The sequence below is a fragment of the Saccoglossus kowalevskii genome, chromosome 12, assembly GCF_978046115.1.
Source record: "Saccoglossus kowalevskii chromosome 12, keSacKowa6.1, whole genome shotgun sequence".
NCBI lineage: Eukaryota > Metazoa > Hemichordata > Enteropneusta > Harrimaniidae > Saccoglossus > Saccoglossus kowalevskii.
In genome coordinates, this window is record NC_140652.1 from 22,886,410 (window position 1) to 22,950,772 (window position 64,363).

At 33.9% G+C, this 64,363-nt stretch overlaps 1 protein-coding gene across 1 annotated transcript; it reads right to left on the bottom strand.

The window, feature by feature from the left end:
* Positions 1–4,134: 4,134 nt before the first annotated feature.
* On the bottom strand, positions 4,135–60,407 carry LOC100313647 (liver X-like nuclear receptor). The gene is given in 8 exon segments (NM_001168107.1): positions 4,135–5,860; positions 7,146–7,371; positions 7,726–7,893; positions 8,258–8,496; positions 11,186–11,326; positions 11,973–12,311; positions 45,536–45,827; positions 60,379–60,407. Coding segments are annotated over 7 exon segments (1,425 nt in total). The 5' UTR covers positions 45,609–45,827; positions 60,379–60,407; the 3' UTR covers positions 4,135–5,621.
* Between the last annotated feature and the right edge of the window lie 3,956 nt (positions 60,408–64,363).

Below are 64,363 nucleotides of genomic sequence, written 5' to 3' on the forward strand. Positions count from 1 at the left end.
GTCACATCTTGCATACATGAACTGCATATTCATTAGGGTATCCATATATGGCATTCGTCACATCTTGCATACATGATCTGCATAATTCATTAGGATATCCATATATGGCATTCGTCACATCTTGCATACATGAACTGCATATTTCATTAAAATGTCCATTTATGGAATTTGTCACATGTTGCATACATGATCTGCATAATTCATTAAGATATCCATATATGCCACTCGTCACATGTTGCATACATGAACTGCATAATTCATTAGGATATACATATATGGCATTTGTCACATCTTGCATACATGATCTGCATAATTCATTAGGATATCCATATATGGCATTCGTCACATCTTGCATACATGAACTGCATATTTCATTAAAATGTCCATTTATGGAATTTGTCACATGTTGCATACATGATCTGCATAATTCATTAGGATATCCATATATGCCACTCGTCACATCTTGCATACATGAACTACACAAGTCATTAAGATATCCATATATGGCCTGTTTTACTTGTGATTAGGCAATTACAATAATATACAGAGGAGTAACTAAAAACAATGATTTCAGCCTTGAAGGCACGATTGCTGCCCTGTCTGAAAATGAAACACTCCATTACATTTCTATTTCCATAGTGTTTTTAACTTGTCAAATTGTAGTGCCACTTGTTTCCTTAAAAACATCAAACCTTTGAAGAAAATCTATAATTATTGAGGTAAATATCAAGAAATTTCAGAAAATTGAGGGCATTCAAAGATTTAAATGCATGTCTAAAATGCATTAAGACTCCCTAGCCTGATTAAAAATCACTAACCAAGCCTTATTGAAAGTCAATGACTCCCTAGCTTGACTGAAAGTCACTGACTACCTAGCATGATTAAAAGTGACTTCCGAGCCCAGATTAAAGGACATTGACCCCCTAGCCTGGTTGCATACTGTTTCATTGGTTACCTCCCTCACCATTAGTATGAACACAATCCTACAGCAACACTCATTGGCAGATAAATGTAGCACACATGCTGTTAAACAATGGAAGAGTTATACATTTTGCCAATGCACTATATAAACCCCATTCTTCATGATTAGTAAAGAAATTACATGAGCAAAATAATAGCAGTAAGCCAAGACTTTAGTGGAAAGGGGGAATCAGTGAAACAGTCATCTGGCGTTGGGACTATTGGCTTCTTGTCTAAAAAACTACTACATAATTTCATGATTATAACCAACTGCGAAAATTGACCTTATTCACAATTAGCAAGCAAGATCTACTTGAGTAAGTGAGTCATGTCATTTATTTTTGCTCGCCAAATATTTTGTTCGTTGCCACCATCTTGTCCACTTCCAAATACCATGGTTATGTAGGTCAGGGGACCAGTGAACGCTTGGCATAGTCACTAACTTGCAACAAGATCTAAGCGACAAACTTGTTGCTATTTCCGTTCTTACTTAATTAGTTTATGAACGAGATCTAAGCAGCAACTTGTAAGTAAGGTCTATTGAAATAGAAGTGTATAAGAACAAAATTATGTGACTATATACTAGAAGTGGCAATACATTATGTTTTTTTCACTACAAAACCAGTACAACTAATAATGGAATGTCATTTTACAACAACAGATGGAGGTAAAGCAATGGCCAGTGTTTCAGTCAGATGAGTTTCAGGCACATTTGACATACAAATTAGTAATACCCCATAAGTCATTGGTTATGATGCTCCACGTTTTGCTTAATAAGGCACAGATAAAATAATATTTGAGTTTCTGGAAATCATCTGCGGATGTTAGAAATGTGCAAATCATAGCCTTTTTTAATTATTTTTGACAGAATTTTCGAAAAGAAATAAAAGAAAAAAGAAAAATTCAATTTTCATGACAAATAAAAATTTCAAAATGAATACAAGAAAAAATGAGTAGGCACATCAATTTGAAAACAGACCAGAAACATCTTTTACTTGGCCCATTTGCAACATTTCAAAGTAAAATATTACAAAGTTGGTATAATATAATGGACAAATATAATCATTAAATATTGGCTCTTATTATTATGAGTTCTTAATTAGTATTAGTACACTGGAGTCAACAACCATGGAGTACATTTGAATCAACAACGATGGTGTACACAGGAGTCAACAACATTGATTATACTTATACCATTTTAATTTGAAATCAGTCTCACTCAGATTCATGTGTTGATTAATTCGCCAAATTTTGGATGTTGCATACAATGCGAAACTGCTGTTTGATTCTCTAATAGTTTGTGTATTTCCACAAACAGGAAAGTAAATCATAGGTCAGAGTGTGCCCAGGTCTAATCAAGCTGGCTGAAACACTGATGAACAGTTCTAAAAGTTAACTAAAAAATAAGACACTATAAAAGCCTTGGGCAGTTAGTACATAAACTTTAGAGATTTAAACACAGATAAAAACAATTCTTTTTAAGTATTGGAACACAGATTAATAACAAGTTTATAATATATACATAGTATAAATGTTTTCTGAATGCTATACTAAATGTTTTATATTTTCATACTTTTTATAATATTTTCTGAAGCGTATGAATAAACTAAACTATGAGTAATCATAAAAATCATTCCAGCAGAGAAAAAAATAAAATCTGAGAATATTTTAACTACTGTATAATTTTAATGTTATTTTAGAAAAACTAGTCTTGTATCTGGCCGAGATGAGTGTGCATAAAGGGGATAACATACAATGTGCAAGAGGTAGCAGTGGTACAAGCCAATTTAAAAATTGTTGACAATCAAACACCACCTAACATTAATACCGAGTAAAGGCAAGACAAGTTAGGCATAATCACTGATGCTAACATGCAAAGTTAGGCATTATAACTGTTGCTAATAGGCAAAGTTAGGTAGAATAACTGTCATTTATTGATCAGATTTAGCAGATTCACTTCTATAATGGATACTGCCTATAGGTATGAACAAATTTAAGCAGGACAACTGCTTCAACTTGAAAATTTAGATAAGATCACAAATTTTTTAAAGGAAATGATACTGTAGACAATTTATATAAAACTATGAATTGATATGCTGCATCAAACGTGTACACAAAAACATTTTGTAACCATCTTGGATCGATATAATGTAGTCATTGTAGATTTGAACATCAAAGCAACCCATCTTGGATAGAGACCATTTTAAATGGAAACTTACTCAGCTCATCTTGGATGGAAACCCCCATGACAGCCATCTTGGATAGTAAACCCAAAGGCAGCCATCTTGGATGGAAGACCTAGGGCAGCCACCTTGGATGGAAGACCTAGGGCAGCCATCTTGGATGGAAGTCCTAACAACATATCTCTAAATTGATAACGAAGAATGATATTCCTTAAAAAAATGTTGGATTATGGGAATAATATCAATATGCATTTTACAGGATAAAAAAACTTCAATGTTTAGTTTGTTAATACATTGCAGGCCACCAATAAAGTTAATGCTGACTTAACACTATCAAGAATATACTAATATACGAAATTCTAAATTTACTTTTAGTAAAATGAATACTTTTAAAAACAAAAATATTTTACATGGATTTGGTTCTCATTAGTGACTGATCTCAGTTATTAATTAACAACTCCAAAATGTAACATTTTGTTTAAAGTGCCACTAATAGATAAACAGTAGTGCATTTTTACGTTGCAAATTGTCCGTCACGACATTCAGAAGCTGATTTTCAAACCAGCAAAAACATACACCCCTAATCATGTATATTTTTAACAGAGTAATCTGAAATTATTAAAGGCTAATACCTTTAAAAGCTCAACGCTAATACAAGTGCACATGCACTAAAATTATCATTTCATGTTAACTTCATTTTGACCATATATTCAATTTCTTTTTTGTTCATGTGCTACCAATATAAAATACCACATTACACTTACACAATGAGTAAAGTGGAATTAATGAAAACAAAAAGAAAAGAAGACATGTAAACATCAAAACAAACCAAAACTATAACCATGGAACAAAATTGGGTCAGGTTAATTTGTTTTTGTTTTTGAGGTTTTCATGACTACTTTCCAAGGTTTTCATTTTCAACTCTATGTATATGGTGGTTTAACATTTTCTCTGCCATAAATTTGTTCTGTATTTTTTTTCTTTAATTTTGTGGACATAATTTTTTGCTGCATACAGACAGGTATCGATCTAAATTCTGGTGAAAAAATGTTGAGTTTAGCACAAAAATAATAGCTGATATTATACAAGCAACATTTTGCATTCAATGAATATTATAGCTGACAAAAAACAAGGATATCTACTTAGTATTTTAGTACACATATTACCGGTACATGAAAATTATGATAATTGAGACTATGTACGTAACATGGTTCAAACTAATTACTGAGATTCTACTAAAATAAGCTTGTAAAATTTACATGCTTTAGGACATATATGAAAATAAGAGGTATTTAGGAATAATATCACTCATCATGATGTCAAAAGCATCGATTCCTAGCCAAATTATAACCCTGCCTCAATATCATAGTTGCATTATATACCTGAAACAGATAGCTGATCTATAGTAAGACCTAGCTCTAACAGACTCAATGTTTACAAGTCAGTGTCTGTGCAATAGTTAAAATGAACAGAAAGCATAAATCGCTACTAAGATTGAAAGAAAATAGTTCGTTTTTTTTACCATTCTTCTCGGATAAAGCTTCACCCCTATATGCTGATTCCATTTTGGTGGTGTGGGAGATGGGCAATATATTCTTTCCCCAGGGGAGTTGTACGGTATATCGCACACACTTATTGAAATTATTCCCTCGCTGTCCTCGTTCTCTTGAAATATGTGTATTATTTAGGGTGGTTGGGATGGTTGCATCGTTTGAATAATTGTACTACACAACTCTTGATAACATCTAGAGGGCACTGTAAGTTGGCGACACCACCACCTTATTGCGAAGATATCACCACCGAAGGACACTTTTTTTTACAACATCATGTATTAGGGATAAATATATATATTGAAATATCCCAACTAGAGGGCATATATATTGAAATACCACCACTAGAGGGCAATATCTTTTAAAGTATCACCTGTAGAGGACACTATATTTTGAAGTTTCACCACTAGAGGGCATATATATTGAAATACCACCACTAGAGGGCATAAATAATGAAATACCACCACTGGAGGGCATATATATTGAAATACCACCACTGGAGGGCATATATATTGAAATACCACCACTGGAGGGCATATATATTGAAATACCACCACTAGAGGGCATATATATTGAAATACCACCACTGGAGGGCATATATATTGAAATACCACCACTGGAGGGCATATATATTGAAATACCACCACTAGAGGGCATATATATTGAAATACCACCACTAGAGGGCAATATCTTTCAAAGTATCACCTCTAGAGGACACTATATTTGAATAATCACCATTTGAATGCATTATATTTTAAAGTATCACAACTAGAGGGCACTATATTTTGAAAAATTGCCACTAGAGGGCACTGTATTTTGTATTTCTGTATATCACCTCACACCACATAATTCAATGAATTATTAAGTCAATATAGACTACACAAAATGGATCACTTCATTCAGTTTATAAGGGTGAAACTTCGTCCCTTCATTGGACGTCCCAAATCTCTGCCAGTAGAGGGGGTATTTTCTGGTCCTGTAGCTTGAGCGCAAACAGCATTTCTGAATGACTGTTGTTGAGACTCCTTAATTCTGTAAGCTTCATGAGTACTTTGGGAAGGACCAGTGCATCATTGGGTCGTCTCATCTTCAATCTAGTGCGTAACATCTCAAGATACTTTTCTTGAATCTTTTCTACACTTTCACGATCAGTAAGCTGAGCTCGATCTGGAAGTGAGTTAAGACACTATCAACAACCTATTAAGGTCTTAAGGTTTAACAGTCTACTCATAATTTTTGAGAAAATTGGTCATAAATAGGGGATTTTCCGTACAATTGCGAGATCTCGCGAGATGTATGAAAAACGCGCGTCGAACGTCTGCTGTAAAAATCGAACGATTTGATTTTCAACTAGAATTTCTTTATTTCGCAGCTTACATTGACCGGCCGATCTTCGACAGAGGAATATTGCTTCCGAATACCCTTACTTAATCGAAATTGCCTATCATCAAATGTAGACAGCACATTATTAAGCATGGAAATGTCCCCCCAAATACTTTCGCGTTTGTCGAATCCCACGTGATGTTTGACGCCACTACGACGCTGTGACCTTTGTTTGTCCTGTTTTTACGTTCGATTTCACGCATAACGCGTGATTCTCGCAGTGAACGGAAAATGGTCTATTGCACGACAATGTTCATTGGTTTATTACCAGGTATGCACAGTCATGAAGCTAATGTCCCATGGCACCATGAAATAGCATTCTTTCGGGTGTTACAGTGACATATTTCGAAAAACTTGTTCTAACATTTTTATTTTTAGAATAATTCCATTGAGCATTGTTTGCCACTTTTTAAAACCTAGATTTATGAACTAATCGAGAACAACAATATATATACATGTACATTGTATATATAATTTTTTTCACCCTACAGTATGTCACCATCCTACAATTTGAGATATGGCATATCTCTGCCATCGGAACCTATGGTAACAGTATTATAATACAAATGTACTGCCAAAATGGCCATTAATCACTAAAATACAACCTTTTTTTAAACTAACATCCTTATATTGTGCTGGAAGTATAATTTATTGGATAATGAATAAATTATAGATATTTGATATTATGAGTAGGCTTCTGCCTTAAAGGCTTTTTATCATACAATTCATTAAAGATGAATGAATTTGTGCAGCCAGTCTTTTCACTTGTGTGATGGTAGAATTCACAGATCAAATTTAAACAACAACAGTGACTTCTTTTTTGTTTTTTTGTGAGAGGCAGAAACAGATTTTAAACCAATACATGCTAGGATTTATGGTTGACTTAAACTAGAAATATTTCTATCAATCTTAAAATAAAGTAACTAATTATATTCACAGATTATACAAAATCTAAACACTAGTATCTACGTAGGTTCCATGCAATGAATAAAAGGCATACACAATACATTGTTAGTTCACACTATCCTAATAGATGCTGCCAGACGACATTGTTTTTTTAATTACTTACCAGCAGAAAAAATGACAATGGCCATGAGTACAGTGAAATCACCGTAATCTAAATCCAGATCAACCATACCCCTTGAAAACTCATACATTGGATCCACAATATCGCCAATACCACCATCGCACAATGTGTCTCTAGAGTAAGGTAAGCCATTGCCGAACACTATGGCATCGTCTTCTTTGATGTACCTCATGGCTGCACGCAACAATAAAACTTCTATTGCTGAACCCTACACACACAAAAAAACAAACAGGCATAGTTATTAGGTATACTTTCTTTACTGCTTAATCCTCAATATATTCAAAACTTTTCTGCACTTTTTTTCGTCTAGTTTTCAATATTTCAAGAAATGAACCCTAATTCTGGAGCCAACAGACAAAATTGATGTCAACTTTCAGATTTTACTCACAAAATTTGGGTATTTTTGTCCTAATCTTCTGAGTGCAGACTATAAACAGGACTATTTTGTGAATTTGTGATAAATATAGAAAACTGGTGGTGAAAAGGTTAAGACACACAAATGGTGGAAAGGTTAAAGAACACACAAACGGTGAGGTACATGACCATAATGTGTACTACTTACTTTCAGCAATACAATTTGATCTTCTCGATTAAGATCAATAAATCCTGGCAACCGTTTACTGAATTCCACAACAAGCTGCACAGTAAGAATGGTGAGTTCTGTAATATGCGCAAATCTCATATGGAGTTTCTCCCCTTCTGTCAGTTGTGACTGCTCTTCAGGCCATGGCTGTCAACAAAATGGTGTACATCATTAAAACTGATAAATTTATTGCATCAGTCAAAATGGTCTATGAGGATGGATTTGATTTTGTATTTGATCTCTATTGATAGTTCATTAGCAAAAATAAGATCGCCTTTGTTCTAGGTGCATTATATAGTCAGAATGGAGGTTTAGGTCATTGAATAATCTCCACAGTGAATGCATTCAAATGACTAAAATTTGGAACATTTCTAGCAACTGAACTTGCATACATGTACCTAGTATTGCCTGACCTCACAAGGCTATGGGAATTGCGCCTTCACAACAGGGCAATAATTTCCTGAAGTGTGACCTCACAACAGGGCAATAATTTCCTGAATTAATAACTTACAGTGACTTTACGCATGTCATCAGGTCCAGGAATTTCCAACTCTCTTTGAGCTTGGGTAATTTTAACAATGATTTCTTTTTGCTCATCAGTAAGATCTATCGCTGGTTCTGACTGGGACGATGGATTATTTTCAAAACTGTTACTTCCTTCATTACTTGGCTGTGGCTGTGGTTTGGTGAGCTGTTGTTTCACCATTTTTCTTTGCCTTTTAGATTTACACTGCTCTTCTGTTAGAAGACCTGTTGGTATAACAATTAGTTTGCAAATGTTAGAGCACTTGAAATGTGGGTCTTTTGGTGGAGCATTCAGTGTTGTTACTTAATACATGCCTCTCACTCAGAACAGGGGAAAAAAAGATTTTTCTATACCCCTCCCCACCGTAGTTGGCAGCCTATTTTAAATTTTGTTATTGAGTCTGGGTACAATGCATCACAGAATGTTCTATGTTGAAAAGATGGACCATGCTACATGTATATGGAAGCTGTTGTGGAACGCCGGTCGAAGAGCCAGTGAAAACAGCACAAACTCAAATATGAGATGATCCTGAACAACAGAATTTAATATACTGTTGCACATATAGGGGTAATCTTATTACACTTTCCAGGAGAGTCACAGTAACTATCCCAAAGTACAGATAGGGGTAATCTTGTTACACTCTCCAGGAGAGTCACAGCAACTATCCCAAAGTACAGTTTTTTGAGTATTCTGTTGTTGCACATATAGGGGTAATCTTATTACACTCTCCAGGAGAGTCACAGTAACTATCCCAAAGTACAGATAGGGGTAATCTTGTTACACTCTCCAGGAGAGTCACAGCAACTATCCCAAAGTACAGTTTTTTTGAGTATTCTGTTGTTGCACATATAGGGGTAATCTTATTACACTCTCCAGGAGAGTCACAGTAACTATCCCAAAGTACAGATAGGGGTAATCTTGTTACACTCTCCAGGAGAGTCACAGCAACTATCCCAAAGTACAGTTTTTTGAGTATTCTGTTGTTGCACATATAGGGGTAATCTTATTACACTCTCCAGGAGAGTCACAGCAACTATCCCAAAGTACAGTTTTTTGAGTATTCTGCTGTTGCACATATAGGGGTAATCTTATTACACTCTCCAGGAGAGTCACAGTAACTATCCCAAAGTACAGATAGGGGTAATCTTGTTACACTCTCCAGGAGAGTCACAGCAACTATCCCAAAGTACAGTTTTTTGAGTATTCTGTTGTTGCACATATAGGGGTAATCTTATTACACTCTCCAGGAGAGTCACAGCAACTATCCCAAAGTACAGTTTTTTGAGTATTCTGCTGTTGCACATATAGGGGTAATCTTATTACACTCTCCAGGAGAGTCACAGCAACTATCCCAAAGTACAGTTTTTTGAGTATTCTGCTGTTGCACATATAGGGGTAATCTTATTACACTCTCCAGGAGAGTCACAGTAACTATCCCAAAGTACAGATAGGGTAATCTTGTTACACTCTCCAGGAGAGTCACAGCAACTATCCCAAAGTACAGTTTTTTGAGTATTCTGCTGTTGCACATATAGGGGTAATCTTATTACACTCTCCAGGAGAGTCACAGTAACTATCCCAAAGTACAGTTTTTTGAGTATTCTGTTGTTGCACATATAGGGGTAATCTTATTACACTCTCAGGGAGAGTCACAGCAACTATCCCAAAGTACAGTTTTTTGAGTATTCTGTTGTTGCACATATAGGGGTAATCTTATTACACTCTCCAGGAGAGTCACAGCAACTATCCCAAAGTACAGTTTTTTGAGTATTCTGCTGTTGCACATATAGGGGTAATCTTATTACACTCTCCAGGAGAGTCACAGCAACTATCCCAAAGTACAGTTTTTTGAGTATTCTGCTGTTGCACATATAGGGGTAATCTTATTACACTCTCCAGGAGAGTCACAGTAACTATCCCAAAGTACAGATAGGGTAATCTTGTTACACTCTCCAGGAGAGTCACAGCAACTATCCCAAAGTACAGTTTTTTGAGTATTCTGCTGTTGCACATATAGGGGTAATCTTATTACACTCTCCAGGAGAGTCACAGTAACTATCCCAAAGTACAGTTTTTTGAGTATTCTGTTGTTGCACATATAGGGGTAATCTTATTACACTCTCAGGGAGAGTCACAGCAACTATCCCAAAGTACAGATAGGGGTAATCTTGTTACACTCTCCAGGAGAGTCACAGCAACTATCCCAAAGTACAGTTTTTTGAGTATTCTGTTGTTGCACATATAGGGGTAATCTTATTACACTCTCAGGGAGAGTCACAGCAACTATCCCAAAGTACAGTTTTTTGAGTATTCTGTTGTTGCACATATAGGGGTAATCTTATTACACTCTCCAGGAGAGTCACAGCAACTATCCCAAAGTACAGTTTTTTGAGTATTCTGTTGTTGCACATATAGGGGTAATCTTATTACACTCTCCAGGAGAGTCACAGCAACTATCCCAAAGTACAGTTTTTTGAGTATTCTGTTGTTGCACATATAGGGGTAATCTTATTACACTCTCCAGGAGAGTCACAGCAACTATCCCAAAGTACAGTTTTTTGAGTATTCTGCTGTTGTTAACACCAGTTGTGGTTGCAGGTGGCAGATTGCTTCCAAAAATAACGAGATCATCAAAATACAACTTATCACACTGCCTGATGTCATCTTTTTTTTTCACACTGATTATAAACAGCATCCATCTAAGGTTAACCACAAGACGAGTTTTGAATTCCCTGTGTTTCGGATTTCATTCCAGGAGGGAACGATCATAAAACCAGCTGTTTGCTAGAGGTGTATCAACACAGATCAACTCACTCGTCATGTGACCTCAGCATTGTCAAATATACACAAGGTAGCAAAGCAAAACAAAGCAGCTGAAATTACACTATGTAGATTATAACCTGTGATACTTACATTCTGGTAACATACCAACTTCTCGACATTTCCGCAATCGACACTCTTGGCACTTTCTTCTCATATACATATCCATCTCGCACCTTCCACCACGTGTGCATTTGTAAACTGCATTTTTTGTTACGCTACGGCGGAAAAAACCTGTAAAAATAAACCAGAGTTTTATTTCAACCATCTTTGAGAAACATTACAAGAACAAATATAGATCAGTAACACAACCTTGTGCTATATACATGTATATTTCTTATGATATCAATTGGGGGTTCTCGAATTTATAGCGTTCGCACGTTCATCGTTTGTGAGCTTGCACATATTGAGTGACCTGGGTCAAAAAACCGGAAGGTAGGACAGATTTTGAATGATTCAAATGCGCAGAGTGGCAGTGCACCGAACATCAATGTTTCCAACTCACAACATAAAAATTGCCCTCAAATAAAACTGCCATTATCTTTCAACTAACTCGTACCAGTCGCTGAACATTTTTTTGTACACTATTCTGTCTAAGCAAGAATAACGAGCATATTTTAATAATTTTGGGAGTTGAAAAACAATGTCACAGTTATATTTACTCTGTGAAACACACACGTACATACATGTACATGCACCGTCTCTATTTCAGACCATTTTCTCTGAAAAATCATCTTTTTCAAGTGCACAATATCTACATGCAATTTAAACGTTCCCAGTTGTTCAGAGTGATTTGCCACATCAATGACAAAGAATAACGCTGATTATCTCTTGCATGACATGTGAGATGAAGAAAAAACAGATTTATTCTTTATCTCACCTTTACATCCTTCACAACTAAGGGCATTGTAATGGAATCCTGATGCCCTATCACCACAAACAAGACACAATTCCAAATCTGTTCTCGGTAAGGGCCCTTTGCGTCTCTTAGCACTGGTGCTATCACTATCATCAGACTGCGGTGAAGCCATATTATAATTTGGGGGTGGAGACTTCATCGGTAACGGTACTGTGTTGGCCAATACTACGGAGGCTGCAATGACTACTGGTGACGACGATGATGAAGAGTGGCTAGGTGAGGTGATATCATATTGTGAGTCTGACGGGTCATATGCACAGTCTGATGGCTCACTTTTTACCATTACATCAGATGGAAGATCTGAAAATTAATCAATGTCATGTATTATTATACACACGTCCATCTAGCTTTGATAACAACACAAGTGAGTTCTGTAAAAAGCCACATTTACACATGTTCTGTTTTTTTTCTATCTGAGATAAACTACATACAATCCTGATAATTTACTTAATAATATTCAAGCTCTTTTCCAAATAATGTTTACATTGGGCGACATAACCCTAGAATGCGATAGAAATATAATCCTCTATTAACAGAATGCAAACATTGCAAACATTTTGCAAACTATTTTTTTACATGCATTTTAGGGCTGTTATCAAAATTATGTCTACAAGTTGGAAAATAACAAGATTATCTTGTCAGGTTATATGGGGTCACAGACCAGGCACATGATTGCCATACTGCCTTCATGTATGATTAGAAAACAGAGTTCACTTGTACTCTGAGATCACACTTTTATGTTATGGCTTTTTTGAGACTATATTATGATATGATATTTTATTTGGAACGTACACAAACAAAAGTAAGGTAATATCCAAAAGAGCAAAAGGCATTTACCGGTATTATGTAAATGTAATATATTTAATGAAGAATTAAGCAAAATTTTTTTCATTTAATCTATGTGCATCAGAAGCCAACAGGAAAGTGCTATCAGATAAAATTAAAACAAGAAAATCTAATTTAGATGTTCAGAACAAAAAAAGTCTTTACTATTATATTATTTACTTTGTTAATCATCCAGTGCCTGTTGTAGAGTAAATTATGGCAGCGTGTTGCTCTAACAGAACTGATTAAATCTAAAGTAAAATAAAAGGAAGGAAGTTAGATCAGCTTGTTGGCTGGCAAAAAGAGGGGTCCTCACGAAAATAGTATGTGGCTGTACATGTAGATGACCTCTTAAGACACAAACAAACATTTAGTTTATAAATCCCCCCCCCCCCCCTAGAATGCAAATTGGTCAACTATTATGAGATATTTTTCAATGTTTAAATTTTTGTTATTGATTTAATGTTACTTCAGTGAATAATGAATAGTTGCAAAACCTAGGTGTATCAATGGAACTTTATAGTGGTTATAAAGGTCACACAAATGATAATTATACTGATTTGAAACTAAACACTAAAGCTATAATGAAACTATTTCAATCAAAACTATTTATTCCTTTTATAAAAAATAATCTGAAAAACATTTTTATGTGATAAAAACATTTTAAAAACAGCAAATTAATAATATTTTTAAATAATCAACAAACAAACACCTTACTATACAAGGTTTAATGAAATATGAAGTAAAATAACATTCAAAGTACTGATTCAATAAAACTGTTCAAAACATCCTGAGCAACAATACATATCCATTCACATCCATTTGTTATTTGACAAGCAGTGACCTTACTGGTAATTTACTAGACTACAGAACTCAGACTATATTTAGCATATAAAACTGCTTGGCTAGTGTCAGTCATAATAAAATAAAACAGTCCATACAAATTATTACCCACAGATACTGACTGTTTCATTTTTCCTACATGTGTGCATAAAAATACTGTAAAAATGCACTGGGCTTCTAAGAATAAAATTATATATCAGTCGGCGCTGAATATAATACATACCACTGCTCACAGATACTAACCGTTTCATTTTTCCTACATGTGTGCATAAAAATACTGTAAAAATGCACTGGGCTTCTAAGAATAAAATTATATATCAGTCGGCGCTGAATATAATACATACCACTGCTCACAGATACTAACTGTTTAATTTTTCCTACATGTGTGCATAAAAATACTGTAAAAATGCACTGGGCTTCTAAGAATAAAATTATATATCAGTCGGCGCTGAATATAATACATACCACTGCTCACAGATACTAACTGTTTCATTTTTCCTGCATGTGTGCATAAAAATACTGTAAAAATGCACTGGGCTTCTAAGAATAAAATTATATATCAGTCGGCGCTGAATATAATACATACCACTGCTCACAGATACTAACTGTTTCATTTTTCCTGCATGTGTGCATAAAAATACTGTAAAAATGCACTGGGCTTCTAAGAATAAAATTATATATCAGTCGGCGCTGAATATAATACATACCACTGCTCACAGATACTAACTGTTTCATTTTTCCTACATGTGTGCATAAAAATATTGTAAAAATGCACTGGGCTTCTAAGAATAAAATTATATATCAGTCGGCGCTGAATATAATACATACCACTGCTCACAGATACTAACTGTTTAATTTTTCCTACATGTGTGCATAAAAATATTGTAAAAATGCACTGGGCTTCTAAGAATAAAATTATATATCAGTCGGCGCTGAATATAATACATACCACTGCTCACAGATACTAACTGTTTAATTTTTCCTACATGTGTGCATAAAAATATTGTAAAAATGCACTGGGCTTCTAAGAATAAAATTATATATCAGTCGGCGCTGAATATAATACATACCACTACCCACAGATACTAACTGTTTCATTTTTCCTACATGTGTGCATAAAAATACTGTAAAAATGCACTGGGCTTCTAAGAATAAAATTATATATCAGTCGGCGCTGAATATAATACATACCACTGCTCACAGATACTAACTGTTTAATTTTTCCTACATGTGTGCATAAAAATACTGTAAAAATGCACTGGGCTTCTAAGAATAAAATTATATATCAGTCGGCGCTGAATATAATACATACCACTGCTCACAGATACTAACTGTTTAATTTTTCCTACATGTGTGCATAAAAATACTGTAAAAATGCACTGGGCTTCTAAGAATAAAATTATATATCAGTCGGCGCTGAATATAATACATACCACTGCTCACAGATACTAACTGTTTAATTTTTCCTACATGTGTGCATAAAAATATTGTAAAAATGCACTGGGCTTCTAAGAATAAAATTATATATCAGTCGGCGCTGAATATAATACATACCACTGCTCACAGATACTAACTGTTTCATTTTTCCTACATGTGTGCATAAAAATACTGTAAAAATGCACTGGGCTTCTAAGAATAAAATTATATATCAGTCGGCGCTGAATATAATACATACCACTGCTCACAGATACTAACTGTTTCATTTTTCCTACATGTGTGCATAAAAATACTGTAAAAATGCACTGGGCTTCTAAGAATAAAATTATATATCAGTCGGCGCTGAATATAATACATACCACTGCTCACAGATACTAACTGTTTCATTTTTCCTACATGTGTGCATAAAAATACTGTAAAAATGCACTGGGCTTCTAAGAATAAAATTATATATCAGTCGGCGCTGAATATAATACATACCACTGCTCACAGATACTAACTGTTTAATTTTTCCTACATGTGTGCATAAAAATATTGTAAAAATGCACTGGGCTTCTGCTAATAATAAAATTATATATCAGTTGGCACTGAATATAATACATACCACTATCCACAGATACTAACTATTTCATTTGTCCCCCACATGTGTGCATAAAAATACAGTATTCTTTTGCCATATTTGTTAATTATTACATTGTTTTTCTTAGCCATTTATTAAATACAGCACAGTAATTCAAGTCCTGAGCTTGCTCTCACCTGGTTTTAACTTTTCGTAAAAATTGGAATTGGAAGTCTTATCATAGCCATCAATAATTTTAACTAACGTGTATTCTTTCTCGGGTTTTTTTCACGAAAAAAAAACTGCAAGAGGGAGCACTGCAATTCAGTGGAGCCAGCAAGTGTGTGTGTGTGTGTGTGTGTGTGTGTGTGTGTGGGGGGGGGGGTTCTCCCTACCAGGGTGTGGAGTTTTGGATAATTCTAAGTTAAAATGGAGCATTCTATGGCTTCCTCGGGCAAAAATTACTATCAGACAGGTTACAATTGAAGACTGTGGCCACATGTGATCCCTGATCAATCAGAATTTTATGGTTGCCAGAGAATCTGCTCCCCAGGGTAAGGGGGCGCATGGCCATGGCATGAGGGCGCTGCACACCTGTTCCCTTGTTTAAACAAATCCCTGGTAGTTACCTATGTGACTAATACATATATGAAACACATTTCAGGCTGGTTACTCTGCATAGTTTAATAACATGGACATATTGTAATAATTTCGCTATTTAATGATTTTATGGTATTCAAGAATACAACATTTTGTGGAAGGATCCCAAAGAAGATTTAACTGTTACAAAATTTCACAATCTTCACTCGTCTCATGAAATAAAAATGGTTTACAAAACATGCATGGCAGTTTTGAAAGCAAGTTAAGCTAGGATTGAGCCAGCCTAAGGCTAGCACAGTATGCTCAGACTGTACTACAGTAAACACACTTTGCAATTCGGGTATTTGAAACAGAAATTGTCATTCCAACTCAGGAGCCAATCAGTAACGGCCTTACATTTAGATGACAATTTCGGTTTCAAATACCCCAGGAAAGTGTTCTATGTTCTTTGTGTAATTAGGTGTTCATAAGCAAGGGATTTTTCCACACGACGAATTTGGATGAAATTTGTTAGCAGTTGGCTTAATATTATCCCATCAGGTCGTTTGACTGTGAAATTTTGCGTATTTTTTCCTTATTCGTAACAATCTTCCTCTTTTTTTTTTAGTTTCATGCTATATTCAAGATGGCGGCTCCCATATAGTAAATATTGATAAATTAATCAAATTTATTTTATCAATTGTACGCCAGCTGACTGTGATTTAGATCAAAAGTTTGTTTTAAACTTGCATATTTTTCTTTCACTATCTGTGAATGAATATTTTTTTTGAAATGATTACAATTTTATCAGCATGATTCAAGGTTGTTATCTCTGAATAATGTTTTCACTAATGGCCTATGGCCTATGCCTATCAAAAAATGTTGGTAGCGGAAATAAATATTTACTGGCTAAGTCACAAAGTTAATCCAACACAAACAATTTAGGTCACAATTAAATTCTAAATGCTCAAGAATAAAAACATAAATGCAGAATGAGTCATTTTATCTGCTTTATACTGTTTGTGGTGGAAGACCAGTCAGATAAGTAAAACAAGACAACTACTGTAGCGGGGGAAATGTTCATTGGGTTGAATTTCAGCGGATTTGAGGTTGCAGTGATGTTCACTTGGCAAACAATACATTCTATTGTTAAATTTAAATATTCAATGGGTTTTATTTTAGCCAATTTGAGGTTGCAGTGATATTCACTTTCTTTAAATACTCAATGGATTTTATTTCACATTTTGTGTCAGCAAAATAAGGGAAAATTGAACACAGTGATTAATTGAGCATTATGCAAACAATCTCAATAAACAGTAAATTCACAAAAAATTGTAACAAAGTACAATTTGAATTTATACTCAAATCAAAACACCACAATATTATTGTTGCATTATTTTACTACCTATACATTTTGTAACAGAATTTAAACAAAATACATTTTTAATTACCTTATCAGTTATCTCATTTTATATTTTGCTGTTATTAAAATCTTATTGTTTTTTCATTTAAATTTGAATGCAACCAAATTAGAAATGTCAATGAACGGTTGGAATAAAGCATTTTTTATCTTATCTCTCATCTATGCAGTACCACAATTTTATTGATCGTAATGTTCATTTGAACTCATAAACAATATTCAATGAACAGACCATAGATGCAAATAGATGCCGAGATTTCATTGCCAAATAGTGTCCCATTCTCTATCATCATCATGTTTATCATTCCAAATACTGTAAAAGCATTTATTTTCACTGACATTTAATCTCACTGTTGTAATAATTTCAACATATTCACTGGATTTGAAGTTCACGAAATTGCCGGTGAAACAATGAGTTGTATTGTTATTTTGCATGTTCATTTGCATTTAAGTGTTTTTTACTTATCAGCGAAAATAGCGAACCTAAAACTCAGTTAAGATTTAATGCATTTACAGTAACATGGGTTACCATGGAGAGTAAATAAAACACTATTTGAGCGGAATAAGTCTCATGACTCGCTCACTCTTAACGATATCCCAGCGGCCATTTTCTTCTAAGGTATATTGCGGGAAACTACATTTATGTTATTAATTAGATCTGTGGGTTTTTACAACCTCTGGCATTAGATTTACATAAATTTAGTGGTATGCATGATGTCAGGGTTTCAATTCCACAGAATGTGAAACAATACATTTTAAATAGATCCTACTAATTAGTAAAATTGAATTTTAAAAACTAACTTTAATAAAGAAACTTAATAATTAAGTGCGACATTAAAGAAGCATACATCCTCAGGGTTCAGCACTGACACATAAATTACAAAATAATTTAATAATGCAAGTGAATTATGAACAACTACAGAGAAGGAAGACGTGACAAAAAGGATCGAGAATGATTAAATATTTCAATCAAATTTCAATAAAGTTTCCCAGTATGTTCATGCAGTTGAAAATAGTTGTGATGAAATATTTTTTGATTACTCACAGAACGTGACAGCAGCGTGTGACATAACTAAATAATGTGGGTAATTTAATTCCAAGGATAAACAGTGAGCAATTCAATGAAGTGATTTGAGCATGGCTATCTTAACGCAATATTTTTTATTTCTTGGTTGTCTTGGTTTCCAGTAACCTTTCGCGAATTGTTTTTAGATTTGATAGAAATAACTTACTGTAAAATACTTTATTTTTAGCTGGAATTAATTTTCGGTAAAAAATACTTTTTTGATGGAATTTGTTTTGTATGGAATTTATTTTCACTGATTTTTGATGAGTTGAATGTAAAATATATGAAAAAGGTATATTCGTAGGATTTTATTTTCACTGAATCATTCCTTCAGCGAAAATTAATTCCAAGCGAAAATAAAGGATTTAACAGTATTTTCTTCATATTCACTGAACAAGTTGATAACTGGCATCAACAGCTACAGTATTAATCATCACCAAGGCTAAAACTATTTTATTCTTCACAGAAGCCAGGTTGTCTTCATCGCAGTGGGCTACTGATGGAATGCATATTTATTGACACATTAACAATCAAACTTTATTATCTGTACTCAGGAAATCATATTCAGGTCTGTTGAGCAGTTGTAAGAGCAAGCAGCCTATTGGCTGAGATAGCTCCGCTGTTAGCAATGCACATTTCAATTAAAGAACTGAAGACATCATTAGAAAATGAACAATATGAATAGTATCAAAGCAATCGGACTTACAGTTTTTAACAAGAAGTCGAAAATATCACTTTTTACCAAAAATGACAAAAATATTCACCAAAATTAGAGAATTGAAGATATCATCACGAAATATACAAATCTGAGAGAGGTCCACATGTAGTACCTATATATGTAATATCAAAGCAATCGGACTTGCGTTTTTTTCACAAGAAGTCGAAAATATCACTTTTTACCAAAAATGACAAAAATATTCACCAAAAATAGAGAATTGAAGATATCATCACGAAATGAACAAATCTGAGAGAGGTCCACATGTAGTACCTATATATGTAGTATCAAAGCAATTGGACTTGCGGTTTTTAACAAGAAGTCGAAAATATCACTTTTGACCAAAAATGACAAAAATATTCACCAAAATTAGAGAATTAAAGATATTATTACAAAATGAACAAATCTGAGAGAGGTCCACATGTAGTACCTATATATGTAATATCAAAGCATTTGCACTTGCGGTTTTTAACAAGAAGTCGAAAATATCACTTTTTACCAAAAATGACAAAAATATTCACCAAAATTAGAGAATTGAAGATATCAACATGAAATGAACAAACCTAAGAGAGGTCTACCCAAGGTACATATACACCAAGTATCAAAGCATTCAGGCTTGTAGTTTTCAAGAAGAAGTCGAAAAAGTAAAACATTGACACGGACGACGACGACGACGGACAATCACTCATATGATAAGCTCCGCTCGACAAAGTCGACAGCGGAGCTAAAAAAGTTGAGCCTCGTCGTCGTGAATTTTAAGTTAAGAGGGCATCCATTTTTAAGGCCACAATTGATATAATAGGAATAACAGAGTAAAGGAATTAATTTTATTGAGAATATCTGTATTTTTCAAAAGGCATCCTGACAAAATCGTTCTACATCAAATTACTTTAATTTGATGTCTACATGTATGTTAAAATTCAATACTTGCATTGAAATGTAATTTAAAGTTTTGTCAGTTTTTACCAACCAATGGAAAGGTGGAGAAAATTTCCAAACACAAGCTCACCAAAGGCTTTTCTGTTTTGTGTAGCTTACTCAGAATAGAATTTTTGACATGGAATATGGTTCTTTTTTCTCAAGTTTTTCTGAAAAAGCATCAGGCACGATTAATAGTCTTACTAAACTAACAAATGATGGATGATGATAGAATTGGCGAAGCCATAGATGTTTAGTATCTAAACAAGCAGCCTGTCGGCTGAGATAGCTCCGCTGTTAGCAATGCACATGGCAATTAAAGAACAGAAGATATCATTAGAAAATGAACAAGCAGCCTGTCGGCTGAGATAGCTCCGCTGTTAGCAATGCACATGGCAATTAAAGAACAGAAGATATCATTAGAAAATGAACAAATCTGAGAGAGGTCCACATGTAGTACCTATATGTATAATATATCAAAGCAATTGGACTTGCGGTTTTCAACAAGAAGTCGAAAATATCACTTTTTACCAAAAATTACAAAAATATTCATCAAAATTAGAGAATTAAAGATATCATCATGAAATGAACAAATCTGAGAGAGGTCCACATGTAGTACCTATATATGTAATATCAAAGCAATTGGACTTGCGGTTTTCAACAAGAAGGCGGAAATATCACTTTTTACCAAAAATTACAAAAATATTCACCGAAATTAGAGAATTAAAGATATCATTACAAAATGAACAAATCTGAGAGAGGTCCACATGTAGTACCTATATATGTAATATCAAAGCAATTGGACTTGCGGTTTTCAACAAGAGGTCGAAAATATCACTTTTTACCAAAAATTACAAAAATATTCATCAAAATTAGAGAATTAAAGATATCATCATGAAATGAACAAATCTGAGAGAGGTCTACCCAAGGTACATATACACCAAGTATCAAAGCATTCAGGCTTGTAGTTTTCAAGAAGAAGTCGAAAAAGTAAAACATTGACACTGACGACGACGGACAATCACTCATATGATAAGCTCCGCTCGACAAAGTCGACAGCGGAGCTAACAAATCTGAGAGAGGTCCACATGTAGTACCTATATGTATAATATATCAAAGCAATTGGACTTGCGGTTTTCAACAAGAAGTCGAAAATATCACTTTTTACCAAAAATTACAAAAATATTCATCAAAATTAGAGAATTAAAGATATCATTATGAAATGAACAAATCTGAGAGAGGTCCACATGTAGTACCTATATATGTAATATCAAAGCAATTGGACTTGCGGTTTTCAACAAGAAGTCGAAAATATCACTTTTTACCAAAAATTACAAAAATATTCACCAAAATTAGAGAATTAAAGATATCATTACAAAATGAACAAATCTGAGAGAGGTCCACATGTAGTACTTATATATGTAATATCAAAGCAATTGGACTTGCGGTTTTCAACAAGAGGTCGAAAATATCACTTTTTACCAAAAATTACAAAAATATTCACCAAAATTAGAGAATTAAAGATATCATTACAAAATGAACAAATCTGAGAGAGGTCCACATGTAGTACCTATATATGTAATATCAAAGCAATTGCACTTGCGGTTTTCAACAAGAAGTCGAAAATATCACTTTTTACTAAAAATGACAAAAATATTCACCAAAATTAGAGAATTGAAGATATCATCATGAAATGAACAAATCTGAGAGAGGTCTACCCAAGGTACATATACACCAAGTATCAAAGCATTCAGGCTTGTAGTTTTCAAGAAGAAGTCGAAAAAGTAAAACATTGACACGGACGACGACGGCGACGGACAATCACTCATATGATAAGCTCCGCTTGACAAAGTCGACAGCGGAGCTAAAAAGATGAAATGTGAACAATGTACACAGATGATACATATGTAACAGCGACTGCTTTAATTTTCACAGTAATTTGTTGTGAATCACAATAAATTGTATTACCAGAACATGGAGGATTAAATTGTTAAATTATTATAACACCACAACTGTATAAACACATGTGTGTCTATCACTATTCTATTTTTTGTTTATTTATTTGTTTGTCTGAATCCAGCATGAATAATTAAGGTAGATGCCTACTCATAATTTCTGACAAAATTGGTCAAAAATCTCATGTCAATGTTCATTAGTTTATTATGAAGCTAATGTCCAATGGTACAATGAAATAGCATTATTTTGTGTGTTACAGTTATGCTTTTTGAGAAAAGTGTTCTAAAATTTCTTGAAAATCACTATTTTTAGAACAATTCCATAGAACACAATGTTAAAGAACAATTGCATTTTTTGACAATTTTTAAAACCCAGAATTTTGAAATAATTCAGAACAACAAAAAGTACTCTATCATTAACAATATATGATTTTTTTCAGCCTATGTCACCAGGCTAGATTTTGGGATATTGCATAATATCTCCCGCCATAGGAACCTATGGTAAAAGCATTTTAATACTGTAAAGGGGTTAATTATTTACTGGGTTTTAATTTAGCTTATTTCGCTGACTGGAAAATGCGCTAAATTAAAACCCAGTGAATATGAAAAATTTTGCATTATCTAAATGATAAAACCGTGAATTTAAACCCAACTGAATATGCCTGAAATGGTAAATCAGTGAAATTTAAACCCAGTAAAAATTAGTCATTTTACAGTAGTGCCAAAATGGCCACTTTCCACTAAAATACATCCATCAATTTCTCGAAAATAAGGCTGGTGACCCCCAACTTTTTTTAGGTACAGTTTATTGCAAAATGAATAAATTCTGGGTATTTTAATTTATGAGTAGGCTTCTACCTTAAACAAATAACATAATGACTAGTGACAACATTATTAACGACATCATACTGCTACATACATGGTAGTTGAATAATTAAGAACCACAGTTACTTAATAAATTTGGAAAAATAAGTTATTATAATGAGTTAGTAAAGTGTAGTGGATGTTCCAACTATGTACATTCAAACTATGTTTATAATTAAACTATACATTTGGGACATTTATGTTTTTACAGGCATAAATGTGTATTTACCACATATGGTTGAAATGATCACTGCCTTTTGAATAAAACAAGTCTGTTTCATCATTTTAAATTCAAATTTGTCAACATTTTATGATTCACCAAACTATAATAGTTCCATAGAAACAAGTTTGATGATCCATACTTTCTGCCCTTTCAAAACCACTCAACATACATGATCATTTTTTATGGTCTACTTGTTTCCTAAAATCAATTATTTTTATTTGGAAATTGTTATTAAATTTGTGATTTCCCATGAAAACTAATCAAAAAAAGAACATGAATATTTTTTGATAGGGGGGGTGGGGGTGGTTAAGTAACAAAATTATTAATTGAGAAAAATTATTGGCAAGAGATATCATAAACTGACGATTTTATGAAGAGGTGTAAATTATTTCAAAACATTTAGAGGTACATGTAGTACTAGTAATTCTACAGAAATACATGTTGTACTTTTATCAGATAAACACAAAGTACATTTATGGATCAAACATCGTTGATTACAAGGCCTAAAGGGGTGACTTTGATTATGCAGAAGTTTATTTTATCTGGATTAATCATAATAACTCCACTAGAGCAGATTTGCATTTCATGAGGCTTTCAATTTAAAAATACATTAGGGCGAAATAATAAAAGATTCATAATAACCAGGAAAAAGTAATACATATAAATTTGTAATCTCTTTAATGGTTTATATATACATGTAGTAACCATGGACATACCTTGTATTTTAAATAGGTCTGTAGGGCAGTATATGTGATTAGTTTTTGCTGTGTTATTGTAAGCTCTTAACGACAGACTTATTAAACTGTCAAAGATTGTTATCAGTAATCTTTGAAAAACAGAGTGAAACTAAAGAAATCTTGTTCAATTTTAACTGCCAGTGTGTGTAAAGCGAAGGTGATGTTTATTTAGTCCTGGTTAATGTAGCAGTACGAGAAATATTTACTGAGTTTCAATATTTGATGTTGCAAGAGTCATTAATCAGAGATTTTATTAAACAAGGGAACAGGGGCACAGCGCCCTCATGCCATGGCCATACCCCTGGAAGCAGATTCTCTGGCAATTATCAAATTTTGATTGACCAGGGATCACATGTGGCCACACTCTTCAACTGTAACCTGTCTGATAGTAATTTTGGCCCCAAAGAAGCCATGATGGAATACTCCATTTTAACTTAGAATTATCAAAAACTCTGGTAGGGAGAACCCTACATGTATCTCCCCCACTTGGTGGCAATGCTGAATTGCAGTGCTTCCTCTTGCAATTTTTTTCTAGAAAAAACCCTGATTAAATAATCATGTTTTAAATTTACTGGTTTCTGAACATTGTGTAACTCAATTTTAATTGTGGCCGCATTGCGTAGCGGAGAGATTTTTTATAGAAAAATAAAGCGAAACATTTTATGATTCTGATTATTAAAGCTATTTCAAAGAGCAGTCATAGTGCACTGCATGTTTGAATTTTTGTGTAAGCAAACAATTATATTTTACATGTGTTTCAAAAAGGAAAGTACATGTATATTAAACCCCGGGTGCTTAATGACCACTAACCTTATATCGTGAGTTTCCTGCAAGATGCAAATTAACTAACCTACATGTACATGTAGAACTCTAGACCCTTAGTAAGAATATTGGGATTCTTTACTGAGAATGATCAGATACATGTACCTCGGGGTTCGACGGATTGGGAAGGATTCTCATTGAAATTTATCAGAGACAGTTGAGCTTGGCTTGATTTATCTAGGGTTTCTTATAAAGACTGATGGAAGGAAGTATCAAGGACTTTTAATTCAAGCTGCCATAATGAAAATGATCAGCAACATGAGAGGTTTCTTAGAAAGACTGATGAGGAGGGAAACTGATCAGGAACAGTTAATGTAAGATGCCATAATAATAATGATCAGAGACCTAAGGGGTTTCTTATAAAGACTGGTGGTGGTGGTGGTGGTTTCATTGAAACTGGTCAGACAGTTAATCTAAGCTGCCATAATAAAAATGATCAGAGACCTAAAAGGTTTCTTATAAAGACTGGTGGTGGTGGTGGTTTCATTGAAACTGGTCAGACAGTTAATCTAAGCTGCCATAATAAAAATAATCAGAGACCTAAGGGGTTTCTTATAAAGACTGGTGAGGGGTGGTATTTCCATTGAAAGTGGTCAGACAGTTAATCTAAGCTGCCATAATAAAAATGATCAGAGACCTAAGGGGTTTCTTATAAAGACTGGTGGTGGTGGTGGTGGTTTCATTGAAACTGGTCAGACAGTTAATCTAAGCTGCCATAATAAAAATGATCAGAGACCTAAGGGGTTTCTTATAAAGACTGGTGAGGGGTGGTATTTCCATTGAAACTGGTCAGACAGTTAATCTAAGCTGCCATAATAAAAATGATCAGAGACCTAAGGGGTTTCTTATAAAGACTGGTGAGGGGTGGTATTTCCATTGAAACTGGTCAGACAGTTAATCTAAGCTGCCATAATAAAAATGAACTGAGACCTAAACGGTTCTTATAAAGACTGGGGGGGGGGGGTTCCATTGAAACTTGTCAGGCAGTTAATCTAAGCTGCCATAATGATAATGATCAGAGACCTAAGGGGTTTCTTGACAAAATCTAATCAGAGCCCCTTGAGTATATTTTAAGATGGGCATGAAAATAATTCAATGGAAGAAAGAGGTAGGGATTTTCATGCAACAATAAAATCAATTTTACGAGCCATAAAAAACCTGGATAAGAGCAGAAAGACTGTATAGAAAATAAACTATAAAGTAGTGGACATAAAAGTTAACCAGAAAGCATAACATGCAATGGCCAATATGACGCACCATTGACGCACAAGGATTTTCTGTGATGTAACTAGTTGTGTTTAATAAACTGGTACACCAATGACGCATCAGAAAATTGTACACTTATACATGAATAGTTATCTTGAAAATACATCTTACTATAGTCATGGAATTTGCGTTTTTTTCTAAAACTACATTCATATTTTTTTTTATAAACCAAAAAACAAAGTAAATATGAAGGAAATAAGGAGCCACAATATTTTTATTCATGCTTCAAGTCACGCTAGTTACATTCAATTTAATTTTTTTCTTGAAGACAGATTTTTTCAGCATTCAACAAGCTGACTCAGTTTGATGTGGGGGATTCCATTTTGACTCAGGATTTCAACAAAATGTGTCCTGTTAGAGGGCACACTGGTTACATGAATAAATTTATGTCTGTGAGTCACAGAATATATTTAATACATTCTGAAAGTATTAATAAACACAGTTGTGTTGAGCCCAGAAAAAAAAAATGAAAAATTTAAATAAAAGCACACATTTTTACAAAAAAAAAAAAAAAAAAAAGCATTAATCAATCTTGGATAACATCTGGGCCTTACGTCAGAATAATTGTCAATATTGCATTAAATGTTTATGGCGAATTCAATAATTTCAATTTATCTGTAAAAACATCAAAGTATCTAAGACAAGTCTTTAGGCATGAAAACCATACAAATATATTATATATTAAGTACAGACATCAATAAAACAGTCTGACTCATTAAAATGAGAAAGAAAGCATCATAGACCTTGACCTTATGACTACAATGGCTATGTAACAAAAAGATGTTGTTTCCAATTTGAGATCAATAAGTTTTTAAATTAAAAAGAACTTTGGAATAATAAAAGTGTGATTAAAAATAGCACTGTACAAATATTAAAGCTGCATATCAATTTAAATAATTCCCATGTAGATTAAGATTAATAATTTTGTTTTATTTGTATTTGGATTTAGGAATGGGTTTGGTGTTAGTGGAGCTCCAACTATTGTATACTCCCACCAAGATTAAACTAACTGTCCCACAGCTAGTCAGAAAACTAAACCACTTCAAAGATGTGACCTTGAAAAATTAACAATCAAGTATGAAAAAACATTACCATACCTGAAAAATTGTACTGTGGTGGTGGTAACAAAGGTGGGGGATAAGATGGCCGGTACACAGGGTAATATTCAAACTCCAACATCCTCATACGTGAAAAATCAGGAATATTCACAGTTTTCAAAGTCCAAAAATCGTAACAGAGAGAAATCCTTTCTTAGCTCTGCACTCTTTGATAGCTAGACAATAACTGGGCGAATTACTACGTAAGCTAATAAAAGTGCCCCCAGTTTCCTGTTAATATTATATGAAAGGCCCATGAAAGAATTTGAGGGCATTGACCAGCGGGGCAGTGAACCCAAGACTTATGAAAACAGGAAGTCCATGTCAGTGGTAGCCTGAGAGAATGTAAACAGTAAGGTATTTTTTCTGGCATGAAAACACAAACAAATTACATTTTTCCCTGCAATTTGATCTCTGTACATCCATTGATACATGTATTTGCATAATTTAAAGTGTGAGAAACTTTCGCTTTGTATTATTTTTAAAAACTGAAGATTCATAAGGTTTACATTGTACATGCACATGTAGGAGTGCGTGGGAACTCAGAGCCAGACATTGGATTCATACTGTTTTTTCTGTAATTTTATCTCTGCACATCCTAGAATAATTCACAGCATCCATCATTTTTAAAACTGGAGATTCTCTCATTTATAGATAGATGTGGGCACTCTGAGATAAACATTGGATTCACACTATTTTTTTTTTTGTAATTTTATCTTCACACATCCTTACTAGCATAATTCTTTGGGTGGGAAAATCTCTATTATTTCAAATACGAGAGATTCCCTCATTGAAGACAGGTTCATTAACCGCTCAAACACTTAAATATTTTGTTCATTTTTCAGACAATCTTGGATTGACACTGTCAAAATTACAGTCTTTTCATAGTTTTATTGCAACACGCTAAATAAATATATAAATATATATTTCATTTTTTTAAATGGGCAATGTTACTGATCTTAAGTTAGTTAAAGAGTGGTCATCGCACCATGTATGTGCAAGATACTGGTTTCATGATAAACAAAGATGGCGATCTTGACTGTTGTGCAGACCAAGGAGTACAAACTGAGAGGTTACCAAGCTTTAAATTAGATATTTTTTAGGTGATTGGAAGGTATCAAAGTCACCAGCGGTAAGTAGTGCAAGTTGTGCCCAGCTCAAACCTCATACTGATTCCCATTAGAAGAGCACATTGGATTGTGGGTAAACCAATGTTTATCGGCATAAATGTTACACATGCGTGACAACCATCGCCCTTTAAGTTTGATGAGTTTCATTAAACATACATGTAGGTGGTGTGTTTATCAACAAAAAAAGGCACCACAATAGCATTTAGAGATGGTAATTAATCACCATGACATATTAAAAGTGACACAGGATGTCACACCCAAATGTCTGTCAACACATAAATGTTTATAATGATACACTAATTGCCTTAAGTGACATACAGGACTGTCATCAGAACTGGGCATGTGCATATCATTCTGTTGGTGTTGTCATGAAGGCGCAACAATGTCATATAAATCATTATCGTCTGATAAAATCTAATGAAATGTTGGCAGAGATGACTAACTTAGACATTTTTAGACATTATTAGACGATATTATCAATATTATTGCCCCAATAGTTACCCAAAGAGAGATGTCTAACTTAGACATTATTAGACGATAATATCGATAATACATGTATCCGAGAAAAACAACTGTCCGAATAGTTGCCCAGATAGACCTGTCTAATTTAGTCATTTTTAGACGATAATATCGGATAACGTTAAAAAGTGCAATGTCGCGCCTTCCTCTGTGTTTTGTATCCTTAATAAGTACAGACAAACCTAGGTATACAGACCACTCAAAGGACATCATTTAAATGGTTTTTATTGACAGGTCGTTTTTTTTTTTATAGAGGTTATTTTTTTTTTTTTTTTATGAATTACCAATTCATACATTTGACATGATGTGGCAACAAAAACACATTTATTTGAACAAAATCAAAATTAAATAAGTTTGATTTTAATTAAAAATTAACATAATGCTAATTATTATTTTAATCTATAAATGAAGGTGAATCTGCAAAAATATTGCTGAAAGGGTGTTTATGCAAGATAGATGGTTTTTATACAGAAGTTAATCATATGTTACAATGTATGCTTTGGAACTGCCTAAAAGTGGTCACTAAATGTATAAGCATAGAGGTGTTCAATAAAACAGGTTTGCATCTGGCACATGAATTATGTAGTTCATTCAAATGTAAATAAGGTAGTAACAATAAACATAACTCATGGTCGTAACTAACGCTTCATCCTCACAACAAGCCTCAGACATATAAATGATGACATCATGCAGTCCTACTTGAGCAAAGTAGAAACATCATGACGTTTTTAATTAGCCAGATCATATATGAAGCCAGACACACAATGAACAGCAGGAAGGGTTTCATTAAGACCAGTTAAATACACTTTCATGAAGTCTTTAAAATAGATTTGTTATTGCTATTCAAGGTCTTGTAAAATCAAAAATAAAGGTCACAAATAAAAAAATTTCCAGATAAACATGATTATTTTATGTGGATTGTGGAGTTATTACACATGGAACTCTATAAGGGAAAAAGTAAAACATGTGACATACATGTAAAACTATATTGAAAATAAATAAACAAACTGCCTGTCAGCTCTGCTGTATAGTTGAAAATACCAAAAATATTCACTAAAATACCAAAAACATTCACTGAAATTAAAAATTAATTAAACTTATTGCCAACCACGGTGTCAACATGTACTTATAAAATATTAAAAGCAATTGGGCTAGCCATTTCAAGAAGAAGTGAAAAAATAGTACTTCTTACAAAAATGGAAGAAAATATTCACCAAATTAGAGATTTTAAAGATACTAGTACATTTGTATCATCATGAACTGAACAAATCTAAGTGAGGTCCACCCAAGGTACATATATGGCAAGTATCAAAACAAGTAGACATGATGTTTTTAAGAAGAGGTTGTAAATGTAAAGTTGGTGGATGACAATTAGTAATATGAACAGCTCTGCTCTTCGTTGACATCCACTTCAAACCCATCCATGTTTGTAAAAGAGTATTGATCAACGTTAAAGCAAAAAATAGCAAAAACTTGAGATGTGCTGTTGAGGCAAAGCCTATAATATATACAACATGGAAACAAACAAGCTGCTCTTTGATTGGTCTGATTGTTAGCAGTGGGGGTTAGATAGCCAATCAGACACAACCTTATATGTAGTTTTGCATAGAGCTACGATATGTACACTTATATTAGCACACCTTTCCCATCCATTCATCCATGCAGAGTTTGTATTCATGGTTGCGATCCGTAGGGCCTAATTAAGCTATTGCACTGATCACTCAAACTCTAAAACCCAGTGAAAATTCAAACTTGTACTTCAAGACAATACCGGTAATTTATCAAGACTAGAAGTACCCGGTAGTACCAGGGTTAGAACTTCACAGAGGCATCAGAGCCATTTGTCTTAATGCCCAAGAAGTGTTTGCCTTGGTACCTTTCAATTTTTCTCTCTATTACTTATACATTGTACATGTACAAGTATATATATACATGTATCCTACATATATGTATATGCTAAAGCCATTTTATAAATTTGCCTTAATGGGTGGGTGCACTTTCAACTCTGAAGCCATGACGTCAACAAGTTTGACTTGGTATCCTTCAATATTCTCTATATTATTCCGATATGTACATGTATATGCAAAGGCAATTTTATAAAATTTGCCCTTCGAAATTGGAACCTTCTAAACTGTGAAGTTCAAGTCTGTAAGTACATTATTAAATTGAAATTTGTGATTCTCATAGCCACACATAGCAAGCCTAGTGATTCATGGGTACAAGTTGCATGCAAACAAAGAAGGGCCATTAATTATACCTAAACCGGATACAGTGTGATGAACTATGACACTTACCGTACTCAATAAAGTAGGGTACATGTGTTATGCTTCTCACACATGACTCCCATACCATCAATATCTTTAAATTAACGGATGCTGAATGGTGATTCAGTAACACAGTTTGGGGTTCTATGGCTGCTTAGCTATATGTACAGTGCCTGGATGATTTTTGGATTTTTTTTGAGTGAACCAAATTAGTACCGGAAAATGTGATAATTGAGAACAGAAAATATAGAATGGCAAACATCCCACTTACATTTATAATGTATTTTTTACTAATTCATCTTAAGATATTTAGCAAATTTTGAAAAAAATCTCCATTTACTGTAAAATATTTTAGATGGAATTAATTTTCGCTGAAAAGACATTTTTGGTGCTTTGTATATAATTTATTTTCACTGATTTTTGACAAGTTAAATGTGAAATATAGGAAAAAGGGTAATTCACTGGATTTTATTTTCACAGAATCATTCCTTCAGCAAAAATAAATTCCAAGCTAAAATAAAGTATTTTACAGTACTACATTTACTAATGACAGTGAGAGCATCGAGTGCATTGGGTGGGGTGGGAGGCTGTGGTGATTGACATTGATACAATCGTACTCTTTCAGTCAGCAGGAATCAGTTTTAGTCAGATATTCTATCATTCACAATTCTGTACCACATGTTGATTCATCCAAGTGTTTTCAAAGATTACATAATGTTTGTAAATTACGGATGGTGTATTCAACTTCAAATACAAAGAGTTCCACGAATGACTGGTTACAAAATGTCATTTGCAACAAACCTCATCGTTCTAATTAATAGGCATTCTGTAAGTACTGGTGTACATGATTTTAACAATCTGACTGAAACCAACCAATTACAGCATGCTTTACTAAAAATGATCAAAATCACTTTAGAAAATGGCTTGTAACACGCATTCTTATTGGCTGTTGATCCTGTGAGACATGAACATAATTTGCATATGTACAGTACATGTAGTGAGACACCCATATTAAAAGCAACCACAGACAGTACCAACAGGTTTTAATCAGATTGTGCAAGCCACAGTAAAATATTAACTGTCTCAATATTTGGCAATATCTATGACAAGAAATGACAATAATACTATTATATGTTAAGGAAATACTGACAGTAGGTGGAATGGAATGTGTAACAGCACTGTCATTTGATGAGACTAGTCCAGATGGTGTCTCATAATTCAGGGTAAACAGGAAATCAAGTCTCCCTATGTGTTTATCAATTCACAATATGGCTGCCTGTAAATATTGTACCGGTACAGTGGTTCTTCACCTCAAAATGTTGAACATAGCAGATCAAAAGTTGAAATAGCATATCCAACTGTATTCATACATGAATCATATATGGGAAATTTATAAGTCCCAAAAATCAACAGATACAATTGAGAAAACAATCCACAAGAAACAAAACAAGCTGCCTTTTGGCTGAGATAGCTCTGCTGTTAGTAATGCACGTTCTAATTAAAGAACTGAAGAAATGATTAGAAAATGAACAAATCTGAGAGATGCTTAACTGTAGTACATGTACCTATATGTATAATATCAAAGCAACCGGACTTGCGGTTTTCAACAAGAATTCGAAAATATCCCTTTTTTACTAAAAATGACAAAAATATTCATCAAAATTAGAAAATTGAAGATATCATCATGAAATAAACGAATCTGAGAGAGGTCTGCCCAAAGCAATATCAAAATATCAATATCAAAGCAATAAGGCTTGTAGTAGCCGACAGACGCTGGACAATCACTCATATGATAAGCTCTGCTCGACTAAGTCAACAGCAGAGCTAATTATAACAAAATTACATTATTTACTTTATTAATCATCCAATGCCTGATATACTGTAAAAGATAGAGGAATATAATAGACAGGCAGATTATTATTAGCTGTATTTGGCAGTTACTTCAATTCCAAGCACTGGTATTACATTCATTTCTTTTCCTAATCCCCAGTTATTTCATAGGTGGGCCAAGCAGAAATTTTACTCAACACTTATGGCAAAAATTCTTTATCAGAATTAGTGAGCAAAATTGTGCTGACTGAATTTTGCTCACCATTACAGGGGTGGGGGTGTAAGTAAATAGTGAGGAAAATTATGCTTGTCAGCAGATAAAAAACCCTTGCTATGAAAGCTCATCAAAATTTGCTTTTGAAACAGAAAAGGATAACACTTCAAACTAAATGGAGATGGGCAGAAGAGTTAGCTAGTATTTAATATCAGAGAGTTCTATAAAACATAGTATTGAAATACATATAATGCTACATGTATAAAGAAAGTGTAAACAAAAAGTCTCAGGTATAAGCAACAATGAAAGATTGCCCTCCACTTTTAAATTGTCATCCCTAAATTTTTTCAAAGGAAACAGTTTATGACAAGGCTTCAGATTTGGTAAGCAACATTTTTCTCACCAATTTTCACAATTATCTACCGTTGAAATAGTATTAGCTAGAATCTAGCTAATACTATATAATAACCCTGATCCTGAAAACCTGTGACATGCAAAATCAAGTCAATCTCCAGATCTTATAACTCAACAACACCATGCACCTCGAGCTGCCAAATCCATACCCAGAACCTGCTAAATTGCTGAAAACCATTGCCTCAAACATTCGATAAAAAAAAAAAAAATTTCTCATCTTCAGGAAAATTGAAAAAATGATGTGCGGTTTGAATCTTTTATATTAAAATTATTCAATACCACAACAGAATCAATGCATTAAATGGCAGACATTGTGTAAATATTGATGTTACATATTACAACAGAGAAGACAGTACAGCACACATACAAAATTTATATGATTTCTACAGAATATTTGTCGCACTAGCATTATTATTGCTTCATCAAGGATGAAACTAACATTTGGAAGACCAGTAGCTTATTGTACATATAATATTGTCTGCCAAAACAGATACATATATTGAGTCACTAGCAGAAACAGCTTATTGATTATTACACTATAGCATTATCAATTTCAGTGGATTTTAAGACGTCATTGCAGCAGATTATTCGTGATAATAAATCCCATTATTGAGCATCAAGGCCCTGTGCCATGGATATGAATATAATTTTGTTTTCGAAAACAAATAAAGGAGAAACTATTGAAAAAGAAGAGAAGTTGATGGATAACAACCATTTAACACTAAAATCGGCAAAAAGGTCTGTTACGCATAACAGCGGATTTCAATATCGAAATCAGACAATTTTGTGAGGCTATCGTCGTCTGCTCAGTGTGCTAAAACAAGTTCGGTAGAAGCGTTCCATCCAGTACGCGTGCTCAAGCACACTTTGTGCTCCATATATGTACTCGGTTCACGCCTCGTACATATATGTCGCACTAAGTGAGCTTTCGTCCATTATGAGTTGGCGGGTCAGTCATTATTGATTAAGTAACTGAATATTGCACCACCCAATGATAAGAGCATACAATGATTAACCAGACATTACCTATTCACACCTAATTAATAGGCCTTGCCTTTTGAAAATGGCTAGAGCGTTTTGCATGTGTAAAATCAAGAAAAAAATCAAAGAAAGCTTAGAAAGAACTCCTGTGTGCTGAGAGTATTGGAGACACATTAAAAATTAATTCAAAATTACTTGAATTTGATATATTGAATGGAAATGCAGAAAACTAATTATGCAAATAAGGTAACTAATATGAACAGATTTAAGTGTAAAACTAATAAGGTCTGCACAATGTACCAAGTTTCATTGAAACGTGATTAGAACCAAAAAATTATTAATTATTATGCTAATTAGAGAATTAATATAAACAGATTTTAACCCAAAATTAATCAGGCTGTCTATTGTCCTAGAGCATTTATGTACCAAGTTTTATTCAAATGTGATGATCAATACTTGAGATATCAGTATTAATTAATTATGTTAATTAGGTGATTAAGAAGCATAAATATTTACCAAAAACTATCATGGTATATACATGTAGTCCTAGGTTCATTGAAATGTGATGGGTACCCTTTAAAAGTTTCATTAAAATCCAATGAGTGGTTTTTTAGACAGTGCAACAGCCATAAAACAGCGAAAAAATTAACTAATTATGCAAATTAGGTAATTAATATGCACAATTATTTATCCCAAAATTAATCAGGTCTCTGCATAGTCCTAGAAGATCTATGTCGCAAGTCTCATTGAAATGTGATGATTAGTACCTGAGATACATTTGTATCAGGTGAAAATTAACTAATTATGCTAATAAGGTGATTAATATGCACAAATATTTACCCAAAAACTGATTAGGGGTCTGCACAGTCATCAAGTAACTATGTACCAAGTTTCATTGAAACGTGATCATTACTACTCGAAATATCAAAAGATGAAAATTAATTAATTATGCAAATTAGGTAATTAATGTGTACTGACATTACCCTAAAAACTATCAGGTCAGTGCAGTGTCATATGACATCTATGTAAGTTTAATTGAAATGTGATGATTAGTACTTGAGATATCAGTGGAATTCAAAGCCGGAAATTGATTAATCATTATGCAAATTAGGTAATTAATATAAACAGGTTTTTACTCAAAACTAATCAAATCTGCACATTAGTTCAGAGTATCCATGTGCCAAGTTTCATCGAAATCCAATGAGTGGTTCTTCAAATATCAGTGGAACAGTCATGGAACAGCTTAAAATCAGTTACTTATTATGCAAATTAGGTAATTAATATTCATAGATTTTTACCCAAAACTAATCAAATCTGCGCACTAGTTCAGAGCATCCATGTGCCAAGTTTCATCGAAATCCAATGAGTGGTTCTTCAAATATCAGTGGAACAGTCATGAGACAGCTAAAAATCAGCTAATTATCATGCAAATTAGGTAATTAATATTTATGAATTTTTACCAAAACCTAATCAACTCTGCGCATTATCCCAGAGCATCTATGTACCAAGTTTCACCAAAATTTGATTAGTGGTTTTTGAGATAACGGTGGAACAAAAAAAGTGACATACATACATACATACATACATACAGACATACAGACATACAGACAGGGTAACTGTAAAGAATCCCTTTTGTGCTTCGCACACGGGAGTCAAAAAACCCAAAACTATGGCATTTGTGTTTTTTAGGTTACCTGGCCGAAATTTTGCATAGAAATTAGGTATTTTCATCTTTCTGACATAACAAATGATCAGAAATATTGTGTATGCATGGTGGCAGTGATATGCACATATTCATGTTTAAACAAAAATTGAAAAAAATACATGACCAAAACATGAAACATTGAAAATACGAAAACAAATATGTATACATAATTACAGTATGTTTGATCTATGCTTGCCCCATCATGTCAATGAAAGTCAGTTTGTAAACATTACATGCAACATATTTATAGTGGGATTTCATTTTGATGCATACTGGTAAGTGTCAGCCATAATCCATCCTGAATAAAATTATGTTTTTTCAAGATATCTTAAAGAATAATATTTTATAATAATATTAACCTTCAAGCATACATAATTTTAATTATTTTGTACGAATATTTTTATTGACATATTAAATATAATAACTGGAAATTTTGAAAACAAATATTTATTTATTTAGTATAAGATTTAGTACGGTTTTTGTTAAAAAATTGGTTGTTGAATATTCAGGGTCCAGTAATAGCCACAGGTTAGATATCTTGACAGGATAAACAAATCAAGAAAAAAGTATGTGGCAATGGCCTGGTATTAAATTATTTACTTTATTAATCAACAAGTCCCTGTGTTTACTGTGAATGATGGGTCTATGTAATATATAGGCTGTATATTAGCAAGACAGCATGTACAAAGAAAGTCTGACATCATAGACAGGAATCCTTGACATAATATTGAATAACAATTCAAGGCATGGCTTAGTCATTCAGACTGACATATATACATGTACATGTACCCCATAAACAGAGGCACGATAAGGGAACATACAAGATATATGATGAATTGCATGGGAAATCAATGAAATGATTTTATAACTAAATTATTTAGTATATTTTGCATGTTGATCTATTTTTAAAGTAAAATTGTAGTTTTAATTCAGAAAAAATAGGAATTATTATTAGTAATTATCTTCAAGACCCAGAATAGAAATAGTCTGGCCAATTTGTCTTCTAAAAAAACAGTTAAGGCATATTTTTTTTATTTGCTTTAAAAATGTCATATAAATTGTATTTTGATTTTTTACAAAAATTGAATTTATCTTTGTTTTTTTTCTCTAAAATTCTGACAAAAACCAGAACAAAATGGCGATATGAATATTTTTTTCTTGGCCTAAGTGACTTATTTTTTATAAACAGCCAGTTATTTTCAATGACATCATCTACTTCATTGTGTTTGGTTGAATAGATGCTTGATTGCATGGGAAGAATGATGTACTACTCAACGACCATATTTTATTTCAACATCATGATGTTCACATGCTCACTTCAACTTAAAAATGGAAACATTATGATTGACATATTACACTGTACTACAAATAAAACATGGAGTCATTACGGTCATAATGGTTTGATATATAAATGGTGAAAGTTAAAATATACAATAAAACCTGAGTTAGTGACCACCTTTTTATTAATAGATAGACTAAATGCCTATAGTAAACACTTTAGTCAGTCCCAAGGCAACCTGTGCATACAGACCACACTTTCAGCAATATTTTTGCAGATTAGACTTCATATAGAGACCAAATAACTGATGATAAAACAATGATTCCCCGAGTCACACTTCTTTTATTTTGATCAACCCAGATAAAGGTTGTTTTTTTCCCCCCCCGCACACATTTTGCCAAACGTATGAGATCGCAATACACAACAAAATATTCAAATTTTTATATAAAGACCTACTGTCTACAGAGACCATTGGTTTGTCTCTATACACAGGACTGACTGTACATACAATGATGATTTGTCTTGTCTTAAAAGGTGGTTGTCATCACACAGTGCATGTTTGGATTTCAAACAATGAAGCACATTTGAAAAATAAAACAAAATGGTCGCCAGTCACTCGTTCTGATTAAATCATGAAATTTGTATCAGTACCCCCATCAAGTGTGATATACAAAATGAACACACTTGAATGAAATCCACCCAGAAAAATTGTTGATGGCATGTTGAAATTAATGTTTTGTGGACGAAAATTGCCACCAGTTGATCAAATTAAATTAAATCAACATTTGAACATCCCATGTTATGAATGACAGAATAATTATATGTTAATATTTTTTTCATTCAGCTGGAAAATACATGCAACGTAGATGTCATATTATCACATGCACAAGCCAAGTTGTTGGTTTCTTCAGTAAATTCAGATTTTTTTAATGTTTTTTTCTGACTTTCTGAAAGGTTATACATATACATGTATATGCTCTGCATTCAAGATTGAGGCCACCTCTGACGTGGCATTCAGCGCCACAGTAGTACATCGTAGGACCTAAAATATTAATTGTATACTTAACAATTGTGATCACAGTAAAACCTTCTGTTAGTACAATGTAACAGTTCTTGTGAAAGTGACCAATCAAAAGGTCATGTGTACTATCTACTTATTCTAGAGATGTGTACTATTTAGGCCAGGGAAAACAATTTCTTGTTTCCAATAGGCGGGTAGGGTTTTTATTTATTTTAGTTTATTTTTCCCTGAATGCACCACCTTTTAACAAATTATTTCTATCACAATCATGTATTTAATTAATAAAGAGCTGCAATTACGAGCAAATGACCACAAAATGCAAGTTACCGGAGGTAATTATAGTGGAGTCATTGCTCAATTGCATAAAAACAGACAAATTGCAAATGTGGGTGGGTGGGGTTATCGGAAACAATTATTTTTTTTCTTTGGCCTTATTTTCACATGACTTTACCGATATCATGTAGTTGTCACATTTATTAATGTACAATGTACACCAAAACCAAGAGAACAAGCAGCCTCTCGACTGAGATAGCTCCGCTGTTAGAAATGCACAAGAACAGAAGATATCAATAGAAAATGAATAAATCTTAGAGAGGTTCACCTGTAGGACCTTTATGTGAAATACTAAAGCAATCAGACTTGCGGTTTTAACAAGAAGCCGAACATATCACTTTTTACCAAAAATGCCAAAACTATTCATCCAAAATTAGAGAATTGAAGATATCATCATGAAATGAACAAATCAAAGAGAGGTCTACCCACGGTACATATATACTAAGTATCAAAGTAATAAGAATTGTAGTTTTCAAGAAGTCGAAAAAGTAAAAAGTTGAAGCGGAAGACGACGGAAAAACACTCATATGATACGCTCCCCTCGACAAAGTCGACAGCGGAGCTAAAAATGTCATGATGTACATCATTTTACGCATATTTGAACACTAAAATCTAAAATGCAAAATCTGTGTTGATATAGTTCTCAGATGTTTGATGGAAACTTTAAGATTTAATATTTGCAATGTTCTGTCAATAAATGAAGAGCATTGCAAAAATAAATAAATTATTATAATATGATATCTGATAATAGTATAGTATTCCAAAGAAATAATATTTTGCCCTACTTGTAGTCAACTCAAGTTGCAATATTGATCAATTTGTTTTATGTTTGTTAAAACAAATATATAATTTTTTTGTGCTCATGTCACCAGCCAACAATTTGAGATATGGCATAACATCCCTAACCATAGGAGCCTATGGTAAAAGCATTATAATACTGACAAAATAGCCATTATTAAATAAAATACAACACAACTATTTTCTCAAAAATTAGTCTTGTTATCGCAAACATTTTAAGTCAATATCCAAACATTATTCAGGAGTACAATTTAATGCAAAATGAGTAAATTCTTCGTATTTGTATTTCTGAGTAGTCATCTACCACAAATACAAACACCTGTGGATGTTCTGAGGCAAGGCTCCCCAATACATAGTTGCTACCAGAACTTAGAACCATAAACTACAGTCCCAGCATAACCAACACCCAAGCTAGCTATGACTTTTCATAATAGGGAATGTCATTGTTATCAATAATTTCAAATTATTCTTTATAGTAATTACCTATTTTACTAACAGGAAACATACCTAAACAGATTACAATTTAGACATACTGTAAAACCATTTATTTTTACTGATATTTAATTTCACTATTCTGATGTTTTGAGCATGTTCACTATTTGAATTTCATGAATTTGTCAAGGAAACAATGAGATTTATTGTTTATTTTACATGTTCACAAGGATTTAATTAAGCCTATTTTACTTATCAGTGAAAATGGTGATTCATAAATTAAAACCCAGTGAATAATTATTGTATTTACAGTATGTCACTTAAGGTCTGAATTTGTGCACATTAAAAAAAAATTAAATAAAACAACTTCACCAGCCTTGCTTTGAATTACTGTGGTGTATGAATCAAAACATGCTGGAACACCATTGAAAAGTGTTAGCAAGAAACATTTGAAGAAACCAATAGAATCAGAAGAAATAGTCACTAGTATTTAGTTGTGCTGAAAAGCATTGAAATTTGAACAAACATGCATATTATAAATATTACACATAATAATACCAAAACAGCTCCATGAATACACTCAAGAGTTCAACTTTAAAACCACTTTAACGTTGATCAATAAGTTTCATGAACATTGGAGGGTTTGAAGTGGATGCACAGGAGTTTTCACATGAGAACAATATCACCCATCATTAGCATTTTTTTCAAATGACGTCACTGAGCATTACAATTACATCATGTGATTAATTATTCATGAGGATGTCATACAACAAAACATGGCTGACATTAACGAGAGCAATATAATTTTATTGTGTGCAGTCTCATATATTGTAACACCTTTTTTATGTTACATTGCTGTGATTATTTTGTGTACTTTCACTGCACCAATGTATTTCTTTGAAAATAAGAAAATAATTAAACTGTACCGATTTAATTTACGAAAATATAATGTACATCTTGTAGCTATACATTTAAAGGCTTGATGAGTGCTTTTTAATGTATTAAATTTTGCAACAAGAAAATTTCAGATACTCAGACATAAACAATTTGCTAATATTTTTTCAAAATAACGTTTTTTTTGTTAAATATATTGATTTACACCCAAAAATTTAGGCAAACAATTAGAAATCTCTCATGTTTTGATAAAATGTTCTAAGCTAAGTTTAACATACCCAGGGCAAGTCACTTACATTACATAGCAATTGTTATACATTGTAATAACATAACATGTAAGACGTGGTGTATTACTAAAAAATACTCTCATATAACAGTATGGGCCAAGCAGCACAGTGAAATAATAATTTGAGAATAATTAATTAATTTTTATAAAATAAAAACACACACAAACATATGGACAGGGTAACTGCAAAGACTCCCATTGTGTGCTTACGAGTCAAAAAATATGATAAAATAAAGTTTTCCTACCTACTTGTATCCTACTTTTGTTTTCAATATTACTAGAAACACACTATTCATTGTATTTGGCCTAGCTAGGATCAGCTCTTATTGAAAGTAAGAAGATAATTTTTAATATCCTAGTATGATATGAACTTTCTCTCAGGACAGGGATATTTAAAAAATGCTGGCACCATGCATCTAAACATTCAAGGCATCTACATGTACTAACCCTTCACCAGTCTATAAGTATATTTAGATTTGACTATAGCAAATTAAGTCGCTTTTACATCCCAAGAATTATGGATTACTTTGAGCAAATGATATCATTCACAATAAGGTAAATTAAACACCAATTAAATGTATATTATTAAGAGTGGACTGTCATCAGAACTGCCAGTAAATTCAAACAATTGTCAAAATTATCTGCTGTATCAAGGGTAAAAAGTTGTGTCAAAGTTGAAGGTTTTTTGTGACGAAAAAGTATTATTTAGGTTTATGCATATGCATATGCATATGAATGAGTATGCAGAGTGCACTCCAGGTATAGACCAACCAGAGAACAATAATAAAAGAGTAAAATTCACATATACTATCTTAACATTTGTATGTTACAGCATTTTTACATATGTTACATGAACATTTATGCATAGGAATATGAATGAGTGTGTAGAGTGCACTCCAGGTATAGACCAACCAAAGAACAATAATAAAAAGAGTAAAATTCACATATTCTATCTTAACATTTGTATGTTACAGCATTTCAACTGAACATTTTTTGGTTACTGCAAAAACTCTCAAAGAGAATCAATTGTAAAAACAAGACAAAGGTCATAGTGTTGTAGCCATGTCAAAACCCGAAAGTATTTCTAAGTATTTCTATGCTTAATATTTTCTATACATATTTGATAGTTAATTTTAATGAAGTAAGGGTATCTCAATGCAATAATCTACTCTTCACAAATATGAATTTCAACATAGAGTTATAAATAGGGAATTGACATTCAAAATCAAACCATTTAATTTTTATGATGTTTATTCTGCATCTTTCAGACAATACACAAGATCTCATAGTGAAGGGAAAGTTACTATTTGCTGCATGAATCTGGAAAACGAAAAGATTTTTCATAATGCTACATTTTTTCAGTTAACAAGAGGCTAAACAAGTTGGTAAATAAGCTATGGACAATAATATACATGTAGCAGTAGCAACCATGTCTAAACCTACAATCAAACAAAAGTACAACCATCAACTCCCTTAAATTTTCTTTCGAAAAAGTTTAGAAAAAGAGTAATTTGTAATTAAAAACAAGCATATATATTTTGTGACTTCAAATCAGTTGTAAAATACACATGTACATATAGCTACAAATGTAGAAGTAGACAGACACAACATTTATACACTTAGACTTTTGCCACTTATAAATGTTTCCTCAAAAATTATTGATCAAGATCTACATTAAATTGGAGGGGTTATGCCAAAAAATTAAAGAAATTACATAAAAATGCGAAAAATGTTGCATTAAATTATTGGTGGGTCAACAGTCAAAGGGTATTCAAGGAATACTGTAACAATAATTCCAGGTGCACAAGTACAGACTAGAATATTTTTGATTGTTAGTTTGCAAAAAACTTAAATGTTTACTACATGCACATGAAGTTGGTTGTTTTCAAAGTGTCCTACACATTAATTAAATAACAACTTTCAATGACAGTTGACAGTTAACTGTCAATGCATTCACATGATATGCATGGCTGCAAACTACTGATAAATCCAAAAGACTACTAATATTAGCCATGAGTTAAAGGTCTTTGTGAAGTGCCGTGAACAGAATTGACAGAGGTGTATCTATTCGAATTCAGGGTGCAGATAGGTTGTCTGTTCAGTACAGCGTATAAGAATTTACAGTCAGTGTTACATAAGTCATGAGAAAGAGTTTATTCACAAGGAATTTCAACTGCTTCTACTCTGCCCACGAATTTAACTAGGTTTTCAAGAAAATGTTGCCCAATGCTCAAGCAATCATTATAAATTTGGTACAGAATCTGTGCTATGACATTATATTTATAGTTGTAAGTTGCCGAAAAATAACCTTGATTTTAAAATATGCAGGTTCACTGGTGTTACCTGTACGCTGAGTGAGAACATCATGATCTCCTTAGTCTTAGGTCAATTATATAGTTAGAATGGGGGTTGTTATGACAAGATTTAAGAATTACATATCCAGTATCAAAGTAATTGGGCAAGATGTTTTTGAAAAAGAAGTCTTTTGTAGCAAAAGAGAAGGTGTGGGAAATACAGCAGTGGACAATCACCTATATAAATAACTATGCTTGTTCAATTTCAATGACATTGAAGTTGAAAAAAGTTTGATTTCAAATCCTGAAATGTAAACATGAAGTCAAACATAGAATACTCTTGGGTGTGACATCAACAAGTGGTTACAGTCAGTTTTGCATGAAAGCAAGGTAATCTGAGGCATTTTCTTGATTGTATGCTCGTTGTAAGTATAAGCACGTATTCAGTTCATGCATCACTAGTTATCAACCATTGTATTAAATTCAATGAGTTTGGCAATGTAGACTGTGAAATGAGACAACTTTACCAAGTCTTAAGCCACATTGTAGTGACAAGCATGCTGGTTACAACAGACTTTACTGATCACTCCACACTCCTATCAGTCGCCAAAATCTAGACTCTGAAGAGCTAATTATCACTATAAAAATCCACATCGTATACACTCCAATCACTCGCGTGTTATTGCGTTTGCGTTTCCATACTCCAATCACTCGCACGTTATTGTGTTTCCATCCTCCAATCACTCGTACATTATTGTGTTTCCACACTCCAATCACTCGCACATTATTGCGTTTCCATACTCAAATCACTTGCGCGCTATTGCGTTTCCATACTCCAATCACTCGCGCATTATTGCGTTTCCATACTCCAATCACTTGCGTGATTTTGTGTTTCCATATTCCAATCACTCGCAAGTTATTGTGTTTACACACTCCAATCACTTGCACGTTATTGTGTTTCCATACTCCAATCACTTGTATTACTGTTTCCATACTCCAATTACTTGCACGTTATTGCGTTTCCATCCTCCAATCACTCGTACATTATTGTGTTTCCACACTCCAATCACTCGCACATTATTGCGTTTCCATACTCAAATCACTTGCACGCTATTGCGTTTCCATACTCCTATCACTTGCGCGTTATTGTGTTTCCATACTCCAATCACTCGCATTACTGTTTCCATACTCCAATCACTTGCGATACTGTGTTTAGGAGACCTATTTTTAGCTTTCAGCTATTTTCAAAAGCCAAGGCATGTGGTTATCAGTATAACAATTTCCAGTGTTGACTTAATTTAGAGTCAAATCTATGTAGAGTAACCACACAAGGCAAGATATTATAAATCACATTGAAACTGTTAGAAGTTGATCACCAAGGACAAGTGGTCTTTAAAGATGGTCCCTAACAGATACAACTACAGGGGAACTTTTGTTTAAATGGTGCTTGTATACAACCGGGCTTGGTTGACATCGTGATAGTGCATTGAATTGCCATAATGTCATTATGATAGAAAGATAGGAATATAGAATCTGTAGGAAAATGTACTACAGTAACTGTAAAGCATTTTATTTTCACTTATTTTTGCTGAAGGGATGACCAGAGAAAATACTATAAATAATAACAGTTTTTACAATACACATATACATGTACATGTATGTCGGTATTTGCATTTACACACACAAATAAAAACTGACATTCAATATCTGGAACTTTCTCCTTGGCATAAACATGAAAAAATAAATGAATAAATTAAAAAACTTGATTAACTATGGCCTGTAGATGGAAAGCTGAAATACTTACCACTGCACGTAGATTGAACAGAATTGTCACTCATGTTGAGTGTTTCTACAACTGTGGCTTCTGTATCACTCATCTTTCACAACAAATTACAGAATGCTTGATTCAAACAGTTTATAAAGTGATTTCAAATAAATCCACAAGTCCATGGATAGAACACTATCCCTGGCTCTCTCGCTCACTTGTTTGGCAATAACGAAGATACCGTAACACAAACTTCAAAGAACTGAATCCAGTGTATAAACGCAGACTAAGAAATATCCAACTTGTAATAGAAAAACACCACTGAACATTCCTGAAATAAAAGAAGTAAATTAATATTAAAAACACAAAGACTTCAAAAGAATGAATAAAATCCTTTTTTTAATTTAACACATGAAGAGGTCATTTTGTCCTAACTATTTTGGTTAACAGCAGATGATGCATTACAAAAACTTTATAAATACATATTACTGTCAAATCTCTATTAGAAGCCACATCCCTAATAGATGCTTGGGACCGAAACTCAGCACGTGTCGAGATTTGAGGGCCTGAACACTCGGCATGAACCAAAATCACACTCTTGGTGGTGAATTTAAGAGAACAAATACTGATTTATACTAGTATGACATGACGATAGATGGAAGTGCAGCTAGATATGGTTGGATGCTGTAGTAATGAATGAAATGAATGCAAATGTCTTCAGCGACGCATATTTATGTGCTGCTGTATTGTCTTACAATGCTATATTGACGTGAAAAATAATTGTTTTTTTAATCTTCTTTGCCATTCATGTGCACGATGACTTGTAAGAAATACCATAACAACAAATGGATATAATTTTCAATATCTCCATTATTATCATCATATGCGTATTGTTTTCCATGTTTGGGTGAAATAACAGATCGACATAACGATCCAAACAGGAAGGATTAACAATTTCGTAGCAAGTCTAATAATGGGATTTTTGTTCACAACAAATGAGCTACAATGTATGTCACTGAACATTCTAAGTTGCTAAAATGTGCGCCACTCAACTTTGAGACAATCCTGAACAACCAAATTTATCTATGTTGCATATGTACATGTAGGAGTAAACTTGTTATACTGTTCAGGGGAGTCTCAACAAATATCTCAAAGTACCGTTTTCTGTGAGTTTTTGGCCATTGTTTTCTCCATGATGGTTGCCATGTGGTGAAAATGTCCGGATAACCGCCCTGAGGATAGCAATAATCCAATATTGAAAGCATTTAAATCCAAAAATAAACTAGCAAGCCATCAGCAATTTACAGACACTGGCAACCAGGATATTCTATCGGCACTAAACATATTTTTTTAAAGCTAATTCTGCTCACTATTCATCCCATTAAATATTTAAAAAATTATCCATTATTTCCGTTTATTTTGTCGTAAGGAACTTCTGATTTACAGATCTGGAAATCACATCATCTCATACAAAATTGTTACAGTCATTGAGATGCAAGAGAATACCTGAATTTTTAAAGATGACAGGAACACTACATACACGCAGTTTTTATCATCCTCATCTGATGAGATGCCATTCCTCTAGACTTTGTCCAACATGGTTTTGGCTGAACATATTCTATACTGCTGAGGGAACAGTAGACTAGGGGGTCAAACCTGCCATATTCTATACTGCTGAGGGAACAGCAGGCTAGGGGGTCACACTAGCATACATTTTGTACTATGGAGGAAGAAATATTCACTAGCTTGAATTTTAGCAGATTTGATATTGCATTGTAGGTTTTGAATTTGTATGTAAATAATTGTACATGTATTCAGCTGGCTAGGGGGTCAAACCCATATTCTGTACAAGGAGAAATATTCACTAGGTTGAATTTTAGCAAATTTGATGTTGCTGAGATGTTCAATAATACAATATACAGCTGGCTAGGGGGTCAAACCCATATTTTGTAAAGGAGGAATATTCACTGGCTTTGATTTTAGTGGATTTGATATTCCTAAGATATTCACTAGGTTTTAAACATTGTAGGTAAAGAATACAATGTACAGCTGGCTAGGGGGTCAAACCCATATTTTGTGATATTCACCAGGTTTGAAAATTCACTGTTCTATGAAGGAAACAATACATTCCATTAATAACTTTGCATATTCACTGGGTTTTAACTTAATGTAAAATAATTTATTTTTGCTTGAATTAATTTTCGCTGAAAAGCGTTTTTGGGTGTTTTGTACAGAATTTATTTTCACTTCTAAGCATGACTGCACTGGTGAGGCAGTGACCAGCTTGGTATTCTTCTAAGCATGACTGCACTGGTGAGGCAGTGACCAGCTTGGTATTCTTCCAAGTATGACTGCACTGGTGAGGCAGTGACCAGCTTGGTATTCTTCCAAGTATGACTGCACTGGTGAGGCAGTGACCAGCTTGGTGTTCTTCTAAGCATGACTGCACTGGTGAGGCAGTGACCAGCTTGGTGTTCTTTCCAAGTATGACTGCACTGGTGAGGGAGTGACCAGCTTGGTATTTTTCCCAAGTATGACTGCACTGGTGAGGCAGTGACTAGGTTGGTATTCTTTCCAAGCATGACTGCACTGGTGAGGCAGTGACTAGCTTGGTGTTCTTTCCAAGCATGACTGCACTGGTGAGGCAGTGACCAGCTTGGTGTTCTTTCCAAGCATGACTGCACTGGTGAGGCAGTGACCGGCTTGGTATTCTTCCCAAGCATGACTGCACTGGTGAGGCAGTGACCAGCTTGGTATTCTTTCCAAGCATGACTGTACTGCTATGCGGCAGTGACCAGCTTGGTATTTTTTCCACCCAGGACTGTAGTGTCACATTTCTACTCATACTATGTCCATGCATGTTTTATTATTTCCAGCTTCTCATATTACAAACTTTTCAAACACCTTCTATTCACCTGTTTCTCCCTCAAAGGAGCGTTCTGAAATTGCCAATGTTCACCAAAAAACGATGAAAAGTAGACAAAAGGTATTTTACGTAGTCCCAGACTTAATTCCTTCTCCCTCTCTTACACAAACAGCAAGTTGATATGATCCAAACAACAATTCTTTGTCTGACCAAACTGTTTAAGGTAAAAAGCTTATTTCAGAGACATATTTTTTCCAGCCAAAATTTTGGTGCAAACTTTTGCAAACTTTGATGTATTTGTCTATAAAATCTGTTAACTTGGGGGTGCATGGACATAATTTCTCATTAGACACAGGTTGTGATAAAAAAATTTGGAAAAAATAAGTCAAAAATTGATATTGTTAATGGAAACAAATTAAAGCTTTGGCATTCCAATGTTGAAAATCAAAGGAGTGAATAAACAACCCAACCCCAAGGCAATACCTTCAATTTTTAGTGAACAAATCAAAAACAACCCAAGCTTTCCATAGCTTTTGACAGAAATCAAATTAGTACACAGTAACGGTAAAGCTAGTGTTGAATCATATATTTTCCACGGACCACTGAAGTAGAACATTTCATGGCGCAGAAAGTGTTTGCATGATCCCTTTTTATATGAGACACCAGCTGGCAGATTTCTACAGTTGTCAAAATAAAATGATTTATAGACAGGATTTGCCAAACACAGAGTGTACTTGTTTGGCATAACAAATATGGGAAACTTGGCCTAATGTAATAGATATAGCATCAAAATAATGACAGAAATACATGTACAAATTAGGTTACTGCTGTCTAAATTTCCCTTTTTAACTACTGTAGAATACTTTATTTTTGCTTGGAATTTACTTTCGCTATTTTCGCTGAAGGGATGATTCTGTGAAAATAAAATCCAGCGAATATACTTTTTTTCCTATATTTCACATTAAACTCATCAAAAAACAGTGAAAATAAATTCCATACAAAACGCCTAAAAAGCCTTTTCAGCGAAAATTAATTCCAGCGAAAATAAAGTATTCCACAGTATTAGTTATACATTGTACATTGTACCACTGTAGACTTGCATAAAATCTCTTGTTTGTTTTTTGCCTTTTTTTTTAATAATTTAAAATAAAATATTATGCGAGTGTATAAATGGCAAGAGCTGGGTTACAGTGAAAGTCGGGTATACCATGAAATGAAGAGACTTGTGACCCTTGCAAAGGTCCCTTAGCTGTTAAATACATGTATTAATGACCATTTCAATAACGTTACAAGTTTGCACAATTTACATGTCACATGATTTAATGGGTAGAGAAATATAGACTGATTATGCTTAAGGAAACCTTCAGGGTAGCCAAACATATAATTAAATTTTCTGGCATTTACATCATTGATCTGAAACCTGGTATTGTTGATGTAGACAGCTTCCAAACCATGTTCTGTCATTTTTTGTACTTGCTCTTTCATAAGAGCAACCAGTGGAGATACTATGGTCCTTGAGTGTTCATCAAAATTATTGAAACTTTTGTAGTCCAGAAAGAATGGCACAATTTGGAAAATTACTTTCTGCTACTGGTACACACACTGACAATGAGGTGTATAGTATCCTTAGTGTACTTTCGTCATTGCCTCGTAATGCCATCATAAAAGAATTCACGCTTTACCACTAAATGTCCAGACAGTAACAAAAAACAATTCATCAGATTTGTGGTAAGTATAATTTTTTATTGCAACAAGTCTCTAATGTATAACGAGCTGATGATTTACTAAGCAGGGATGTCTACTGTATATGATATCCTGGTAGGATCTATTTTTTCAGAACTGCTTTCTAAAATTGCGTTCAACTGCAATTATAATAAAGCATCTTAAATCCCATTTGCATACACTTAAACAGTATAACATTGGGGATACAATGTAATATTTTACAGGGCAAAATATAATATTCCAATGGTCAAAATAAGTCCCATTTTACTGATCCAGTACAATACCTGTAAATATTGGTTCACATGAATTTATAAGAAAGCAAAATACAGTAATTATTTAACATACTTGTTAGTCCCCGTTCAGACGAAGTCCGAAAACGGGGACTTATAATTCGGTCTTCCTCTCTGCGTCTGTCCGGAGACATATCTCAGAATCCCTTGAATCGATTCCGTTCATTCTTTGCATGTGCTTAGTACTTTATGTGGGACATATGCACATGCAGTGGTTTAGCGATTTGATTCAAAATGGCCGACTGGCAGCCATCTTGTTTTTTGAAAATGTTTTATTTTGGACATGCTTTGTTCGTTTTCATTCAAACTTGGTACATAGATTATACATGTTAGGATACATGTCCATGACGATTTATTTCACAATTGGATCAAAGACAGCCGACTGGCAGCCATCTTGTTTTTTGAAAATGTCGTATTTTGGACATGCTTTCCCAGTTTTCACTCAAATTTAGTACATAGATCATACATGTTAGGATATAAGTCCCCGACCATCCGTGAGTTCCTCAGTATGTCTGTCCGTGTGTCCGTCCGTCCGTCCGTGCGTCAGTCTGTCCAGAGTCATATTTCAGAATCCTGTGGACCGATTTTGTTCATTCTTCAGCCATCTTGTTTTTTGAAAATGTCGTATTTTGGACATGCTTTCCCAGTTTTCACTCAAATTTAGTACATAGATCATACATGTTAGGATATAAGTCCCCGACCATCCGTGAGTTCCTCAGTATGTCTGTCCGTGTGTCCGTCCGTCCGTCCGTGCGTCAGTCTGTCCAGAGTCATATTTCAGAATCCTGTGGACCGATTTTGTTCATTCTTCAGCCATCTTGTTTTTTGAAAATGTTGTATTTTGGACATGCTTTGTCAGTTGTCATTCAAACTTGGTACATAGATTATACATGTTAGGATGCATGTCCACGACAATTTGTTTCAAAATCTGGTCAAGGATGGCCGATTGACAGCCATCTGACTTTTTGGCCTTACTACTATAATTCCACAATTTATGTACCGATTTCATTCGTATTTGGCACATACATCATACATATCAGTGTGGGATCAAAGATGGCCGAATAACGGCTGTTTTTATTTTTGGCCATATTACTACTACACGGAACACGTGTTTTGATGTAAATAAACAATCTGTTGTGTACGCCACTTGGAACTCAAGTTTCAAGGACACACTCGCGACAACCCCTCCGCTTTAATATGACAAGCAGAAAGAGAACTTTCAAAAATTTAACGGGGACTGTGTCATTTTCAATGACTTGTTAACCATGTACTGTGTTTGTCAAAGTAAAAACTTTTTTTTGAATAAATTCATGTCAAAAACCAAAGGTTCTAAAAACCAAAATGAGCAAATTGCCGATTATGTTGCTTTAAAATTGAATTTATAAAATCCGCACTTTGGTGGTATTGATGTGAAATACTATACTGTTCAATTATTATCCTAACCTGATAGCTTTTAATATTTCATATCTTTATTTTTAGACTGTACTTTATATCATGAGAGATAATTGCTTTCAACAATAGCATATATTTGCACTGTACATTGGTTTCAGTGACAATATTGTACAATCCTGTTTAAAAAAAAAAAGAATTTTTTATAAAAAATAAAGTACTGTAGAATACTTTATTTTTGCTTGGAATTTATTTTCGCTGAAGGGATGATTCTGGGAAAATTTCACATTAAACTCATCAAAAATCAGTGAAAATAAATTCCAAGCAAAACGCCCAAAAAGCCTTTTCAGCGAAAATAAAGTATTCCACAGTATGACAAAACAGGAACTAATTTTTATCAGCAGTTTCCACATTTTTGAATTTTGTTTAACACGTGTCCTGCTTGTTCCATGTACTTTTACATTGACTTGACCAGATAAGAATAACACATGTACTGCTATACAAATGTAAGTTTCCATGGCTCGTATTAAATGCCTACGTCTATTGTATAAAAAAAAAGCTCAAGCATGCATTGTATATGTCACATGGGACTCACATTGAACACATAATGATGCAACAGTGACTAAGAATAAGTTCACATTGATTTGATGTAGTACTGTAAAATCTGTATTAGAAACAACGACTTCCGTTAAAATGGTACAATGCAACCGAGGGGATGCGGCTTCTATTAGAGCATCTACGCATATGAGAAATGATGAATTTTTGGTTCTCAATTATTCAAAAATGAATGGTGCGACTTCTATTAGGGATGTGGCTACTAATACAGATTTTACGGTATTTACCATGCCGTTTATTCAGTGTTGCTTGCTTACTTTACTTTCTATGTTAGCAGCAACTATGAGTTTACTGATGCAACAGTGGTACTTTTTAGAACAACCACAGTTGTGATACTGAAGACTAGCTTTAAATGATCATTTATTTCTCAAACATGTTGAAAAGCTTGTAGTACAACGATAATAGTGAGTAATTAATTAATTAAGCTACTGTATTGTCAATTTCTAGCCCTGTTAGAAGTTTACAAACAACAATCCACTTTACCGTACTCGACCGCGTTAGCGCCCAGGGGCCTCAACTTAGAAAATCACGATTTTTAGGGGTGGGCGCTGACCCGAGCACCCCCCTCGAAAAAGAGGGCAAATGAAAAATTTGATTCATCAAGTGACAGATCACGTCATTGATTTTCACAACGAAGAAACAGAAATGATCACAAAAAATATGCACATTTTATTACAATATTAATTACGTACCACCAGAATTTACGAAATTAAAAACATTCGAGTCTGTTGGAACACAGTCAAAGTCAAAATTGTCATATTATCTCCACTGACGAAGGTGTTGGATAGTACGCAAACTCTCGAAGAAAATCACTTTCCGCCATGATGCATTTGCAGATTTCACCTGCAGCGACGTCCTTTGACCTAATGGGTCAAGTTGGTTATTAACCAATCACAATGCTGTGTTGTACTGACGCAATTCTTTGGAAATTCCTGAAGACTTTCCGGTAACGCAATGCAGAAGTGAATTATCGATGTCGAAGTACGATCTGTTGGAGTTGATTTCAGCGAATAAACGACATGGTTTTTCCAAAAAACTAGTAACTAGCCATTTTTGAGAGGTAAACTGAATATGGCATGAAATATTTACCGCATTTTACTTGTATTAACAGGTCATTGTCGAAGCATAGTTAACGCACGGTTACCGTGTTCTACGCATTCACAACATGTTCACAGCGATCGATATCCACGCTGTATCATATAAAAACGATTACCAAGATTCGTTACGCAAGACCAAGTTTTAAATTAGTTGCATTTTGAAGGGGTGGGCGCTTTGCCGAATGTGACCCCAAATATAAAAATTGCGCAAAAGTGGGGGGGGGGGGCGCTTGCCCAGGCATGGGCGCTAACGCGGTCGAGTACGGTAATATCATTGACATTCCATTTTGGGGTAACTAGCTTAAAACTTTGCAAAGTTTTATTTGAAACGGGCATTGCGCAAGGTACAATACAAGGGGGGAAAACAATAAAAACCCCTTTATGATGAAAATATTCCGGAAAATGTTGCTGTTACATTGTAGTTATAATTACATGTATGTGACATTTTTTATGTTTATTCCTCCTAAAACTTGTAAAATGCCCTCATTTTGTAGTTTACTGCACTGGGCGATTTTTTATATACTGCAAGATCTTGTGTAATGTGTGAAAACAGAAGTTTGAACACCTGATAAAAATATATTTTGAATGTTGAAATTTCGCCACATGCATTTTTCAGAGAGGAATCAATATATCTTTATTTCATCAAAATTGTCCATCATCAAATATTTGTATTATGAGAATACATGTACCTCAAAGTATGCACGAAGACAGTGCAGCTGGAGTATCAATCAACGAGCAGCGGAAGTCGATGCTTGGTGTACTTTCTGAGTGTTTGTTTTTATCATTAGAGGACGCTTACATGCGTAATCATTCCATATTTGGAATTCGCATTTTCTAATATGGTAGAATGAAAATTATGACAGCTGTAACTTATGGCATTATAAAGCAAGGAAATACCAAAAAATAGTTATGCATATGTCAAATCCCAAAATGTTTCGATGCTACTACATTGCTCTGATCTTTATTTGTACTTTTCACATTTGATTTCTTGCATCTCGCAGCGAATAGAAAATGGTCTATTGTTTATTATTTCAATTGCTGGCCAACATGTTGCTGTGAAAACACTTCAGGAGTATATTAACTGTGGCACTTGAGAAAATGCGGATAGCAATCTGCTGATGGCTGTCATAGTCTTTACTGCCAGTAATTCTACACAATACAAAATGTACATGAATTCATCAAGAATGCAGCAAACAGTTTTCTTTTTAAACCTTTTTATTTGTGGATAGTTGATTACAAATTCCTCACAATTACACAAAAAAGGGTTTCAGTGTCACTTTTTTTCACACATTTTTGTTGTCGAATATTTTGCATACATGTACCAGGGAATTGAGATAGAATGATAAAATGTTTTCTGTTGCAATGTTTGTATTCAAAGACACATTATTTAATTTAATGTTGTGGCATTGAATAACCTTATAAACGTAAACAACAACAATGTATAATTTTCCAATTTTTCCTGGGATGAGTTAAAATTCCTTATTAACAGACCAGATCCTGTTCAGAATAACACTGACAGCATGCTAATTTGAGGACTATATGCTTTGAATGAAAAGAAATGTACTCTTGATTGAAAAGATTCTATACAGTTCACAAGTTATATATGTGGAAGCAGACAATCAGCCAAATCTGTGATTTAAAATGTTCATGGCTATTACACTTTTGAGACGGGTATTTCCAGAACTCTTACTCTTTGCAATTGGCAGTTTTAAATTCCAAAGAAAAAACATTGGGTGCCGGAACGAGTTGTTGCATTATGAGCTTTATATGCATTCTTTCAATTTTCCAATTCAAAATGGCTGCCAAAGTAAGGTTTAATGCTATAGGAAAATTCCAATATGGCTTCCAAAGTAGGGTTTAATGCTATAGGAAAATTCCAATATGGCTGCAAAAGTATGGTTTAATGCTATAGGAAAATTCCAATATGACTGCAAAAGTAAGGTTTAATGCTATAGGAAAATTCCAATATGGCTTCCAAAGTAGGGTTTAATGCTATAGGAAAATTCCAATATGGCTGCAAAAGTATGGTTTAATGCTATAGGAAAATTCCAATATGACTGCAAAAGTATGGTTTAATGCTATAGGAAAATTCCAATATGGCTGAAAAAGTATGGCTTAATGCTATAGGAAAATTCCAATATGGCCGCCAAAGTAGGGTTTAATGCTATAGGAAAATTCCAATATGGCTGCAAAAATAGGGTTCAATTCCATAGGAAAATTCCAATATGGCCGCCAAAGTAGGGTTTAATGCTATAGGAAATAACACTGTCATTGTTTCTGAGAAAACAGTACCATTGATTTTTATTTGATGGAATTTGTAAGTGTTTTTTAATTAAAATGTACACATTTTTTTATAATAGGAGACCATGTCCATCCTTAATAGTACCTATTTTCTTGGCTCCCGCTAATGATAACGTAATTTTACCTGGTGGTTAACCCTTTGAACAACACATTTGTTCATGTTAAATTTTTCACGTTTTTAGGTATTTAACTACTAGTATAATTTTGTTGTTAATTTGGACTGACTGGACTTATTTTCATACTGCCTACAGGTCTCGGTCAAAATACATTAAAAATTGGAATTTATTTTGTGACAAAACTTTGGCGCTCAAAGGGTTGATGATCTCAAATTACCAGGTTAATTAATATGCCCAGATGTCACACTGAACTATTTTGTACAAGGTGACAAAGGTTGACTTCAGCACTCAAAGGATTAATGATATGCAAATTACCAAGTTAATATGCACAGATGTCACACTGAACTATTTTGTACAAGGTGACAAAGGTTGACTTCAGCATTCAAAGGGTTAATGATATGCAAATTACCTAATTAATATGCCCAGATGTACGTAACTATTTTGTGAATGCTGACAAAGGATCTGCTCACAGGGTTAAATACTACACTGTTCTTCTGAGCCAGCTTCCAACTTGGCTAGCCACTTTGCAAACAGGTGAGAGTATTATAGGAAATTTATTTAGCAAAACTGAAATATACTTTGTAATGCATACTTCATATCATGGAAGGTACTAACGGAAGGAGCTACAACGCTATTGATTTAGCTTTACTATATGATCGTTTGTCAATATTTGTTCACAAACAATGTTCTTGTTAGCTTTTAGCACCTTCTTAACAATGGTTATGCTAATCTTGAGCATTTGGTAATATTCGGAGCATGTTCTGTAGCAATAGACGAACTGCGCATACACAAGATTGAAACTGACGTCTAGTTGGAACGCTGTTGTTTCCGGAGATCTTAGCGAATTTTAATGAAAAATTGGCAGATAAAAAATTGATTGAAGAAGAACTGATGAACTATCATGAATCTTCTTGTATTTGTAATGACGATGAGACGTAATCAATAATTGCCTGTGACAATAACGATTGCATTATTCAATGTTACCATCGTCAGTGCATGGCGTGGGCAGCAGCAAGTTGGCAAACTATTTCACAAAATGCCTGGCAGATTGTGTTTTGACTATAGTAAACAATTGGCTTAACTTAGTCTTGATGGTGGCAGCTGATTGCAGCATGAGATTCACTTTATTAAGGTCGGTTTAAACAGATTTGAACAAAATAATTCTCATCAACATCAAATTGATTGACTGTAGTTATGTTCGCGAACACTCATTAGCATGGACTAGAGGTCAAAACGTTAGCCTGTGCCGAGTGAATATGAGCGAGCGCTTAGCACGGGCTAAGAAGCATGTACGAGCTAAATCTGACTCAGATTAGACCATTAATTCGGGTTACCGAATCATGCATGAATTCTAAAGTCAGGATAAGTGCCTAAACACCATTGTATTCAATGTCCATTTGGAAGATTTACTATTTATATTCATAACTATTCATTTCAGTATGACATTTCGGACATGACAATCAACATGAGCACATCCAGAGGCATTATTCTCACGAAAAAAATTGTTCCTCTAATTCTGCAGCAGCACTTTCTGAATTTGCATTGTTATTGTTTTTTAACAATAGCATTAACACATATAGTACTTTCCTGGTTACTGTACTAAGTAATCATAGTTAAAATGACTGAAGATTTGCATATTTTTAACAGGTTTGGATGATTCATCAGTCCACGCTACATTTTGTAACTGTTGTTCTCTCCTGTGTATGAATGCAATAGTCTAATCAATATGTTGAATTTCTTAAATCGCATTTTGTGAGACCGTGAAAATGGTAAAATAATTCAGCAGTCAAGAAATTGCATATTTACAAATTCTCTCAAATTATATAATAGCTCTAGTGGCAAAAAGGTAATCTCTAAGCAGTGCAGACATGAGCAACAATTCCTTTAAAGAAAGAATCTTAGCCAGTGGCTTTAAGCTCTCATTCATTGAAGAATTGGTGGTATTCAATCCCAGATTATGGGAACAGTGTAGGAACCACTACTCTACACTCACACATGTCTGGAGTAGATCGTAATTAAAAACACTTTACGCCAAAAATGGACTAACCGCGACTTTACATGCATGTCTTAAATCTAAGCACACATTTTCACAATCTCAGTTCATACCAAGACACTGTGTTCAATTCAACTAACAGTATTGTTATAACAACAATTGGTCAATTTTTACACCCACTTGTACAATCATGCTATTCACATATGTGTGACACATGAATTGAAAGATAACGTCAGACTTTTTTTATTCCATGTTTCTTGAGTTTTTATAAGGCAATTTTTTTTGAGGAGGGCGAAAAAAAATAATAAAATAATTTTTTGTTTCCATTAGATTTGTGTGATTCTCAAAGAATTGTAAGTGAGATCATTGATCGGAGAGAAGAAATGAAATCAAATTTTATTCCATGTATAACCTTGTTTCTCATCTCATCTTCGGTACTTTGAACATGATACTCCCACGAAAATGCAACTTGGATTTGTTATGCGGCGGGCAGTAAAAAAAATGAAGATAAAAATAATATACATTTCCCCAACCTCCTTTCCAGAATAACATGGTGCATTTCACATTTGTAAAACACCAAATGAGTCAACCCAGGTTTGAAAGTAGTGTGATGAATCAAGCACAAAATTTATTTCCCATTTTCTGTATTAAGTTTTACCCCATTTTATTGAAAGTATGAACAAATGAGATTATAATTTCAATTTGGCATGGCGACTGTGGTGCTTGCTACTCAAATACAAAAAATATTTGCACTAAATTTGGTTAACTGCAAAAAGGCCACATCATGCAATAAAGACTATTCAAGAAAGAAAACAGTAAACAAAACACATGAATTTTTTGCCCGAATGACAGAAACTTAACAGAGACAGAGAATTAAAGATATCATTACAAAATGAACAAATCTGAGAGAGGTCCACATGTAGTACTTATATATGTAATATCAAAGCAATTGGACTTGCAGTTTTTAACAAGAAGTCGAAAATATCACTTTTTACCAAATATGACAAAAATATTCACCAAAATTAGAGAATTGAAGATATCATCATGAAATGAACAAATCTGAGAGAGGTCTACCCAAGGTACATATACACCAAGTATCAAAACATTCAGGCTTGTAGTTTTCAAGAAGAAGTCGAAAAAGTAAAACATTGACACGGACGCCGGACGAACAATTACTCATATGATAAGCTCTGCTCGACAAAGTCGACAGCGGAGCTAAAAAAAAGAACTGTTGGTTGTGGTTGCATCAGACCACCATGCTTATAACCAGAAAATAAAATGTCTCTGTATAATAAACTACAGCCACTTTTTGTTGATTATTTTTGGTTATTTTAGATTTTTCAATGAAAATTGGAAAGGTTTGTAAATATTTTGCTTTTCAAATGAAATGTCTAAAATGACAGGCAGGTGGCTGGCTAAAAATCTGCTGACCACAAAATTAATAGTATGCAGCTTATTTTCTGCTGACTGTTAGAACCTTTGTAAAATACATCTAAAATTATGCAAGTTTATTCATTTTAAATCAACTACCACAATCTTTGATAAAATGTAAAATGCAATGCAAATATAATTTAAATATAGCAGTTTTTAGTTTGTACATGTATTCAGAAAATTCAGGCCATGACCTCTGTCACCTCACTTCAAGGTTTTCTATTGAAAATGTCTGATTCGTCAAATTTACTAGACGATCTAAAACTCTAAAATATCAAATAAACATTATCAAATGCGCGATACATTGCGGGAAGATACTCAAATCACCACGAAAATCAGAGAAAACGTTAAAAAGTGTGATAAAATGGCGCTTGGTTGGTGTGTTTATTTTATGGCGTTCGAATTTTAAAACGACGACAGCTCCGATGACCTCCCGTTCATTAACACTGACGCAGTGTTAATAAACGGCAGTTTATTGACACCAAAAACGAAGAACTGCAGACTCCACCGCAAATATGTTGCGGCTTACAGTAACGGGGCACACACACACATTCAACGCATCGAGTCAAAGAGGTTTTGACGTCTTAAAGTGGCCGGGTGGAACGAATAATGGTATGAAAACAGTACAGGAGTTTTTTTACCGACCATGAAAGCGCACATAAAACACCATCGATCTCGCATGCAAACACAACGACCTTGAATACGACAGACGGACAATATTCTGCTAATATATACATTAAAATTAAATTAATACATTTTCTCTTATTGTCTAGGTAATAACAGATACATTTAACGTTTTTTCATCGGTACGGAAAGTGAAAACGGTAAAAAGGGGGAGTTACTTTAATTGGGTAAAGAAGGTCACGTAACGTCAATGAGATGACCTTAAAAAACTACGTCAACACATAAACACTGAAATAAACTGCAAATTAAGCGAAATTTTGGGACATTATTACGAAATATATAATCAAATACAATTGTAATCTTATATATGTATTGCCAATATTGGGTACTCCAGAATAATATTGTAATAAATACGTTAAAAACCGAGAGCAGACTTACAGTGTACTACGACGGAAAGTTCAACTCCCAGTCCCGCCATCGCCATTTTCCATTTCCTGCTTAACTTCGCAATTCGCGAGATCACGCGAATCACGAGATGCCAAAAGTTTTGTCATTCGAAACACCAACACGCAGGAGTCGCGAAACGGGTCTTCTCACCTGGTAATTTAAAACGAACAGACAACAAACACACGCACGATTGCGGTTTTGAATTTTCGGAGCTCTTACAGATATCCTTGATTGTTTCACCAGCGCCGACAAAGACCAAGCGGTAAAGCTCCGACTATCACAACTTTGTTATAAATATATCTAGAAAAACATATATGATTGAAATAAAATCCAGTTTTTGTTTGTTTTTTTGTTTCGTTTTTCCTGTTTTATAGTATGTAATTAGTTCTTATTTTTTATATATTTCAAGCTGAATTTATTCGCTAGTATTTTTTTTACGTTTTGGTAATCGGGGGCTTTCGATATCAAAACTGTAATAAAAATTACCAGCAAAGAAACTTGAATAACAAAAATTGAAAAAGTAATAAAATAAAATATAATATAATAATAAATAATGAAAATGCCAAAATTAGGATATTATTTTAATCAGATTTGGTAGAAAATTAAAACAGCAAACGCAACAAAAAACATACACAATCATGATGATGATATTGACAGTCAACACTTCAAAATATGGCATTGAACATTTTTATGGTTTTAATTCAGAATTATTAATTATTTCTAAAAAATCTGTTTTCTAAATCTAATTAATAATATTAACAAACAAATTTGAATAGTAGTATGTGAGTTTTCACGATAAATACTATTTTCAAACTAAGACGGGATACAATTTCACGCAGTTTGCCAAATTCATATAGCGATCCCGTGAACATAGGCATGATAGGCATCATAACCAGCGGAGGCAAAATTATGGGATGTCATATCTTAACTTTAAAGAGCAGTGACTCAAGGCAAATCAATTTCACCTGCCACGTTCGTCCTTGCTCATGAAGTTCCGTAAACAAACAAACAAACAAACAAATAAGTAGACAAACAAATTAACAAACAAATAAGTAGACAAACAAATTAACAAACAAACAAATAAGTAGACAAACAAACAAACAAACAAACAAATAAATAATGGATAAGAACAATAAGAAAGAAACTTTTGCAAATCATCTGACCCGCTTTTTGGCTAATGTGAAGTCAGTATACTAGAAGCATTATGAGACCAATTCAAAAGACAGAAAAGTAATTTAGAAGTTCTTTTCTCATTTCTGGTTTATCAGATAACCACAGTAATACTACAATATGACTGAAAGACTTTGGCTTGGAAAATGGAACCATCGAACATTGTTTGAAATGAAGTAGTCAAAACGCTTTTCAACATTGTAGGAATTTACTTTTTGTGTGATGTATTGAGCGCGTATTAGAAAAAAATCAATATCACAAATAAAACAACTGAAGCCTCTAAACGGAGCACTAGAGGGCTCTCTTTAACCAGAAAGAAACAGATTATAAAAACAACGATAATTTCATTAGAGGGCTCTCTTTAACCAGAAGGAAACGTATTATAAAAACATCGATAGTTCCAAAATCTTCCAATTAATGTTAAGATAAATGAACTAAAATACATAAATGGTATTGTTCAGATATTATTACGCTATAACACAAAGCATGAAGGTAAGCATGAATTAAAAGATACATGCTATATAACTAAAAATACATGCCCTTTTACCTCGATTAGGTACTACTGGAAACACCTGAACAGAGCGGAAGGCAGTGACTACTCGACGTAGTCACAAATGACGGTTACAGTGAGTGTAAAGGAATAATATTAAAGGGCAGTAGTCGTCGAGCCACACATGCGCGAGATATGTAAACATATAAACAAAGATGGCGACTTTGACTGTTGCGCAGTTCAACGAGTACAAACTGAGACGTTACCAAGCTTTAATTAGCTATATTTTAAGTAATTGGAAGGTATTGAAGGAGTCACCGGCGGTAATTAGTGCAAGTTGCGCCCAGGTCAAACCTCATACTCGTGATTTCCATTAGAAGAGCGCATTGGATTGTGGGAAAATCGATGTTAATCAACACATGCGCAGCGCGACGACTGCCGCCCTTTTAAGATTGGTCCCCGTTTTTGTTTAAGTATGCAACGTCCTTTTTATTTTTAAAATTGTCGCAATACGTCATCCAGGCGTGGGTATTTTCAGTCTGGGGTTTGGCGTAAAGTTACAGTTTTCAATTGGTTTCGAAGAAACAAAACAGCACGAGTTTACACAAATACTTTAACTTTCTCATGCATACACTCTGGTTCCTAGTACCCCCTCCTCGCCATAGTTCGGAGTATCATGATTCAACTGATGATTTTTCAGAGTGAACCCGATCCAGAAGTCGCGGGCGAGTTCATTTTAAATGAGCTTCTTGGGTGCTGAGCAACGGTTTACACCACGATACCACATAAACCATGCCCCATAGAACGAATATACACAGTAATTCTATTTGGCAGGCATACTCCTGATATCAGAATACTAAGATACTAAGCCCAATAGTAATTCCACAACATTTCAACTGGCGAATGCTTGAATGCCATTTTATATTGGTGCCCGTGTTCCAATGACAATAAACACTCTAAAATATATTTAACGTACCACGATTTGACCTCTGGTTTATCGGTAAGCCTATTCAACGGGTATTGCTTCTTCCAATAGAGGGCGTAGTTCATTGAAGTTCTTGAAAACAAAAGACATACCTTGTACATTTGAGAACGCAATGAGCGTTATGCAATATCAAGCGAAACATTTGTGAAAATTAGGACCACACCATCTATTGCAAATACTGGCCTACGCTAGCTCCAATCTGATTAAAATAAGATCCTGGTTGGCTTAATTATTTTTTTTTTTCCTTTTTTTTCACCCAGTGGCTTTCACGAACAAAACCATTCTTGCAGCAAAATAATTGTAACGTCAAAAAATAATTAACATAAATAATAATTATAGTAATTATAAGAAAAAAGTACAAACAAAAATTAAGCTAACCAGGATCATATTTTAATCAGAATGCGCTAGCTCCTGTTCAGCAGAGTTCATTTGTAATTGTTAAATAGTCACGGCTGTACACGCTGGACAAAACATATAGTTTCTAATATTGTTGTCTGAATCTGGATTTTAATACCGAATTGGGCTGTGTATCAAAACCCATAAGTATCTCTTCTTTAACGGACACACAGCCTTATTCAGGGGATAATAAACGGGAAAACATTGACAAGTATGTGTGGCGATTGTAACTATACATACACAGTATTAGTTTTTTTAATGGTGGATGCCTGCAAAGATGCCATATATACACTTTATTTATGGGACTAAATTAATAAATTAAAAAAAAAAAAATATTTTGATCGTCTGTATTAAGGCATTTAGGGTTATAATTTTACTAGTACTTGCAAACCTGGTTAAGAACAACCTGATCAGAGACACCCTCACATGGTAAGTGTTTTTTTTTTTAACGTGCGGATAACCCGTACGCCATTCAAGCCAACCCCACTCTATTGTATACCTATTTATTAGAGTGGCGAGGGAGAATGAATTTGATGACATTCTTTAACTTGAATTTGGCAAAGACAAACTAGCAAATCACGCAGCAAAAATTTAACAGTTTATCGTGTTCGTTTCTTCAATTATTTATTCAACGTTATTTTACAGAAACAATGTACTTTTATTAGTCCGTATACTATGATGTCTGACAGTATGCTGCACCCACCTTCACTTGGCCCGTTTTATGACAAACTTTGTGGTGGCATAATAGTGTACAGTTCCCAGCAAACACACATTGGCCAAGAACACAATTCGATGCATGATCATCTGATTTGTTTTTTTGAACTAGAATATTTATGGTCGCCATATAGGATCACACATCTTAACAATACTCACACAAAGCACCTTGATTTGGACACAAAGGACCGTGGGAGTATCGCCTTCGCATGACAGAGATT